This window comes from Panthera pardus, unplaced genomic scaffold (assembly GCF_024362965.1).
Source record: "Panthera pardus isolate Hobbes unplaced genomic scaffold, ASM2436296v1 HiC_scaffold_27, whole genome shotgun sequence".
Lineage (NCBI taxonomy): Eukaryota > Metazoa > Chordata > Mammalia > Carnivora > Felidae > Panthera > Panthera pardus.
This window is the reverse complement of record NW_026526843.1, coordinates 84,706,209-84,777,524: the sequence shown is the minus strand read 5'-3', so window position 1 is coordinate 84,777,524 and position 71,316 is coordinate 84,706,209. Positions and strand designations below refer to the sequence as shown.

The following is a 71,316-nucleotide window of genomic DNA, read 5'->3' as shown; positions in this document are numbered from 1 at the left end:
GCTGAACGTCAGACTTTGGCTCAGGTCATGATCTCGCAGTTCGTGAGTTCGAGCCCTGTGTCAGGCTCTGTGTTGACAGCTCAGCGCCTGGAGCCTGCTTCAGATTCTGTGTCTCCCCGTCTCTCTCTGCCCCTCCCCCACTTTCACTCTGTCTTTCTCTCAATAATAAAAAAGCATTAAAAAATACTTTGGGAAGTGTTCCCTTCTCCTCTGTTTTCTGGAAAAATTTGTGAGAGTCAATGTTAATTCTTCTTTATATATTACAGAGAATTCAACAGTGAAGCCATCGAAGCCTGGACTTTTCTTTAGGGGCAGAATTTTCATCAGTAATTCAGGGCCCTTAATTACTATAAGTCTATTCAGATTCTCTATTTCTACCTGAGTCCACTTTGGTGATTTGTGTATTTCTAGCAATTTGTCTATTTCATGTACATTTTCTAATTTGTAGTGTTCCCTAACAGTTCTTTTAATTTCTTTTTTTTTTTAATTTTTTTTTCAACGTTTTTTTATTTATTTTTGGGACAGAGAGAGACAGAGCATGAACGGGGGAGGGGCAGAGAGAGAGGGAGACACAGAATCGGAAACAGGCTCCAGGCTCTGAGCTGTCAGCACAGAGCCCAATGCGGGGCTCGAACTCACAGACCACGAGATCATGACCTGAGCCAAAGTCAGACACTCAACCGACTGAGCCACCCAGGCGCCCCTCTTTTAATTTCTGTTAGATCAATAATGATGATTCCTTTTTCATTTCAGATTTTGAGAATTTGTGCCTCCTCTGTTTTTCTTGGTGTAACTAAAGGTTGTTAAAATGCATGGACCTTTTCCAAGAATCAACTTTTGGATTCACTGATTTTCTTTATAGTTTTGTAGTCGTAATTTTTCCGTTTCACTTACTTGTGCTCGAATCTCTGTTACCTTCCTCCTTCTGTTTGCTTTGGATTTAGTTTGATCTCCTTTTTCTAATTTCTTAAAGTAGAAGCTTAGGTTATTGATTTGGGTTTTTTTTTTTCTCATATAGGCATATAAGCTATAAAACATTCCCCTAAGCACTGCCTTAGCTGCATCCCATAAATTTTGATATGTTGTGTTTTCATTTTCTTTCACCTCAACATATTATTAAATTCCTTTGGTAATTTTTTCCTTTCACTCATGAGTTATTGAGAAGTGTGTTCTTTAGGGGCGCCTGGCTGGCTCAGTTGGAATAGCATGTGACACTCGATCTTGTGGTAGTGAGTTCAGGCCTAACACTGGGCGTGGAGCTGACTTAAAAAGAAAAAAAAAAAGAAGTGTTGGGGCATCTGGGTGGCTCAGTTGGTTAAGTATCCAACTTTAGCTCGGGTCATGATCTCATGGTTCGTGGGTTCGAGCCCCGCGTCAGACTCTGTGCTGACAGCTCAGAGCCTGGAGCCTGCTTCGGATTCTGTGTCTCCCTCTCTCTTCCCCTCCCCCACTTGCACTCTGTCTCTCTCTTTCTCAAAAATAAATACACATTACATTTTTTTTTTTTTTTTTTTTTTTTTACAAAAAGAAGTGTTAGTTTCCAAATACTTGGAAATTTTCCAAATTTTGATCTTCGTGGTTTCTAATTCAGGTCTGCTGTGTTCAGAGAATATACTTTGCCTGCTTTCAAATCTTTTAAATTTTCTGAGGCTTTTTATGGCCTAGCATATGGTCTGTCCCAGAGAATGATTCATTTGCGTGTGAAAAGGATGTGTGTTCTGCTCTTGTGGGATGGACTGTTTTATAGATGACAGTTGGTTCAAGTGTGTTGATAGCATTCGAGTCTTCTATATCCTTCCCGATATTCTACTCGCTCTATTTGTTATTCAGAGATGGGGTGTTGACATCCCCAACTATTATCGTTAAATTGTCCGTTTCCCCTTTCGATTCTGTCAGCTCTTGCCTCATGTATCCTGGGGCTCTATTGTTACATGCACATAGGTTCAAAATTGTTATATGTTCCTGCTACATTTACACTTTTAGCATTATGAAATACCCCCTCTGACCCTGATATTTTTTGTCCTAAAGTCTATTTCATCATGTATTAGTATGGCTACTCTGGCACTTTATAGTTGCTGTTAGTATGGTGTATCTTTTCTCATCCTTGTATTTTTAACCTCTGTCCTCCAAAATAATGTGTGTCTCAAGGCGCCTGGGTGGCTCAGTCAGTTACATCGGACTTCAGCTTAGGTCATGATCTCGAGGCTTGTGGGTTCGAGCCCCGCGTCGGGCTCTGTGCGGACATGTCGGAGCCTGGAGCCTGCTTCAGATTCTGTGTCTCCCTTTCCCTCTGCCTCCCTCTCCCTCTGCCCCTCCCCCATCTCTCTCTCTCAAAAATCAACACACATTAAAAAAAACTCTTCCATAAGGAAAACTCAAGGTTCATATGGCTTGCTTGATGAATTTTATCAGGGAGCTAAGGGAGAACTAACACTAACATTACACAAACTCTTCCAAAGAAAAGGAAGTCTTGCAGAGAAAAGAGGGAGGGAACCCTTTCCATCTTCTTCTATGAGATCAGCATTACTTTGATCCAAGAGCTGACAAGAAAGGAAAATGAAATTCAGTGTTTTTCAATATATTCTAAATGAAATGCTAGTAAATTAAATCCATAAATATATTAAAAGATAATAGGTTATTACTAACCTGGGTTTATTCTGGAAATGCAGTATTTGTAAATCAATGAATACAATATGTTACGCTGATAGAATAAAAGAAAAATCACATCTCACTAGGCAAAGGCATTTTTTAATGTTTTTTAAAGTTTATTCTTCAGAGGGAGAGAGAGAGACAGAGACAGAGCACGAGCAGGGGAGGGGCACAGAGAGAGGGAGAGAGAATCGGAAGCAGGCTCCAGGCTCCGAGCTGTCAGCACAGAGCCCGACGTGGGGCTCAAACTCAGGAATAGCGAGATCATGACCTGAGCCAAAGCCGGACGCTTAACCAACTGAGCCGCCCAGGCGCCCCCTTTTTTTTCTTTTCAATGTTTATTTTTGAGAAAAACACAGTGTTAGCGGGGGAGGGGCAGAGCGAGGGAGACGCAGTCTGAAACAGACGTGTGTCAATTCTTTTTAAAAAAAATTTTTTTTAATGTTTATTTATTTTTGAGACAGAGAGAGACAGAGCATGAATGGGGGAGGGTCAGAGAGAGAGGGAGACACAGAATCCGAAGCAGGCTCCAGGCTCCAAGCCATCAGCACAGAGCCGGACTCAGGGCTCGAACTCATGGACCGTGAGATTGTGACCTGAGCCGAAGTCAGACGCTTAACCGACTGAGCCACCCATGCGCCCCAGACGTCTGTCAATTCTTAACCTGTATGGAGCCAAGCTGAAGAGCAGAAAATGGTAATTCAGAGCTTTGAGAAGTCTCATGAAGTAGGGCAGGAAAATGGATTTACTGCTAGCTACTAAGGTAGCCAGGAACTCGAATGTCAAGATCCAATGAGAAAAGGAACCGCAGAAAATAGAGCTCCAAACCGTGGGCGTGGTTCAGTTTCAAAACCACCGAGACAAGATGCCATGAAGTCAAGCAGAAAGCAGCAAGTAAGAGGCTAAAAAGTTAAGCAGAGCTCTTAGAAACCTCATAGTGATAGAGAGACAAAAGTTAGAGATCAAGGTCCCTCAGGGTTTCAGGTAAAAATCCCAAATGGCTTTGTCCTAGGAAGGGCAAACCAGATATGGAGATAAAACAGAGCCTCAAATCATCTGATTCCTTGATGGGATGGGGGTTATCTGCTTCTATTATACAGGGATGCCAGAAAAAAAAAAAGTAAATTATATCTGGAGGATTACATTTTTCAGAGAAATCTTTGAAAACTTTTCATATACAATTTCTGGTGTTCAAAAAAAAAAATCACAGGCTGCCATGAGTCAGATGAAGGAAACTAAGATGTAACAGACTATATAAATAAACCCATAGGCAAATCAAATATGTGAGTTATGAGACACAAACTTAAAAGAAATCAGGTGACAAAATTATATCGATTACAAGGAATCAAATGGAAATTTTAGAACTGAAAACAGAGCTTAAAGTAAGCACTAATAGACATTAGATGCAGCATAATAGAAGCTTAGTGAATGGGAAGAGAGTTAGTAAAGAATATCCAGGCTAAAGCACTGAAAAAAAAAATGAAAAAGAATGGAAAGAATGCAAGAGACATGGGGCATGGTGGAAAGATCTGATACATGTTTAATTGGAAAGGATACAAATTGGAAGAGATGTCCAAATTCACAGAAGATATCACACGGTTGATTCAAAGAGCTCTCCTGGGGCACCTGGGTAGCTCAGTTGGTTGAGAGCTTGACTTCAGCTCGGGTCACGATCTCACAGTTCGTGGGTTCAAGCCCCACATCGGGCTCTGTGCTGACAGCTCGGAGCCTGGAGCCTGCTTCCGATTCTGTGTCTCCCTCTCTCTCTCTGCCCCTCCACTGCTGGTGCTCTGTCTCTCTCAAAAATGAATGAACATTACAAAAAACTCTCCTAATGTAAAGCAGAATGGATACAAAGGAAATCATAACTAGGCAAATCATAATCAAACAGCTGAAAAATAAAAGAGAAAAAAGGAAAATCTAATTGCAGCCACAGAAAGAAAAGGCACATCACCTTCAAAGGAGAAACAATAAAACTGGCAGCTGACTTTTCGACAAATACAGTGAAAACCAAACACAAAGTGGTGTTTTAAATTTTTTTTTTACATTTATTTATTTTTGAGAGACAGAGCACAAGTGGGGGAGGGGCAGAGAGAGAATGAGACACAGAATCGGAAGCAGGCTCCAGGCTCTGAGCCGTCAGCCCAGAGCCTGACACAGGGTTCAAACTCACAACCATGAGATCATGACCTGAGCCGAAGTCAGATGCTCAACCAACGGAGCCACCCAGGCGCCCCAAGAAGTGGTGTTTTAAAGTGACAAAATAAAATCACTCTTTACCTGGAATTTTACTGCCAGAGAAAACATCCTTTTTGAATGACGATGAAATAAATTTGGTTCCAGAAAAACCAAAAATGATAAAATCAATTGCCAGCATTCCTACACTAAAACAAATCCTCCAGATTTTTTTTTAAAGTTTATTTATTTTGAGAGAGAGAGAGAGAGGGAGGTACACAGAGAGAGAAAGAATCCCAAGCAGGCTCCCTGCGGTCAGCACAGAGCTCAACATGGGGCTCGAACTCACGAACCTCGAGATCCTGACCTGAGCTGACATCAAGAGTCAGATGCTTAACTGACTGAACCACCCAGGCGCCCCCTGAAGGTATTTGTGAAAGTTAGAAAATCTGGATCCTTAAAAAATAGAAGTGCAAAAAGGAGTGGAGAGTACTAGAAAGACAAAGTATGTGGGTAAATTTATAGGAACACCGTCTTAAACGATTACATCGCTTTGAGAGGCATTAAAATAGATGTGGACCTAAAATGCAGGTCAACAACAGGACAAAAGGGGAGATGGGCCAGAGCAAATATTTTACATTATTCAATTCTGGAGGAAGCAGTAAAAGGATTAATCTACAAGAGACTAATAAATCAGGAGTAGATGTCATCATCTCTAGGATAACCACAAAAGTATAATTAGAAACTTCAAGAAAGCAAGCCCGCTCAGCTCCTGCCCAGGGCACACCCTCCGGCCAGCCCTCACTCTTCAGGATGTTACGGATCAGGTCTGCAACCTGGGGATTGCCAAGGGCACAGTCCAACTGGGTTCAGTAGGTCCACCTACTGGGATGCTTGAATCACACGGTAGAGCGTGTACCGATCTGAGCACCTGTAGCAACAGCGTGAGGCGGGTCTCCGGGACCCTCGTCAGGCTCGAAGATTCCCTGGGACTCAGGAAAGCTGTTCTACTTTTCAGAGTCCTGCGAGTCCTTCTGAGCTGCTTTATACGCGGTGATGACCTATTACAGTGACAGCGCGCACAGGACAACCAGCAAGGGGAAAAAGGCACACGGGGGACGTCCAGTAGAAACCCGTGGTGACAGATCAGTTGTTTTCTCCCAAAGGAGTCACGCGGGTCAATGCTTAATTCTCCCAGGAATGGTGCGTCACAAAACCTGCTAAGTGCTGCCGGCCAGGGGAGCTCAGCCAAGCCTTGGGGTGCAGGGACTCTACTGGAGGTCATGCAGGCATGACCACGTGACTGACTTCAGCTACTCAGTCGACAGCCCCCAGACGTCAAACGAACACAGCGTGGCCCAGGGCCTCACACATACAAACACAGATGTTCACCGCAAGTCACAATCTTTGTATAAACGATCTGGCCCAACTAGGACGGCGATGCCTGGAATCCAAAAACACTCTGATCGGGCAGAATATGACAGGGGCTTAGCGGCGGCCTCCCAGGAGCCGGACAAGGACCAATCCTCCGGAGACAGGCTTTTCTTTCAAAAGCTTGAGTAACCAAGCTCCACTGAGTTACCCCTTCACAATGAATCTGAACTTAATTAACAGCCTAATTACCATTAAAAAAAATGTTTTCAGTTGGAGGTGAGTGGTGATTCTAGGCAGGGTGGGAAGATGGTTCCTTACCAAGAGGCCTAGTTGTGGAAAAGGTACCAAAACGGGAGCCCACGGTGCAGGAAAGTGCAGCAAGGGCAACAGCATGTTCTCCAGTCTGTGGGAGAGAACCAAAAAACCCACCATTTGCCAGGTGGCTGACATGGGTCAAGTCCCGGGCTCTAAGAGATACAATCAACTGATTTGATTGATTGAACCATCAATCGCTGTTTGCCCAGGTAATCCTCAGGAAGAACCTGAAAGCCTGAGCTGAGTATGGGGCATAGTATGGGCTGGAGGGGCACCTTGGCGTTTCTTTCTTTTTTTAATTTAATTTTATTGAATGTTTACTTCTTTTTGAGAGAGAGAAGGAGACAGAGCGTGAGCAGGGGAGGGGCAGAGAGAGAGGGAGACACAGAATCTGAAGCAGGCTCCAGGCTCTGAGCTGCCAGCATGGAGCCCTACGCCGGGCTGGAACTCACCAACCCTGAGATCACGACCTGAGACGAAGTCAGACACGAAACCGACTGAGCCACCCAGCCGCCCCAGCTTGGCGTGTTTCTTACTTGCTAGTCGCCTCACTGCTAGGAAAAACTGGCACTGCGTGAGCAATAACCAACCACATGCCCATCAACTTGCTCCTGTGTTATGAGGGTATGGGGACAGTCTAAGGCCAAAGACGAGATCCTTCTGCAGTTGGGGGTTTCTCTACTGTCCTTGGGACACTATCATATTAATTTTCTGGTCTCCTGATACCGATGTCTGAAAAGGTTAGCAGGTCGCCTCTCCTCTAGAAACAAATACGATGGTCTCTCGAGGACTGGCCATCGCTTACAAATGCGCAAAGAACTGACACTGGTGGCAATGCCCACTCCCCTGAGGGCAAACAGGCTTCTCTCCTGGGACTCCTACACAAGGCTTGGGACACTCACTTCCCAGAACTCTGCGGTGGAAGTTTGGGCTCTGATGCATCCAAACCACCCGGGAATGTCAGTTACCTCGGAGGGGAAAGGGAAAGACAGGGACAGAGCAGTATGCTCCAATGGAGATCCCATATGCCTATGACGGCTCCACGACGGTTTTGTCACGTGCTTCTCGCAACAGTGCCTGGCACCCGCTGGCTCGGGCCCAGAAGCAATCCGGTGGATCTGAGCTGGGACCTTGCGGTGCCCGGACCAAAGAGTTCTGCTTCGTGGCAGGCAGCTCCAGGGGCAGCACACGCTTGGGCCTCTTTCCCCAGACCCTGGCGGGAACCAGAAAACTTTCCTCAAGACACTTACAGGCCTTTTCAGCAGGCCATGCTGCCACCGGCTGGCACACCGGCCGACACAGAGAACAACACGCTCGGCTACTTTACGCGGTGTTATCAAAAAGCAAACACCAGACTCTCCCTGGACGCCCCGGGTCGCACCCTGGGAGTAACACGATTTATTTCAGGAGACTCGGGCATCGGGGTTTCTCCCACTGCGCGCAACGCCCTCCCTCCCCGCCCGCTCCCAAGCGCTCTTCCGGGCCACTCCCCCGACCGAGCCCGCCCTCTGCTCTCTGACCCCTGGGGCAGGCCCGGTTCCCAGGGACAGGCCCCGCCCCCAAGATGGCGGCGCCCATGTGCCGCTGAGAACGGCAGCAGGCCCCACTACCCTTTCTCATTCCGAGAAGCTGAAGGCAGCGGAGAGCGCGGCTCCCGGGGATGGAGGGTGCGCAGCAGACGGCGCGGGAGACGGCGCCTCGGCCTCGGAGGCGGCGGGACCGGGGCCTCTGCGACCGTCCGCCGGCCCCTCGCCGCCCCCCGGCCTCTCGTGCGAGTCGTCCGGAAAACGGTCGCCCGCTCCGGTCCCTACATCGTGCCCCAGGCGAACCCCGTCGGAATCACTGGCCGCGACTCGCGCCATCTTGGCCATTGGCCGTGGAGGCCCCCGAAGCAGCTCGTGCGCGTGCGCCGCGCTCCGACCTCGGGCTGCGGGGCGCCGGGAGCGGAAGTGCTCCGCTGACCCGAGGGCGGCGCGAGGTCGCGCCGCTTGTTGTCATCCGACCTGGCTGTCGGGTTCTGGTAGCCAAGTACCGGGAGGCGGAGCAGGCACGGGCCGGAGGGCAGGTGCGGGTGATAGGTTCGCGCCCCTGCGACCTCGGGGCCCTGGGCTGAGCGTGGGCGACGGGCCGGGGGCGACAGCCAGTGATACTGTCATTGAGTCGGTGGGTCAGGTTCAGCGGCCGCTTGCTGAGTGTCTAGTACGTGCGAGGCGCCCTTGGGGTGCACGGTCATCCTCCCGAGGGCTGTGAGTAGGTACTACGATTGTCTTCATTATATCGCGAGAAAGCAACAACAGAAAGGCTCGTAGCCTGTCCAGAGTCACACGGCTAGAAAACCCCGGGAGATCCTTCTAGCACCTATGCGTTTCTAACGAACGTTCCCGAAATGTATCAACTTTGTGCTTGCTGTGTGCCCTCCCTGCTAGAACACAGCTCCGCAGGGTCGGGGAACTCTGATTACTTTGTTCACTGATGTACCTGCAACACGTTGGACAGGCCCACAGTAGGCACTCAACTTTTTCACTGAATGAATCCAAGCGACAGAGCGGGCAATCAGTTCGAGTCCACAGCTAGGACCCTTATGGGATGACGCAGTGCTTAGCTCCTTGTCTGGCGACAGTTAGGCTGCTACTAAGCGTTTACTCTTAACACTGAACCGAGGCCTTGGGGCTGCTTCCATAAAGTATTCCATCTGGGTTTTCCTCACTTTCACTGCCTCAGAGAGGTTGCTCACTGCATCTCCTGTGCGGTCATTGTTTCCAGGGTCAGGGCGCATCAGTGAGACCACTGCTCACCTCCTGCGGGCTCCGGCTCGGCCGCCCCTGGGCTTCCTAGTCTACAGAAGAGCCAGTCGAGGCCTCAGAAGGTGAGTTCCCTGGCTCAGGGACGGATGCGGTGCTGTGGCCATGGTCCCAACGGAGATGCGTTTGTCTCTGGATCCTTTGGTCCTGCGTCGTTAGGAACAAGAGAGCTCTTATCAGAGTCCTAGGAGGAGGAGCCTCAGCCCAGAGCCCAGGGCCCAGGGAGGAGGCTCACAGGACAGACCCAGAGCCCAAAGCTGAGGGAGGAGGTTCACAGGACAGACCCAGACCCTACGGCAGAGGGAAGAGGCTCACAGGACAGACTCAGAGCCCAGGGCCGAGAGGGGAGGCTCACAGGACAAGTGGGAATATTGCACTTCCAGGGTAAGGTGTTCTAATAGCTCATCTGTTTCTTTAAAAAGGTTAAAATAATTTTAGTTACATAAACACCGTATACTGGACTGTCTCAAATAGTGTAGGGAGCAGCAAAGAACATTTGTGTAGACAGTAGCAATGCACAGAGCCTGACACGGGGCTCGAACTCATGGACTGTGAGATCATGACCTGAGCCGAAGTGGGTCCCTTAACGGACTGAGCCACCCAGGTGCCCCTATCAGCCCCCTTTCTTTTTGTGATGTGTTTCCTGGTAAGTTTCAGAGACCAGTACATTTCACCCCTGAATACTTTCACAGGCATATCATTTAACTATGTTTGTGTTTAATGCTTAATAGGTATTTTAATAAAAAATAAATTCATACATAGCACCATCTGGTATTTGATTGTATGTCATCATGTTTAATATAATCCCTATATATATTTTTCATGCATTTTCATTATATATTTATGCTGATATGACACTTTTTTAAGTGATATTTATTGGGATATAATTTATATATCAAAAGTTCACCTTTCTAGGGGCACCTGGGTGGCTCAGTCGGTTGAGCGTCTGATTTTGGCTTAGGTCGTGATCTCGCGGTCTGTGAGTTCGAGCCCCGCGTCAGACTCTGTGCTGACAGCTCGGAGCCTGGAGCCTGTTTCAGATTCTGTGTCTCCCTCTCTCTCTGACCCTCCCCCGTTCATGCTCTGTCTCAAGAATAAATAAACTGTTAAAAAAAATTTAAAAAAAAAGAAAAAGTTCACCTTTCTTCACTGTACAGTCCCATGGATTTGACGGAGATTGAGTCATGGAACCACCACCATCACCACGATATTAGCCTTTTTCATCACTCCCCCCTCAAAACCATTGTTCCCTTTATTCTTAAACTACTCTTTCCACTCCCAGACTTGATCTTTTTTTTTTTTTTATTGTACTTTAATTCTTTCTAGAAAGTCCTAGAAATGAATCTTTTAGTATATGGCCGAATGCAGCTCCCTTCTTTCGCTTAATGCTTTTTAATTTCATCCATGTTGTGGCACATTGTGTTATTTTGTCGCTTTCATAGCCAAGTAATGTTCCGGTTTGTTTATCTGTGGACCACCTAATGCCCACTGCAATTGTTTAAGGTTTCGCGTTATTCTTAAGGAAACTAGTGAACATCTTGTACAGATATTTATGTGGACATATGTTTTTCTGTTTCTTGGATAAATATCTGGAGTGGGGTTGCCTGGTCATATGGTAAGCATATGTTTCACTTAGAAGACATTTCCAGAGGGTTCTGCCAACTAGCTCTACCATTTGGTTTTCCCACCAACAACACACCTTTTGTGTAGGTGTGTAAAGGTATCTCACCGTGACTTGAATTTGCATTTTTGTAACGACTCTCGATGTTGAACATCTTGCCACGTGCTTGTCTCCGCCATCTGTTCATCTTTGGCGAGGTATCTGTTGTAATCTTTTGCCTTTTTTGTTTGTTATTAAGTTGCTATTTTTACAACCTTTTATATACACCTATATCTTTATATACATGCACACACATACAGTATCTGTTATCTTTATATATTGTAGTTGCAAGCTCTTTATCTTCTATGTGTTTTCCCAGTGTTTCCTCCCAAGTTGGGGCATGTTTTGTTCTTAACAGTGTCTTCTGAAGGAGACATCTTTATTTTTGATAAAGTGCAACTTAGCAAGTTTTTCTCTTGTGGTTGATGCTTTTGTGTTCTATTTGTCAAATTTCTTTCTACCCCAGGGTAAAAAAGATTTTTCTCATAATTTTTCTAACAGAAGATGACAGTTTGGTACTTGTAATTAAGCCTGTGGTGGATAATGAGTTAACTTTTATATCCGGTGTGAGGTAAGGGTCAACATTCTTTTATATTCTTATTTTTTGCATACTCCTTTCCATTCAATTCAGTAACATTTCTGAAAAGACTTCTTTCCCAGTTTCCCTAGCACCCTTCCTAAAAATGAGTTGAATACGTATGTATCAGTCTATCTGCATATTCCACATTGTGCTAATTACTGCAGCCTTATATTAAGTGCTCAAATCAGGTAGTGTGAGTCCTCCAGATTTGTTGTTTGTTTTCGCAGTTGTTTTGGCAACTCTAGGTCCTTGCTCTTTTCATATAAATTTTATTTTTTTTAATGTTTATTTATTTATTTTTATTTATTTTTTTCAGTATATGAAATTTATCGTCAAATAGGTTTCCATACAACACCCAGTGCTCATCCCAAAAGGTGCCCTCCTCAATACCCATCACCCACCCTCCCCTCCCTCCCACCCCCCATCAACCCTCAGTTTGTTCTCAGTTTTTAACAGTCTCTTATGCTTTGGCTCTCTCCCACTCTAACCTCTTTTTTTTTACCTTCCCCTCCCCCATGGGTTTCTGTTAAGTTTCTCAGGATCCACATAAGAGTGAAACCATATGGTATCTGTCTTTCTCGGTATGGCTTTTCTTTCACTTAGCGTAACACTCTCCAGTTCCATCCACGTTGCTACAAAGGGCCATATTTCATTCTTTCTCATTGCCACGTAGTATTCTATTGTGTATATAAACCACAATTTCTTTATCCATTCATCAGTTGATGGACATTTAGGCTCTTTCCATCATATAAATTTTAGAATTTGGTTGTCAATCTCTGTGAGGAAAAGCCTGCAGATTTGGAGATTGCATTGAGTCTGTGGATTATAGTTCTGCCAGCTGTATTGACTCTTCTGATTTATTAACATGGTAAAACTCTCCATTTACAGGTGTTCTTGAATTATCTCAGTAAGGTTTTACAGTTTTGAATGGACAGGCCTTTGCACATATTTTGTTATTCCTGTTGTATATTCCTACAGCATTAATGGTGGGAGTGTGTTGTATGTATTCATTTTTTTGCATTTCAGTTTTCTATATTGACTTTGTAGCCTAGGACCTTCCTAAGCATACATATTAGGGGCTAGTAGCTTTTTTGTTGAAAGTTTGGCATTTTCTACATAAACAATCCTATAGTTGTGAATAAAGACTATTTTATTTCTTCCTTTCTAATCTGGATGCCTTTATTCCTTTTTCTTGCCTTATTGTACTGGCTAAGATCTTTGGTACAATGTTGCCTATGTATAGGGAGAGTGACATCCTTGCCTTGCTCCTGACCTTGGGCCAAAATCATTCATTCTTTCACCGCTGGGTATAATTCAGCTTGTAGGGGTTTTCACAGATGCCAGGTAGCAGTTGAGGACATCTTCTAATCCTGGTTTTGTGAGAGTTTTTATCATGACTGGGTACTGAATGTCGCAAATGCTTTTAGGGATTAACTAATATCACTCTTTTTTCTTAGTCTTACATTTTATGTAATTATGTATCTTGTCAGGTTTAGGCCTGTCATTTCATTATTTCTTTTCTTTTTGTCCTCTCTTTTTTGGTTCTTGTTGTCTTGCTTCCCCATTCCTCTCTGGAATATTTGTGTGGTTTTTTTTTTAAAGTTAAACTTCTAGGGGTGCCTAGGTGGCTCAGTCAGTTGAGCGTCTGACTTCGGCTCAGGTCATGATCTCGCGGTCTGTGAGTTCGAGCCCCGTGTCGGGCTGTGTGCAGACAGCTCAGAGCCTGGAGCCTGCTTCAGATTCTGTGTCTCCCTCTCTCTGCCCCTCCCCAGCTCGTACTCTGTCTCTCTCTGTCAAAAATAAATAAACATTAAAAAAAATTTTTTTAAATAAAAACAATAAAGTTAAACTTCTATTTTGAGATAACTGTAGATTCCCATGCACTTATAGGAAATAATACAGGAAGATTCCTGTACCCTCAGGCAGTATCCCCCACTGGTGCCATCTTGCAAAACTATAGTACAAAATACAACCAGGATATTGACATTAATGCAGGCAAGATACACAACATTTCTGTCACCATAAGGAATTTTATAGCCATATCCCTTCCTCCCACCCCTACCCTTACCCCCTCCTTAAGCCCTGGCAAGTACTAATTTGTTCCCCATTTTTGTAATTTTTTTCATTTCAAGAACATTAACAAATGGACTCATACAGTATGTAATCTTACAGGATCAATTCTTTTCACTCAGTATAATTCTCTGGAGATTTATCTGGGTTTTGTATTAGTAGTTTCTTCCTTTTTGTCACTGAGTTGTATTCCACTAAATGGATCAGTTTATCTAACTGTGTAACTGTTCTTTCCATTAGCAATATGCATTGCAGGTTCCTCCATATCTTTTTCTTTTAACGTTTATTCATTTTTTGAGAGACAGAGCACGAGTAGGGGAGGGGCAGAGAGGGAGACACAGAATCTGAAGCAGCCTCCAGGGTCCGAGCCGTCCGCACAGAGCCCGACGCGGGGCCCGAACTCACGAACTGTGAGATCATGACCCGAGCCGAAGTCGGCCGCTATTGAAGGGCATCCAGGCTGCTTCCAGTTTTGGACCACTGTGAATAAAGCTGCTATAAAGCTGTCATTTACACATGTAGGTTTTTCTGTGGACAGAAATTTCAACTCATGGTTCCTTTCCTTTTGAGGTTTTTGTTTTGTTACATTTAGAGAGAGAGAGTACACACATGCGGAAGGGGCACAGAGAGAGGGAGAGAGAATCCCAAGCAGGCTCCGTGCTGCCAGTGCAGAGCCCAGTGCGGGGCTCAAACTCACGAACCATGAGATCGTGACCTGAGACAAAACCAAGAGTCAGATACTTAACCGACTGAGCTACGTGGGTGCCCCTCCTTTTGAGGTTTTTAATTTTTTTACTGTGAACTCATTTTCAGTGAGAGTTCTTTTCCATGGAAATTCTGTGTGCTCGTTATGATGGCATCCCTGCCGAACTGTTGGGCCCGTGCCACTGCTGGGGCCCAGTGGTTTCCCTAAGGCAGGACCAGCTGTCAGGAATTTTTCAACCTCTGGGTTTTGTACTCTGCTTCAGATGTCCGTGTGGAGTGCATGCCTGCCTGTGGCACAGGACTTGGGTTCTCATTTCCTGTAAGTGACTCCTGATTCTTACTGTTTTCATCAGCCAGGGGGTGACAGCTTTCTAGTTCCTGTTTTAAAAGCTGCAATGTCCTTTATGACTTCCGGCTTTAAGGCAGTATCTCGGTTCTAGTTCTTTGCCCGCCTGTGGCCTGGAATCCACTCCACTCGCGAATTAGAGCCTTAATCCCCCAACTGCAAAGCCATACGTCATCCGTTTCTGTTTACCCCTCACTTTAAATCACATAATAATATTCTTCATTGATCTTCAGCCTGTCTGTGTATTAAGTCTTTTAAATACTGGCCAGCATCTCATCGTATTTGCAGTCAGAGGAGGTGGCAGGGGGCGCAGGGAGAGCCCATTTACGTCAGCCCAAGTCCCGTTGATAGGAGTGCGCAGCAGGACATTTATGAGTTAATTTTTTTTTTTTTAATTTTTTTTTCAACGTTTATTTATTTTTGGGACAGAGAGAGACAGAGCGTGAACGGGGGAGGGACAGAGAAAGAGGGAGACACAGAATCGGAAACAGGCTCCAGGCTCTGAGCCATCAGCCCAGAGCCCGACGCGGGGCTCGAACTCACGGACCGTGAGGTCGTGACCTGGCTGAAGTCGGACGCTCAACCGACTGCGCCACCCAGGCGCCCCTTTATGACTTAATTTTATCCCATAACATTATATAGAGTAGAAATGATGATTTATTGCATTTTTCCCCCTAGAACTCAGGCAAGTTGAAGACCAGCTAGACCACCCCAGGGAAAGCCAAGACCAACCTGTGTGGCAGACTGCATTCGCAGACAGGGAAGCACAGAAAGATCCAAGCGGCCAAGAATTCACAACATTCAGAAAAATCATTTATCCAAGCACAGACTTTGTTTCTATAAGACAAAGAGTCTCTAAATATTACTCGTGGGGAAGGTGTTCAAAGTGTAATTTAAACTTCTCTATGTAAGTAAAGACTCTTTAGGTTTTTTTTTTAATGTTTATTTTTGAGAGAGACAGAGTGCAAGTGGGGGAGGGGCAGAGAGAGAGGGAGACACAGAATCCGAAACAGGCTCCAGGCTCTGAGCTGTCAACACAGAGCCTGATGTGGGGCTCAAACCCACAAACCGCGAGATCATGACCTGAGCCGAAGTCAGACACTTAAGCAACTGAGCCACCCAGGCGCCCCAAGGCTCTTTAGTTTTATAAAAATATTACATTAATGGATTTTTCTGCTTTTTGGCAACAATTTTAAGGAGGATAATGACAGTCCCACATCCCCCAACTAAACAGCTATCCTGATGTTTTATAGCTGAAGAAACCATCATAAGGAGTGTGTTTATTTTCTTAAAGTTTTGATTTATTCATTTTGAGAGAGAGAGAGAGAGAGAGAGAATCCCAAGTAGGCTCTGTGCTGTCAGTGCAGAGCCTGATGCGGATCTCGAACCTACGAACTGCAAGATCGTGACTTGAGCTGAAACCAAGAGTCAGACGCTCAACGACTGAGCCGTCCAGGTGCCCCAGGACTGTGTTTAGGACTCAGAGATAGTAAGTGACATAGCGAGCATTAGCCATCTCCTCTAACTGACATTCAGTGCCCTTCATCCCTCCAGACCTCACCCAGTGGAAGCAAGGTGAGGACATCCTGCGTGGTTATTTACTATCTCCGTTTTGTGCTGGGTTGAAACGTTTAGGAGAAAGCAAAAAGCAGACTCGCATTCCCACGTATACTACAGTTGGTCTTGCCAGGCCAGCAGTCTTGCTGGAACGGCTAGGGGGGAGGGAGGGGAAACTGCAAAGAAAAATGCCTTTGGGCAATCGCAGAGCCGTGGTAACAACGAGGACTCGAGGAATGAAAATTCTAGAGAGTGAAGTGCCTTTTCCAGGTGAGCGGATGATCGCTGTCCGTTATCTGGAGGCATCTGCTGAATCTGGGGGCAAGCGGAGGATGGGGCTCGGCCCGGGGTTAAGGACTTTCAGGAGGGGCGGGTAGAGATCCAGAAGAGCTTGTAGAGGTTATATAGGGCCAACTGGGAAACGAAAAGAGCTCCAGGAGTATGACTGCCTTTGTCCAGGGGGTGCTTGCTGAGTTTGTGATGGTGCAGGAGGTTAGCGGGCCCAGGCCAGAAACACAACGTGAGCCCTCTTGTGTCGCGTGCTTTGCAAACAGTCTGGACAGAGCACGAGGTCCGCACGATCGTGGAGGAGGAGGCTGAAGAGCTCAGCTCAGTACCTATGAAGGGGGAACTAAATCTCCAGAAGTCTCACGTCTGAGGAGACAGAGAGCCAACAGGCTCTCTCGGGCAGAAGCGCAGCAGGGACAGCCTGAGGAACGGTGCTGGGGAGAGCTAGGTTATCTTCACCCAGCAGTCTGACCCTGCTCTATCGGAGGTGATCGGTCCCAGGCCTCGTCTGCTGAATGAGGAAAAGGCAAACCCAGGCACCTGTAACCTCCACGGTTTTTTAACATACGCCGTCTGATACAGAAGCTTACTAGACATGAGAAAAGGCAGAGAGATGCGGTTGTTGGGACAAAATGAACAATTGTGGTAGGCATGCTTCTAAGGATGACGCCCACGGACTCTCTTCCTTTTATAATCCGTGCCCCCCCCCCCAGCCCTTTGACTGGGTGAAACGTATGAATATAATGATAGCTGTGGTTACGCTATATTCTATGCCCAAAGGGGGATTATCTGGGTAGCCCTCAGCTTTTTTTTTTTGTATTTTTTTTAAAGTTTATTTACTTTTGAGAGAGAAAGCGAGCGAGCAGGGGAGGAGCAGAGAGGGACAGAGAGGATACCAAGCAGGCTGTGTACTGTCCGTGCAGAGACCGACACGGGGCTCAAACTCACGAACCGTGAGATCGTGACTTGAGCCGAAACCGAGAGCCAGGACTTAACCGACCGAGCCACCCAGGTGCCCCGCCTCATCTTTTCATAGGAGCTTTTTAAAGGCCGTTTTGTCCAGCTGGGTGGCAAAAGAGGAAGTCAGAGATTCGAAGGTGTGGAAGGGATCCAACACGAGAGGGATTCTCTGTTGCTGATGTGGGGAAGGATCCGTGAGCCTCATCCAGGATCTGAGAGTGGCAGCCAGCCAGAAAATGAGGACCTCAGTCCTTCGGCCACAGGAACTGAATTCGGCCAATGACCTGAATGAACTTAGAAGTAGATGCTTCCCCACAGCCTCCAGCTAAGACCCAGCCCAGACTATACCTTGATTCCCACTTTGTGAGACAGAGAGTAGCCAAGCCCGCCAGGATTTCTGACCTACAGAACTATGTAAACGGGTGGTGTTCTAAGCCACTGTTTGTGGGAATTTGTTTCAGCTGCAGTAGAGAACTAACACAAAAAAACCCACACGAGTTTGATGCTGGAATCCACAAAAGGCACTTTTCAGTATCCATTAATATAACAGAAATAAAGGAAAAGACAAACGGGGTGAAAGTTGCTGGAATCTCTAAAAATGGGTAAAATATGTATGCTATAACTGAAAACAAATACAGTAACCAAGAACTCCTTGTGTATGGGTTTTAACAGTGGATTAGACATAGCAGAAGACGGGATTCGTGACTTTGAGGACAACAGGCTTGTCCCAAAGCGAGGGGGCGAAATGCAGAACACCAGAAGCAAACTTCGAGAGGCATTTGGGAAACAGCCAAAAGGTAAATAAAGCACATATGTTGAAAGAGATCTAAGCCAGGGAGCCAAGAAGCTCTGCGAATCCCAACCAGGAGTGATAAACTCCTACCATTCCATTTCCAGCCGTGATGGAGGAGCCAGGACTAAACTTCTCCCCCCCCTACAGTAAACAACTAGATGGCACCGATACGGTCCATGAGGTTAGCAGTGTTCATACAGTGGACAGAGGCCATGCGGGATTGTGAAGCTGAGAGTGCAAAGGTAAATGAGGTGGGCCCCTCACTCTGGCTCTCTGCTGGGAGGCACTTAGCAAGATGTGATGTGGCGGGGGGGGGATCCCAAGAAGAGTTCAGCGGTTCATGGGGTGGAGAAAGAGATCAGTGCTCAGGACAGCCGAGGCTACTAGAAATGTCAGGGCACAGTACTACAAAGGAAGGCGTTCTCGACAAGACAGAGCGACAGAAATGGGGAGGCCCCCCTCCCTGAGAAGAATTCACCCAAATCTGCAGGGGTTGCAGAAAAAGCCTGGCAAGGATTTGGTGCGTGTTTTGGCTTGGCTTCTGGCCTCAAGAGGCTATTAAAAGTTCAGTCTAGGGAATCCTTATGAAAAGTTCCAACAAAGCAGATTTATTTTTTTCTTTTATTTCTTTTTTTTTTTCTAGAGCGTGAGCAGCGGAGGGACAGAGAGCATCTTAAGCAGGTTCCACTCTCAGCGCAGAGACCAACCTGGAGCCTGACCCAGGGCTCAACCCCGCGACCCTGGGACCATGAGCTGAGACGAAACCAAGAGTCGGACTCTCAACCAACTGAGCCACCCAGGTGCCCACCAACAAAGCAGATTTAAAAGAACCTATATGGCCAGTCACTGTTCTTGCTGAGCTTATGTAAATAATTAGGCCAAGTTGTTAAAACTGGACTTAGTTTGGGGCACCTGGGTGGCTCAGTCATTTGTCCGACTCTTGATTTCGGCTCAGGTCACAATCTCATGGTTGGGGAGTTCGAGCCCTGCGTCGGGCTCTGTGCTGACCGTGTGGAGCCTGCTTGAGATTCTCTGTCTCCCTCATTCTCTCTCATAAAATAAATAAACAAAAATAAAACTAGGCTTATTTAAAAAAATTTTTTTTAACGTTTATTTATTTTTGAGACAGAGACAGAGCATGAACGGGGGAGGGTCAGAGAGAGGGAGACACAGAATCTGAAACAGGCTCCAGGCTCTGAGTGGTCAGCACAGAGCCCGACGCGGGGCTCAAACTCACGGACTGTGAGATTGTGACCTGAGCCGAAGTTGGCCGCTTAACCGACTGAGCCACCCAGGCGCCCCCAGACTTATTTTACAAACAAATGGTAACTTGCCTATCTTTGGCAAAAATTAGGGCGCTTATAGAAGAAAAACATGTTTCAATGACCTACCTGAGTAACTGTTAGGGTCTAATACTGTTTATTATAAACTGGACTAGAGCCTGATTTCTTCTGGTGCCTGACTACAACTCTCCAAACGCACATTTCTTTAATTTGGATTCACTTGAAGACTAAAGCCGCCCCTTTTTCCTGAAGCCCTGCAAACTAAGTACAAACGACATGATGTAAACTTCCAAGAAATCACCACCACAGCTCACGTAGAGGCAGTGTTCATGCCCGTTGCTGTGTGAGCCATTCAAAGATGTCGAGATATTTGAACTGCAAACCAGGAGGGCCCGTCGGACTGCCACCACTGCCCCTGCTGTATCTGAAGGAGCTTCGAGCCCGACATCTCGAAATCTTCTCTACTGGCCATCCTCAGGACTCAGAGACTGATTTATATTACGATCTAATCATCGGCCATGGGTGGTTCTTTGGTTTCCATAGAAGGGCCTCGTGTTTGGGGCGCCTGGGTGGCTCAGTTGGTGGAATAGGTCACTCTTGATTTCGGGGTTATGGGCTCAAGCCCCAAGCCTGGTGTACAGATTATTTAAAAATTTTCCAAAAAATAAAAAGACACCTACAAAAACCCACAGCCAACATCACACTAAATGGCAAAAGCCTAAACACACCCTCGAGCTCATTAAGTTTTCCTTGTCTATACGGACTCTGCTGATAAGCCTGGCATCTCCAGGAATAAAACTGATGGGCAGTCAGTAGGGCAGCTGTTCAACAGGATGATCAGAAAAGGGCAACATTTAAAGAGCAGGAGTCTGGGGGCAATTGCTTCATCAAACAGTAAGGGTCCCAGGGCGCCTGGGTGGCTCAGTCAGTTGAGCGTCCGACTTCTGCTCAGGTCATGATCTCACGGTTTATGAGTTCGAGCCCCGTGTCGGGCTCTGCGCTGACAGCTCAGAGCCTGGAGCCTGCTTCCAATTCTGTGTCTCCTTCTCTCTCTCTTGGCCCTTCCCCTGCTCTCTCTCTCTCTCTCAAAAATAAATAAACATTAACAAAAAAAATTAAAAACAAAAGTAAGGGTCCCTTGCTCAGTTCCCAGATCTGAGCCAAATTTCAGATCTGGAACCAATGGTCTGGAGAGGAGCCCATGTCCCTCAAAGGAAGGATCCTACAGCATTGTAGCAGGGGTAGATTATAATGCTTATCCTAGCCCCCCGCTCCCATCCCTGAACCTATGGCCATTTATTGGGGTGACCGCGCACTGACCAGATGTTTTTAGGACTATTAGACATGGCTTTTTGAGTTCACTTTAATACCTGGACACTCCAAGCATCATCATGGCCCTCCGATTAGAGTGGGGGGGAGGGGGCTGAGTCCCGGCTAAGTCTGACTCACAGTGGCCCACTGCACCTTGGTCATTGGATGAATGTCCCTGTTGGGTCCCTGGCCTGTGCGGTAAGATCCTGCACTCCTATTGGTCCTCATCATAGTTCTGTTTAACCCGTCATCCTGGCCCTTGCAGAAACCAGCTAGAACAGGGGGATGATGAGGTTAAACTGCCGCAAGCTCATCCACACAAAATTCCACTTCACAAAAGGAGGTCACGTAGTCCACACCTAGAGATGCTTCCCCGGCCCGTGCACCAGGTGACAGAAGGCTGCCAGCCTTGAGCGGGGCCCAGGGCAGGAAAGCGCAGGCTGTAGCGCAAGCAGCCTTGTCGCTTGGACCATATGAGGTGGCTGACCCTATGGTTGTCATGAGCGTCAGTGGGGGAAAGGCTGCCCCGGGAGAATCAGGTCCCTGTGAGTCTGGTGCGAGGCCATGGGATCTGCAGTTGAGAATACCACTTTGGAGAAACCACTGCTGGGCCCTGGTAGGGACCAGAAACGCCATTTCATCACACTGCTCCAGACCATTTACTGAATGACACAAAACTGCCGAGTGCTAGTGTGGAGCAAGGGTATACTTGGAAATGGGTCTGGTCTACCATGGGCACGGTCCCTTGGGCTAGATGACCTAGCTTGTCGTACTGAGCTCGACAAGGTAAGAAATGGCTGTGGCAGATAAGAAATGATGGATGGAGCGTCTGGAAGGGCCCTGCATACGAGTCACAGTACCGTCCGTGAGCATTTGGGAGCATAGCAATACCACCTTCTGCAGATAACTATTCTTTGGAGAAGTTTCTAGCCTGCTACTGGCACTCCTCCCTCTGCCGTGAGCCACCCCCCTCAAAGTACTTCCAAGGCACCTAAGGTGCTTTTAAGATGAATTCTAATACCAGAGGGGGAAAAAAATCCATACATTAAATGGTAGGTTTGTGACCCTGGAAAAACAGAAGGCAATTGGAAACTCCAGGAAAATAAAGTACCAGGCAAAAAAGCAAATGACTGTTGGAAACAATTTGCATTTTCTGACGAATTTCCTCATTTTATGTTTTCTTGTTCATATTATGCACTTAAAGACCATGACTTGTATCTCCTATGTCTGAATTGCCTGTGGGTCTGCTTCTACTGTTCACTTTTTTTCTTAACTTGACTCAGGGTGCACCCGGCAATTTTTAAGATCATGTATTTATTTTGAGAGACAGAGTGAGCGGGGGAGGGGCAGAGAGAGAGGGAGAGAGAGAATCCCAAGCAGGCTCCGTGCGGAGCCCAACACGGGACTCGAACCCACGAACGTGAGATCATGACGTGAGCCGAAACCCAGGGTTGGAAGCTTAACCGACTGAGCCACCCAGGCGCCCCAGCAATTTCTGACTGAATACCACAATGCGTGAGAAATTGTAGAAACTCTAGATGAGCTTTAGTTCCTGACAGGCTAATTATATAAATGACCTTAATTCAGTTAGGTGGTGAGCTAACTCAAGTTGGGGCATCAATCTTTTAAAGATCCGGTCTATAGCCACTTCCTCCTAATTCCTAAAGTCCTTCAGAGATTCCAGCTGAGAGTCTTGTGGTATTTTCCAGGGCCCTTCATCACTGCTGGGATCCGAACTCCAAGTGTGGTCACCTTGGCACAAAATTCTCCTGAAAGCTCTCCTTGGTACCTCAGGCACTTGGCTGTTCCCCATCTCTGAATTTGTCTCATGCCATTTACCAGTGACCCCCTTGTGGGGAAAAGCTCAGTTTATCTCTCGTCACTTGCCTCCAAGATTTTGCCACTCAAGTCCTACTGTCTTAGCTCAGGGTGCCCTCAGGTCCTAGAAGCCAGCTGCAGTTTTTTGGCACATGAGCGTTTTCAACATGGCTGCTTACTTCATCAGACCAGCAAGGAAAGGCTCTGTCCAATCTACGAAGATGGCAGTCTTATAGGGCATACTCGCAGGAGCGACATCACATCACTTTTGCCATAATCTAGTGTTTAGAAGCAAGTCTCAGTTCTGCCCACACTCGAGGGGGGAAGGTTACATAGGGCACAATTCACTGGGGTCACCTGGCACGTGCCTGATACAACTGCTGATAAAAGGACCAGTTGAGGGAAGACGAGCATTCGAGCAGCATTCACGGATAGCACAGTGAAAAGAGCTTTATATTTGGTGTCGGAAGTCAGTTTCGTCTCCTTACTTGTGGTACTTTTGACCATTCGCGACATCTCTTCACATCTGCAAATCTGTTAGCTGGTAACTTACGTCACAGGATTTGGTGAACTATGATGGTACTTTTATTTTTATTTTAAAAAAATTGGGGCGCCTGGGTGGCGCAGTCGGTTAAGCGTCCGACTTCAGCCAGGTCACGATCTCGCGGTCCGTGAGTTCGAGCCCCGCGTCAGGCTCTGGGCTGATGGCTCGGAGCCTGGAGCCTGTTTCCGATTCTGTGTCTCCCTCTCTCTCTGCCCCTCCCCCGTTCATGCTCTGTCTCTCTCTCTGTCCCAAAAATAAATAAAAAACGTTGAAAAAAAAATTTATAAAAAAAAAAATTGTTAAAAAAATTACAAGGGCACCTGGGTGGCTCAGTCGGTTAAGCGTCCGACTTCAGCTCAGGTCATGATCTCACGGTTTTTGAGTTCGAGCCCTGCATCGGGCTCTGTGCTGATAGCTCAGAGCCTGGAGCCTGCTTCGGATTCTAGGGCTCCCTCTCTCTCTGCCCCTCACCCACTAGTGCTCTCTCTCAAAAATAAATATACATTAAAAAAATGGAAAATAAAAAATCACACACAGATATTAAAAACAAGGGATACCCATTCTCGACACACAAAACATATTCTCAAAACCAAAGACAAAGCTGAATGGGAAAACGGATGTGAAGACAGAAGCAAGTATGCACAGAATTATTTTAATCAACTTATTTTATTGGTGGTTTCTGGAAACTATATTCAAAACATTTAAAAATCTATGATCTCAACACCCAAATGACAATTTGCTTAATAATTTGGTATATTTCGTTCCTAGATTTTTGTTCTACATGTCTACCTACTTACAACTAAATAGCAATAAATATAATACAAATATATATGTACATATGTGCATATAATTTTACTTAGCATAAAATTGCTATAGTTCTACCACCCAGAGTCACTGATACAATAGTATTTGTACAATATGTATTTGTTTGCAATGTAAATCATATGGTATAGTTTTATAATCTGTTTTTTTTACAATAGATTACCATGAACATTTCCCCAAATCCTCAAACTTAAGATCACTTAAAAAAAATTTTTTTTTAATGTTCATTTGAGAGAGAGAGAAAGAGAAGAGAAGAGTGGGGGAGGGGCAGAGCAAGAGGGGGACACAGAATCCAAAGCAGGCTCCAGGCTCCGAGCTGTCAGCCCAGAGCCCGACGCGGGGCTGGGACCCACGAACCGCGAGATCACGACCTCAGCGGAAGTCGGATGTTTAACCGACTGAGCCAGCCAGGCGCCCCAAGCAAAGATAATTCTTAATTGTCCACATTATCCCACCTTAACGATATATCGAATTTTAATCACTTACCTATTATGGGATATTCAATTTCTGATTTGTTTCACAATTTAAATAATATTGCTGTCACAGGAGATGCTCTGACAATTAAAAATCTTTTATTGCCTCACCATAAAGTGACTACTCTTTCTTACAAGGCAAAGAATGTTAAGTTGTAAGCACTGTTTCCAAGCAAGGTGTGCCTTTTCTGTAAGGGATTTGCATTTTTGCACTGAAGATGATGGGTAACATGTGTGAGATCTCTTTGAGCCCCTTTGTCACAGGGACCCTGATGAATCATCTCCCATTCTACTTAAGGGAGCAATTTTTCTAGTTGTTTAAGAAATAATAGGGGGTGGGGTGCCTGGGTGGCTCAGTCAGTTAAGCGTCCAACTCTTGATTTCAGCTCAGGTCATGATCTCACCCCTGAGACCGAGCCCCGTGTTGGGCTCTGCGCTGACAGTGTGGAGCCTGCTTGGGATTCTGTTTCCCCCTCTGTCCCTCCCCCACGTGCCCGTATGCATGCGCCCTCTCTCTCAAAAATAAATAAACATTAAAAATAATAACAGGGCTGGGGCGCCTGGGTGGCTCAGTCAGTTAAGCGTCCGACTTCGGCCCAGGTCACGATCTCGCGGTTCGTGGGTTCAAGCCCCGCAGCGGGCTCTGTGCTGACAGCTCGGAGCCTGGAGCCGGCTTCCGATTCTGTGTCTCCTTCCCTCTACCCCTCCCCCACTCACTCGTGCTGTCTCTCAAAAAATCAACATTAAAAATAAAAAAATAATAATAATAACGGGGAGTTTGCCCCAGCTGGGATTAACAGTTTATGCTCTATACTATTCTTTCAAAAGTGTGTTCTATTCCAGGGCGAACCTCACTTTCTTCTATTTGACTCCTTGTTAGCAGCCTCTGCACCTTTCCCACAGAATGTTACAGAATATGGAACACATTTCTCTCCTAATTGCTGACATAGTTTTCCAAACTCATTCGACTCTTAGTTTTTCCTCAGCATAAAGACTCTGTTAGGCGATAACATTTACATTCTTTCTCAAGGTTGTCTCACGTCAATACACTCATAATTCTGCCACTGTTGAATTCCCTGATATACAATTCACTCGTAAGACCTTCTGGGTGAAAAACTGGTCGCATTTATTACGTGCTTCTGGAATTATATTTTTGAACCTTCTATTACATTAAAGGAACATTAATATCTGAAGAGTTTCTGACATTCTTGACATTGCTAAGGTTACTCCCCAGGATGAACTGATCTATAATGAGGTATAATAGGGAAATTCTCCCACGCTCAAGTATATTAATAGGTTTTATCTCCTGTATGACTTCTCTGATGTTTAATCAGAGTTGACTTCCCACTGAAGGCTTTTCCACAGTCTCTGCATTCATAGGGTTTTTCTCCCGTGTGAGTTCTGTGATGTACAATGAGAGTTGATTTCACACTGAAAGCTTTCCCACATTCACTACATTCGTAGGGTTTTTCTCCTGTGTGAATTCTCTGATGTTTAATGAGAGTTGACTTCCTACTGAATGCTTTCCCACAGTTGCTGCATTCGTAGGGTCTCTCTCCCGTATGAATTCTCTCATGTTTTATCAGTGGTGACTTTTCGCTGAAGGCTTTCCCACATTCGCCGCATTTGTAGGGTTTCTCTCCTGTATGAGTTCTGTGATGTACAACAAGGGTTGACTTTTCGCCAAAGGCTTTCCCGCATCTTCTGCACTCATAAGGCTTCTCTCCTGTATGAGTTCTTTGATGGACAGAGAGGTGTGATTTTCCACTGAAAGTCTTCCCACATATGCCGCATTCGTAAGGCTTCTCTCCTGTGTGAGTTCTCTGATGGACAGAGAGGTGGGACTTCCCCCTGAAGCTTTTTCCACATCTACCGCACTCGTAAGCTTTCTCTTTTATAGGAGATCTCTGGTGTTTAATGGGGTTGGGTTTCTCATCAGAGGGTTTCCCATGTTTATTACAGTTAGGTTTCTCACCCGTGTGAGTCCTCGGGTACATAAGGCCAGATTTACCACAGTGGACTCCTTCATAAAATGCTTGTCTAATGTGTGTTTTTTCATGTCTAGTAAGGTGATAGGAACTCTTAAAGGCTTTTGCACATTCACCACATACAAATGGTTTCTCTGCTGTATGAGTTCGCGTATGTTTCATCAGCGTTGACTTCTGGATAAAGGTTTTCCCACATTCGCTGCACTCATAGGGCTTCTCCCCTGTGTGAGTTCTCTGGTGTGCAATGAGGGTTGACTTCTGGCTGAAGGCTCTTGTACATTCGCTGCACTCATAGGGCTTCTCTCCCGTGTGAGTTCTCTGATGCACGACAAGGTTGGCTTTCTGGATAAACACTTTCCCGCATTCAGAACACTCAAAGAGTTTCTCCCTGGTTTGACTTCTTGGAGGTTTATCGAGGGCTTCCTTATGGTGGAGGGTTTTTCCACGTTGATGAGGCTCAAAGAATTTCTCTCCAGGCTGCGCTGGATAAAGATTAGGGTGGAAGCACGACTTCCAATGTGCCTTACGCTCATCACCTTTCTTTCTTACAGAACTTCTGCTTTGACAGAGAAAGTTTAAATTATGTTTTGAACACCTTCCCGATGAATATCTAGGGAGTCTTTGTCTTATAGAAACAAAGTCTGTGCCCGGATAAATGATTGTCCTGAATGTTGTCAATTCCTGGCCACTTTGGTCCTTCTGTGTTTCCTGGTCTACGAATGCAGTCGGCCACAGACATTGGTCTTGGCTTTCCTTGTGGTTGTCCATCTGGTCATGCACTTGCCAGAATTCTGGGAAAAAAAGGCAAGGAACTCATTGGACTTGTAATGGGGTAAATCTGGAGCTGAGGTGGATGGGCTGTGTCCATGCCCCACGAGCACCGCCTCCCCTCTCACTGTGAACATGAAGAACTATGCTGGCCCGTGTTGAACAAAAATAATTGAATCCACAGTCAGGCTCAAAACCAAGAAACTGGGTGTCAAAAGTGAAGTGGAAATTTAAAGTGACGGGGTGACCAGAAACGGAAGCTTCGGGATTTGCAGTGGTAATCCAGACCACAGGGCAAAAATCTTCAGGAAACTGGTATACGTAATTCCCGCTTACAGCTAGAATCGCAAGGGCCTTCCATGTTTGTCAAAGAGAAGCCAGGAAAACTCCCCACTGGACGAGGAAATTGGAAAGAAAGATGTTATAAAGCAAAAGCCTAGTTGTGCGACTCAATCCAAAACGATGAGTACAGAGTCCACAAGCTGACAAATTAACATGAAAAACTGGTCCTGCTATTACTAGGTTCCTAGATATGGCAAACCCCAAAAGATATATCTTAGGATTTTATAGCTTAGGACTCACACAACTTCTGTGGAAAGCCAATTCTCACTGAAGAATTCACAGTAAAATAATTTAAACCTCCCAAGGAAATGAACCATCTTGATACTCCCGGTGTCAGCAGATAATCCCATTTCCTAGAACTGTAGCTAACAGAACACTCTAGACTTTAAAATAAATATATTTCAAATATTCAAAGAAATAAGGTAAGAGCTATACTATTGGGAGGGGAAAGGAACATTTGAGAAAAGGAACAAATATAAATATAAAAGAATATATAGGCATTATTAAAGCTCTAAATAGAGAAGTTGAACAGACTAGTCACAGATAAAAACCAACTTAATGAATCAGATGACATCTTGGGAAATCACCCTGATTGCAGCATGAAGAGCTAACAAAATGGAAATATGGTAAGACAAATAGAAAAATGGTGAGTTCCAACACAGGTTTAATAGAAAATCCAAATGGAAATGGTAGAAAGGGACAGGAGCAGGGCACCCGGGTGGCTCAGTCGGTTAAGCGTCCGACTTTGGCTCAGGTCATGATCTCATGTTTCATGAGTTGGAGCCCCGCATCAGGCTCTGTGCTGACGGCTCGGAGCCTGGAGCCTGCTTCGGATCCTGTGTCTCCCTCTTTCTTTGCCCCACCCCCACATGCGCTCTCTCAAAAATGAATATACATTAAAAAAAATTTTTTTTTAAGACAGGGACAGGGGCAATATGCCAGGAAAAGGGAAAACAGAGCAGCCCTGAGGCTGCTAGGCTTAGAAAGGCTGGCTTGCAAGGTTCGGCCCTGCAGTCTGGGAAACTGGGAGTTCAGCAATGTCTCCACCATCCCCTAACTGATAAGGCTGCTTATACAAACAATGTGATTTATGCTGAACATTTCCCTTCCTTCTGTGTGCCTGAAATTCTGGTATGTGCAAGGCAGGGCAACTGAGGGTGCTGAGTTTCTACTGGGCCTCCCTGGGCACACATTGCTGCATTTTTTTCCGCTGGGACAAGTGTGCCCTGGGTGACCCTAGATGGGAGGGAGAGAGCATAAGGCATCCTGTACATGGATTCATCCAGACTCTGCTAGTGTCTTCCCCCCTTATGACCTAGTGGTATATGTTTACTACATCGCTGTAATAGATCGGAGCTGTAGATACAACTATATGCTGAGTCCCATGGATCCTTCTCGAAAATCACTAAATATGGTACTGGTGTTGGGGACTCCTGATCTAGGCAATATCTGAAGAGACAATGACTGGTAGTTTTCTAGAAGGGAAGAAAGGCATGCATCCTACCACTGAATGTCCAGAGTCCTGAGTGTGGTAAATAAAAGCAGATCGGTACCTGGACACAGTTTAGTGCCACCACAAGACTTGAGAGTCAGAAAGTAAGTAGTGAAAGCTACCATGGAGAAATTTTTAAAATCACCTATAAAGAAACAATTAGAGGGGCTCCTGGGGGGCTCAGTCGGTTAAATGTCCGACTTCAGCTTAGGTCGTGATCTCACGGCTTGTGGGTTCGGGCCTCGCATCGGGCTCTATGCTGACAGCTCAGCGCCTGGAGCCTGCTCGGGATTCTGTGTCTCCCTCTCTCTCTGCCCCTTCCCTGCTGTGTCTCAAAATAAGCAAATAAACTTTAAGAAGAAAAAAGAAACAATTAGAGCAAACCCAGACTTGATCAGCAATAAAAGAAGCCAAAAGATTAAAGAATATACTCAAAGTCCTGAGAGAAGCCTGACGTCATCTTAGAACTCTATCCCCAGATAAATTATCACAAAGAAAAATGACAAAATGAAGATGTTTTTAGACAAGAAAAGGCATGGAATTTGCCACACACAAAGCCTGGCTGAGAATAATGCTTGGTGCTTGAATTTTTCAGGAGGAAAATACCAAAGGGGGTGGAGGTAAAAAAAAAAAAATGTAGTAAAGGCAGGAAAAAAGAGGTAAAGAAAAAGCAGGATATATAGAAAGTACAATAAAAGCAGAAATACTATCATAGTAATAGCACAATAAATTTATATTAACCCCATTTGTTAAAGGTCAACCATATTAAATTTTATTTTTAAAAATCAGCTTTATGGGGGCGCCTGGGTGGCTCAGTTAAGCATCTGACTCCAGATTTCCACTCAGGTCACGATCCCGTGGTTCATGAGTTTGAGCCCTGAGTCGGGCTGGGAGCTGACAGTGCAAAGCCTGCTGGGGATTCTCCCTCTTGCCCTCTCTCTCTGCCCCTCCCCCACTCAACTCTCTCTCAAAATAAAAATGAAAATCACCTTTATATTTTCAAAAGACAATTAGAGCAAAATGAGAGAGGAACTCTGAAAATAAAATTATGGAAAGACATGTACCTGGTCCTGAATAACCAAAAAAATAGCTGGTAAAACAATGCTTATGTCCTATAAAACATAAAATGACCTTGATGCCAAAAGAAAATAAGGACAGAATATGAGAATATTCTAAAGCACTTTCATTTAAATAGATTCAAGACTCGGGGCGCCTGGGTGACTCAGTCGGTTAAGCATCGGACTTCGGCTCGGGTCATGATCTTGTGGTTCGTGAGATCGAGCCCTGCGTCGGGCTCTGTGCTGACAGCTCAGAGCCTGGATGGAGCATGCTTTATGATTCTGTGTCTCCCTCTCTTTCTGCCCTGCTCCCCCTTCTCACTCTCAAAAATAAATTTAAAAAAAAAAAACCTTAAATTTTTTTAAAATTAAAAAACAATAGATGCAAGACTCTTTTTTTTTTTAGAAAGATTTTATTTGTAAGTAATCTCTAAACCCAACATGGGGCTCAAATCTACAACCCTGAGATTAAAGGTCAAATGCTCCACCAACTGGGCCAGACGGGTGCTCCAAATAGACGAAAAACTCTTTTTTTCAAGTTTATTTATTCTGAGAGAGAGAAAGAGCGAGAGCACACTACAGCAAGCAAGGGAGGGAGAGAAAGAGAGAGAGAGAGAGAGAGAGAGAGAGAGAGAGAGAATCCCAAGCAGGCTCTGTGCCGTCAGCACAGAGCCCGATGTGGGGCTGGACCTCATGAACTGTGAGATCATGACCTGAGCCAAAGTGAGACACTTAACCCACTGAGCCACCCAGGCGCCCCTACGTGCAAAACTCTTAAATATACAAAGGAAACTGATTCTATTTATGGGAGAAAAAAGGTAAATAATATCCAATAATGTTGACAATGTACATACCCTACTGTGTATTCCATTTGTGGCTATAACACAGAGAAAATCCTACAAGTGTGAGCCAGGATACATGTACAAGAATGGCAACAAATACAGGAAATAAATTCCCAGTAACAGAGGTATGGGTTGATGGACTGCAATACTCCAACGCTGGAATGCTATACCAGCATTGAAAATGAATGAACTAAATGTAATGCACCAACTCAAAGGGCAACGCTGAATACAGAAAGAAAGTTTTGGAAAGAACCCTAAGGTTCAAGTGCACTAAGCTGGTAGATTTCCAAAAGGAACATCATACAGATTACAGATGCAAATAGATGTAGTCCAAGTATAAGAACATGGATGAGAAGGGTACTCACCAAATTCATGGTACTGTTTGCCCGGGGAGTGAACGAGAGGAGCGGGACTCGGGACAGGAAAAGGACACCTTTATTTGTAAAGCTCTATTTCTTTTATTAAAAAAAAAAAAACCCACCACCACCAAGTATCAAAATACTGACATTTGCTAATTCTGGGAAGTAAGCACAAAGGTATGTTACAATGATGATTTTCTGTACTTCTCTTCAGTTTTAAGAGAAATGCACTAAGGCAAGACTTCTGGAAAGGGGGAGTGAGGATCTCAGTAAATCTCTCCCCCCCATGAAAGCAACGAAAATACTGGCAAAATTATCAAAATCTATCCTTTGAGGAGTTAGGAAATTAACCAAAGGCATACAACAAATTAAGAAGCGTTTATTCAGGGCCACTGGGTGGCTCAGTCGGGTGAGCGTCTGACTCTTGATTTCGCTCAGATCACGATCTCACAGTTGGTGAGTTCGGGGCCCGCGTCGGGCTCCATGCCGACAGTGTAGAGCCTGCTTGGGGTTCTCTCTCTCCCTGTCTCTCCCTCTCTCTCTCTCTCTCTCTCTTCTCTTCTCTTCTCTTCAATAAACATTTTTTAAAAATTTAAAAAGAAGCATTTATTCAAGAAGAACCGGTGAACCTCAGTGAGAACAGCCCAATCTGTGGTGTTTCAGTTGGTGCCACTCACCTCTTCTCCCTGTACCCCAAACCGCTGGCTCCCCAACTCTGCCCCATAAGCAGTGAAAACTGGCAGCATCACAGCAGCCTGGGGGGCTGACCTGTTTTGGATCTCCACCGAAAGCTCCATCTGCTGTCACTGTGTGACCTAACTTGGAGCTCAGCTCTAAGAAAGAAAGTTTACGATATGGTAACTCAAATCCACGTGAAGAAATAAAGAGCATCAGTAAAGAGAGCATGCAGGGAAATGCTAACACAGCAAGCCTGGCTCCTGGCTGAAGTCTGGAAAGTCAGTTTCTAGAATGTTCCCTACACTGAGAAGACTATCTTGCCTGCTTGGGGCACTGAACACCTGTTGTTCTTCTGGGAGTCCAGATGTCCGACCATTAGGGGCTGATGATTTTGTGGCCTGAGGTGCCTATTGTTATAGGGTCAACTTGGAATCTTCGACAAAGTGAAAAGGGCTTTTTAAAAAAAAACAAAAAAACGAAAAACAACTTGCTTGCCACTTGGACTTGAAATGTGGCTGTCAGTCTCTGCAGCATCTTGGCTCTGTACGAGAAAGGAGCAACTATCCCTGTGGGGATTGATCTCCTACCCAAGTGCCCAGGAATACTGGTGAAAATGATCCCATATCAAGGTACATGGAGAAACGTCACCGAACATGAGATAAACGGGCGGGGGTGGATCTTATAAGCTTACAGACAGAAAAAAAAATTGATACCAGGTATCAATAATAGGGGCACCTGGGTGGCTCAGTCAGTTAAGCATCTGACCTCAGCTCAGGTCACGATCTCGCGGTCTGTGAGTTCCAGCCCCGCGTCGGGCTCTGTGCTGACAGCTCGGAGCCTGGAGCCTGCTTCGGATTCTGTGTCTCCCTCTCTCTCTGCCCCTCCTCCGCTCACGCTCTGTCTCTCTCAAATAAGTAAATGTTAAAAAACAATAATAATAATAATCAGAATAGATTCAGAGTTCTCAAAAGGAACATTGAAAATCAGAAGACAATGGTGCAATGCCTTCAGAAGTCTAAGGGAAAGAAACGTCCATCCTAGAACTCTACCCCAAGCTCAACTCTCCACCTAGGACGAGGATAACCAACACTTCTAGATATTCAACAACCTCAACAAATGTACCTCCCATGGACCTACGTTCTTTCTGAGTCGAGTCCTGGAAGACGGTGCTCCAATGAACCGTGGAAGAGGGCGTGGCATAAAGCGAATGGGGACTCCAACAAAGCAGAAAGTGGAGGGAGCCCCCAGAATGATGGTGAAGGATGTGAGGGCAGCCACGCGAGCAGCGATGAGGATAATCCACCCAGGAGGGAGAGGGTCAGATGGCTCCAGACAAGCTCAGGGGTTATGACATTGATTGGAACACCTGCTAGCTCTGGAAAGCATCCGGAGCCACTCTAGATGGCTGGTTATGGAGTGTTCAAGTTGAGCTGGCAGGAAGTACGTACAGAAAGAAGCAAAGCAAAGAAATAAAGCAAATATTAACCAAAGGAAGCAAAGAGTTACGCGGGAGAGCTAAACTAATCACAGGTTACCGCACGGCTCAGCTGCGCACGATGTTTACACAGCCATAACGTTGTAGACAGAAGTACTGTCGGGAACCACATCTCTGGTAGGATCATACTGGGAACACCGGGGAACAAAACGTCTTGGTGTGAGGATGTGTGTGAGAGGCAGGAGAAATGAAGTGAGCTAAATCTCAATCTTCCGTAGCTGAAAATTCTACATAATTATCGTGAGATACATATAAATTATAAGGAATAGTGATACAAAAGACACCTGCTATCCACCACTCACTAAAAAACAAATTATCGTGGGGTGCCTGGCTGGCTCAGTGAAAAGAGCATGTGACTCTTGATCTCAGGGTCATGAGTTCAAGCCCCACGTTGGGTGTGGAGCCTACTTAAAAAAAAAAAAAGAAAAGAAAAAGAAAAACAGGGGCACCCAGGTAGTTCAGTCAGTTAGGTATCTGATTCTTGATTTTGGCTCAGGTCATGATCTCATGGTCGTGGGACTGAGCCTCACATAGAGCTCCAAGCTGGGCCTGGAGCCTACTTAAGAGTCTTTCTCTCCCTCTGCCCCTCTCCCACTTGAGTGCACGTACACGCACTCCCTGAAAAAAAAACACCCAAAAAACAAATTATCATTACCTTTGAAGTTCATGTGCCCATTTCATTTTCTTTCTTCTCAGATAATCACTATCCTGCATTTTATGTTTATAATGACTTTGACTTTCTTTATAGCTTTACCACACTTTTCTCATTCTTTAAACCTCAGCCATGATCTACTTTGGTAAAAATGAAACCTATTTTTCTTTTAATCGAAAAAGAATACTGCCTTAGGTCAGTAAATCTGAAATCTCAGATGAAACACAACTGTCTAGAAAAATGACCAGAATTGACAGAGGATACAGGAAACAGGAATAAATCAGTAATTATTTTGAAAATCATAAAATTCACCCTGTAATCAAAAGTCTTGCCCTAAAAAAGGGCATCCTACCCAGAAGTTTTTTTAACATTTATTTATTTATTTATTTATTTATTTATTTTTTATTTATTTTTGGGACAGAGAGAGACAGAGCATGAACGGGGGAGGGGCAGAGAGAGAGGGAGACACACAGAATTGGAAACAGGCTCCAGGCTCCGAGCCATCAGCCCAGAGCCTGACGCGGGGCTCGAACTCACAGACCGCGAGATCGTGACCTGGCTGAAGTCGGACGCTTAACCGACTGCGCCACCCAGGCGCCCCAACATTTATTTATTTTTGAGACAGAGAGAGAGAGAGCATGAACAGGGGAGGGTCAGAGAAAGAGGGAGACACAGAATCCGAAACAGGCTCCAGGCTCTGAGCTGTCAGCACAGAGCCCGATGCGGGGCTCGAACCCACAGACTGTGAGATCATGACCTGAGCCGAAGTCGGACGCTTAACCAACTGAGACACCCAGGCGCCCCTGGAAGTTTTCATAGATGATTGCCATCAACTCACACGAACAGATATACTGCAGTCAATTAGTTTCAGAAACTAGAAAAAGAAGGAAAAGTGCCCAGTCTGTTTTATGCAGCCAGTATAACCTCGTATACCAGAATAAGAGGACAGCACAAGAAAAGAAAATCGAAGCTCTTTCTCACTTCTGAACATTAATGCAAGACTCTTAAACGTGAGCAGACTTCAATTTATTAAAAGAAATGCATCACAACCAAGTAGAATTGAGCAGACGAGTGGAGGAACAGTTCAATATCAGAAAACCTATTAACATAATCCACCCCATGAATAGATCAAAGGAGAAAAATTACCTTGTCAACAGAGGCAGAAAATAAGCATTCGAGAAAATAGTAACACTCATTCATGATGTTTAAGAAAGTCTCATTAGCAAACGAGGAATACAGAAGCAGCTTCGGATGGAAGGGATCTTTCAAGATAGCACAGCAAATACACGTAATGGTGGGTTTTATGAGTTCTGTCACCTCTCTGGGCCTCAGTTTTCTCATCGATAAAATGAAGCTAACAGCCAACCGACTTGACAGGGTTGTCCAAGGATTAAGTGTGTGAAAAGCATCCAGAACATAGCAAGCACTCACATACTTCCTATCATTATTTTCCTATCACTGTCCTCATTATTTTCATTAAAATCAGAAACAAACAAAGAATTCACTATCACTGCATCTATTAAACACTGTACTACATGTCCTGATAGGAGAGAAGAAAAAGAAAGAAAATGTACGATTGGGAAGGAAAAGACAAGATTGTTTTTATGAAGAGAACTCTTTACATAGAAGACTCAAGAGAATCTAAGAACTATTAGTATTTTTTTGTTGAGAGACAGCACGATCGGGGAGGGCCGGAGAGATAGGGAGACACAGGATGGGAAGCAGACTTGAGGCTCTGAGCTGTCAACACAGACCCCAACGTGGGGCTCGAACTCACGAACCGTGAGATCATGACCTGAGCCGAAGTCAGTGCTTACCCAACTGAGCCACCCAGGCGCCCCTAAGAACTATTAGTATTAATAAAAGCCATCTAGAATGGTTTCTGTTCACAGGTTGATTATATCAACATCATTAGCATTCTCATGCACTGATATTAGCCAGTTAGAAAATGTTATAGGAGGGGCGCCTGGGTGGCTCAGTCGGTTAAGTGTCTCTCTCTCTCTCTCTCTTTTTTTTTAATGTTTATTTATTTATTTTGAGAGAGAGCGATATAGAGGGTGAAAAGAGGAGGGGCAGAGAGAGGAAGACAGAGAATCCCAAGCAGGCTCCGTGCTGTTAGCACAGAGCCTGACCCGGGGCTCGAATGCACAAACCGTGAGATCATGACCTGAGTCGAAACCAAGAGTCAGACACTTAACTGACTGAGCCATCCAGGAGCCCCAAGTGTGTGACTCTTGATTTGGCTCAGGTCATGACACAGTCATGGGATCAAGCCCTGTGTCGGGCTCTGCACTGAGCACAGAGCCTGCCTGGGATTCTCTCTCTCCCTCTCTCTCTGCCCCTCCCCGGCTTGTGCATGCTCGCTCACTCTCTCTCAAAATAAACAAATAAAACCTTAAAAAAAAAAAAAGAAAACATTACGGGAAAAAAAGATCCCATTCACAACTGCCGCAATAACTAAGAAGTATCTGTGAATAAATGTAACAAGAGATGTGCGAGCACTTTCTGAAGACAAACAACAGAAAAGAGAAGCTAAGGGTTCACCGATGAGAAAATTCAACAGTGTAAAGATGCCAATCCTGAGCCTGTGCCCAGCTTGTCTTTAAACGCGGTGCAGGGGCACCCGGGTGGCTCAGTCGGTTAAGCGGCCGACTTCGGCTCAGGTCATGCATGATCTCACGGTCCGTGTGTTCGAGCCCCGCGTCGGGCTCTGCGCTGACAGCTCGGAGCCTGGAGCCTGTTTCCGATTCTGTGTCTCCCTCTCTCTCTGACCCTCCCCCGTTCATGCTCTCTGTCTGTCTCAAAAATAAATAAACGTTAAAAAAATTTTTTTTAAATAAAAAAATAAATGCAGTGCAATTGTATTCAGGAAGCCTCAACAGGGTTTTCCACAGACGTCAAGAAACTAACCCTATGATTCCTATATGGATGACCAAACAGTCAAAGAAGATAAGGGGGGGGTCCACGTGGCTAGCTATGAACAACATCAATAAGGATGATAAGAATGGCATAGCAGGGGACATTTATGTGTCCGGCACTGTTTTAAGGGCTTTACTTTTTTTTTTTTTTTTGAGAGGGAGAGAGAGGGAGAAAGAGTATGAGCAGGGAAGCGGCAGAGAGAGAGGGGGAGACACAGAATCCGAAACAGGCTCCAGGCTCTGAGCTGTCAGCACAGAGCCCGACGCGGGGCTCGAACCCACAGACCGTGAGATCACGACCTGAGCCGAAGTCAGATGCTTAACCGACTGAGCCACCCAGGTGCCCCTAAATTTGTTTTTAACGTGTATTTATTTTTGAGAGAAAGAGAGAGAGAGAGACAGATCATGAGCTGGGGGAAGAGCAGAGAGAGGGGGAGACACAGAATCCGAAGCAGGCTCCGGGCTGTCAGCACAGAACCCAATATGGGGCTCGAACCCGTGGACCACAAGATCATGACCTGAGCCGAAGTCGGACGCTTAACCCACTGAGCCACCCAGGTGCCCCCACTAAGACAGTAAACCTTAAAAGTTCTCATCAGGAGGGGGAAAAAAAAGCCCACTCTTTCTCTTTCAAAGGCTGCTAATACGATACTACTAAGTGCTTCTCTAGTCCAGCGATCTTAGCAGGACTTAAAAGGAGCAGGTCAGAACCACTTAACGTCCCTCAGTAGTAACACAGGCCTTAAAAGTCTGACAGGTTAAGGTGGAAGGAGCAGGGGAAGGAGACCTCTTCCAGGAGAGCTGTGGGAAAACTGTGGCATTTTGTCTCCCCAACAACACGGGAGGGAGGAGCATATTCACCTGACCCCTCGTCTAGTAAGGACTCCAGGAGACAACTTGCTTGATGTATGCCTGCTAGAGTTTGGGGGACACACAGGGCGTGGCACCCCATCTGCACCCAGAAAAACTACGGGTGCCAAAGAGGCCACATAGGGGTGTGAAGACATCAAGGTGCCAGGCACGGGTACACACACGCACACGGTCTACAAGCCAGATGTGGCCCCTCTGGGTGTGAACAGGACGGGGTTACTTTGGGAAGAAGGCTTCCTGCTAGCATCGAGGTGACAGCAGCAAAGAGAGACTGGGCATGCTTCTTTTGCCCCCAAAAGCTTCCAGCCTGCAGCACCGAAGCCGGCGTTAGTTGGCGGAGAGGTTTCCCTTTAAATGAGGTTCACAGTTTTCACTGTTATCTGTGATTAAACTTTTTTTTTTAAGTTTATTTATTTTGAGGGAGAGAGAGAGTGCGTGAGAGCAGGGGAGGGGCAGAGAGAGAGGGAGACGGAGAAATCTCAAGCAGGCTCTGCACGGTCAGCACAGAGCCCGATGCAGGGCTCGATCCCACAAGCTGTGAGATTATGTCCCAGCCAAAATCAAGAGTCAGACGCTTAACCGACTGAGCCACCCAGGCGCCTCTGATTACACTTTTAAAACTAGAACAAGTCTACCAGGGGCTCTCAGAAATTAAAAAGATAATACAGGAGTATTATCAACAACTTTTGTTAGGATGTCCCTGGAACCACAGTGGAGGGGACGGCCATCTTGCCAGCGCAACCCAACGGAAAGCCCCAGAACGAATTGAAGGTCAACCAATCACCGAGCGACAGCAGGACCTGGCGCGAAAAAGGCCCACCCGGACCTAAACCCAGAACCGCTGCAGCTTAAAAACCCTACCCCACCACACCCGGGCGCCAACTTCCCTGACTCCTCTCTCTCTCTCCCTGAGTCAAGGAACCTCGCCCGAGACCTTAATTCCCAATAAAGCCTTTGACTGCCAAAATTTTTTAGCTTCTGACTTTATCTTTACCCTGCCCTACGCCTGACCTTAACATTTGGTGCCGAAACCCGGGGGGAGGTAGTAGCTCGCCTCCCTTGGCCGAACTCCCTCCTCGCCAAGCCAGACACCAACCACCCTACTCACAAGCGCCTACAGGAGCCGGTAAGTAGGACAGACCCCTCCTTCCCTCCTCCAACTACGGCTGACACCCAGGAGAGATGTCTCGCAAATCAGTCTCCTTTCCTCCACACGCCGTAAGGCCCGCACGCCAACAGACCCCTTATTGCAGCGCGAGGGACGCCTCGCCCTGCCACGCCAATGGGGAGTAACGAGTCTAAACCGCCTCGATCTCTTACCCACCCCCCCAATGTCTGTTAAAAAACTTCTGGCTCCTGGGCTTACAAGGCGAACTTCGTCGTAACCGACTCATCCGCCTTTGCACTGTAGTCTGGCCTCAGTACAAATTAGATAATGATCCTCAATGGCCACCCGAGGAGTCTTTACAATACCAAATCTTAACCGATCTGGACAATTTCTGCCATCGGCTGGGAAAATGGGGAGAAATACCCTACGTCATGGCCTTTTGGAACCTCAGGTCTCGCCCCTACCTATGTTCCTCCTGCCCCTCTGCACGCATGCTCCTTGCCCGCCCACAACCCCCGATGACCCCACCTCACCAACTTCCCTATCTCCGACCCATTAGAGAATCTAGCCATGCCACCCACCAGCCCTCGCCCACTGGCCCTCGCCCCCCTCCGTACTCCCTACCTCCAGCCGTCCCGCCTTCACCTCCCATATCATCCCGAACTTGTGCTCAGGCCCCTCCCATCGAACAGGCCCCAGCGGCCATCTTGCCTCTCCGAGAGGTGGCAGAACCTGAAGGCCTGGTTCCCGTTCACGTCCCCTTCTCCCTCTAAGACTTATCTGCCATTGAAAAGCAGCTAGGGTCATTCTCGGCTGACCCCACCCAATACATTAAGGAATTCCAATACCTTGCTCAAGCCTGCAGTCTCACATGGCATGACATCCATGTAATCCTCACCCTACCCTCACCCCTAAGGAAAGGGAGCGCATCCAGGCCGCAGCCAGAGAACATGCAGACCAAACCCACATGACCAACCCCACTTAGGGGCCGATGCTGTCCTGGCGGCCAACCCCAATTGGAACTACCAACATGCGGGCAATGGTCACCGGCGCCGGGACCAAATGATCCAGTGCCTACTAGCAGAAATGAGGGCAACCTCAAACAAATCAGTAAATTTTAACAAACTTCAAGAAGTAATACAGGACCCCAATGAAAACCCCGCAGCCTTCCTTAGCCGGCTCACAGAGACACTTACCCAGTATACCAGACTGGACCCTACCACCCCCGCCAGGGCCACCGTATTGTCTACCTATTTTATTTCCCAATTAGCCCCTGATAACCAAAAAAACTAAAAAAGGCTGAAGATGGTCCTCAGACCCCCATGGCCGACCTGGTAAAGATGGCCTTTAAAGTTTTTAATGGCCGAGAGGAAGCTCAAGAACAACGGCGACAGGCCGGTCTCCAACAAAAGGTACAATTACAGACCCAAGTCTTGGTCTTGGCCCTAAGGCCAGCCACAATAAAGCCCTCTGGACCACAGCCTCCTCCGGGGCCTTGCTTTAAATGTGGCCAAGAAGGCCATTGGTCTCATCAGTGTCCCCATCCCAAAAAGCCTACCAGTACATGCCCATTGTGCTAGCAAATGGGCCATTGGAAATCCGACTGTCCTAACCCAAGGGACGACAGACTCGCAACGCCTCCACGTGGCGAGGCTTCACCCGGATTGGACTCTGCCTTCCAACTCCTGGAGACGGAGGATGACGACTGACGAGGCCCAGACTCAGTAACCCCGGTGACCCACGCTGAGCCCAGGGTAAAACTCCAGGTGGCGGGTAAGTCCATCTCCTTTCTGTTGGACACAGGGGCTACCTATTCCGTCCTGCCGAGCTATTCTGGCCCCACCACACCATCCTCCGTTTCGGTCATGGGCATAAGTGGCACCCCCTCCAATCCCCCATGCACACCGGTACTCACCTGCTGCCTGGATGGCTTCCACTTCTCCCACTCCTTCCTAGTCATCCCCTCCTGCCCCGTCCCCCTGTTGGGCCGAGACATCCTCAATAAATTAGGAACCTCTATACACCTACCAGCTATCTGCCCCTCTCCTTCCCCCACTCATCTCCTACTGGCTGTTATCACAGACCACACAGACCACAGCCTCAACCCACACCCAGACCTCCCAGTAGACCCAATCGTATGGGATACATCCACCCCAACAATTGCCACCCACCACCAACCTGTCCTCATTAAACTCAAAAATCCATCACAATTCCCCTCTAGACCCCAATACCCAATCTCCCACACCCACCGACTAGGCCTAAAGCCCATCATCGATCACCTACTCAAGGAAGGCCTCCTAATCCCATGTCACTCCCCCTGCAACACCCCGATCTTGCCTGTAAAAAAGCCTAATGGCTCATATAGACTAGCACAAGACCTCTGAATAATCAATGAAGCTGTAATCCCCATCCACCCAGTAGTGCCCAACCCATACACCCTCCTCTCCCAAATTCCCCCATCCACAACCCATTTTACAGTGCTTGATCTCAAAGATGCCTTTTTCATCATTCCCCTACATCCCGAATCCCAATTCCTCTTTGCCTTCACATGGCAAGATCCAGTCACCTCTCTGGCCTGCCAACTCACATGGACGGTACTTCCCCAGGGGTCCTGTGATAGTCCCCATCTCTTTGGGCAAGCCTTGGCCAGGGATCTCCTCAAATCCCCACTCCCTAGTCACTGTACTCTACTACAATACATAGATGACCTCCTACTATGTGGAACCTCTTTCGACCACACCAAATAAGATACAATCCATATCCTAAACTTCCTGGCTAACCTGGGGTATTGAGTCTCCCCACACAAAGCCCAAATCTGTACTAATACAGTCACGTTCCTGGGATTCTCACTCACACCTACCACCAAGGCCCTAACCCAAGACCGTCTCCGAGCCCTCCAAACCCTGTCCCCACCTACCAATGCAGACGAAATCCTCTCCTTCCTGGGCTTAGTGGGCTTCTTCTGACACTGGATCCCTAACTTTGCTGTACACGCAGCTCCCCTATACAAAGCAGCCAAGGAAACCCCCCAAGGCCCACTCTCCAGCCCGGGATCGGTAGCAAGGGCCTTCCAACGGCTGGTCACATCTCTAGTCACTCAACCGGTCCTTTCCCTCCCCAGTGTTTCAAAGCCTTTCCTCTTATACACAGATGAAAGGGCTGGAATTGCAACAGGGCTCCTAGCCCAACCATGTGGCCCCAAGTTACAAGCTGTCGCCTACCTCTCTAAACGACTGGACCCTACCATCAGGGGGTGGCAACCCTGCCTTACAGCACTTGCAGCAGCAGCCACCCTAACCAAAGAGGCACTCAAACTCACCCTACACTGCCCCCTAACGGTACTCCCATCGCACCGTCTATCTGATCTCCTTACACATAAGGCCCTGGCACACCTCTCCCCATCACACATACAATTGTTCCATCTGCTCTTTGTTAAAAATCCTGAAATATCTCTCCAACTCTCCCCCAGACTCAATCCTGCCACCCTACTTCCACAAATCAACACCCTCCAAGCCGCTGCACACATACAGCCTGCTATTTGCTTTTTATATGGCCAAACCAACAGTATATGCTCCCAAACCTCCCCCACCCAATATGGAGAATGCCCCTATAGCTATTGTAACATGCACTGGCTCAACCGAAACTGTTTCACAGGGAAAAAGACCGGCCGCTTCTGCTTACAAGGTAGCAACTTTACCCTTACTATCCCTGATCCATGGGATATCCACTGGCAAACCGGGACAAGGGGCAAACTGTATCAGAACGGCCATCACTCTAACCCCGTCTCCTCTTTAACCATCTATCGAACCTACGAACCCTCAATGGCTCCTTCCCTCTCCAACCTTAAAGATCTTACCCAAATGATCACGGACCAAGAAAACCAGCTCAAAACCCAACTGCAGACACCCCCCACACAACATCCCTTCTCATGGCTTACACTAATCAGACAAGGAACAGTCCTGCTTAACCACTCAGGCTTAACTAACCTGTCACGCTGCTTTCTTTGCGCATCCCTCCAGCGGGATCCAGTAATAGCCGTCCCATTACCCACCCCCTTTCTCAATGCCACTAACTCCACCAACCACCCCAGAAGTCAAATCTCCCTACAGGTTCCCATCCTCACTGAGACCCCTCAATACAACACATCTCACCCAACATGCTACTCTTCTTATGCCTCCCCAACTTGCCCCTCCCCCTTGCCTATGCCTAGCCACAATCCCCCCCAGGGGGATTCTATTGGTGCAATGGCACGGCTTATAAACAAATACCCAAAAACACTTCTATCTGTCTCCCAGTCACCATCATCCCCCAACTCACCCTATACGGACAGGAAGAACTCCATCAACTCCTCGAATTCCATCTCCAAAAACGAGCCGTTTTCCTCCCACTAAATGGTCGGACTATCCCTGGCCACCTCCCTACTGGCCGACGGTGTTGGGACCAGCTTCCTAATACGCTCCATTAGCTCCTCCGGGGATCTGTCAGACAGGCTCCAAATCGCAATAGAAGCCTCAGGAACCTCCCTAACCGCCTTACAAAGGCAGATCAACTCCCTAGCACAGGTCACTCTACAAAACCGACGAGCCCTAGATCTCCTGACAGCAGAAAAAGGGGGAACATGCCTGTTCCTGAGGGAAGAATGTTTCTACTACCTCAATGAATCAGGCTTAGTTGAAACCAATTTAGAACACCTAAAGGAAATCCAAAAAACTCTATCCGCCCACCCAGGATCCTCAGACCCCCTAACCTCCTGGTGGCAATCACCCCTCCTAACTTGGCTCCACACCATAGTCATCCCACTAGTTGCTATCTGTATAATACTTATGCTCTTACCTTGTTTTCTCCGTTTCGTATGGAAACGAATTCATGAAGTTTCCCAGGTTGCATTTCACCAGATGGTGGTCCGGTCATTATCCCGCATTCCAACCTCAGACCCCACATACCATGACGTCGCCCTTACACCCACAGGAAGCAGCCAGATCAGATCCGTCGCCCATTATCACCAATAAGAGGTTGGAATGTTAGGATGTCCCTGGAACCACAGTGGAGGGGACGGCCATCTCGCCAGCGCAACCTAACGGAAAGCCCCGAGCAGCCTGCCAGAACGAACTGAAGGTCAACCAATCACCGAGCGACAGCACGACCTGGCGCAAAAAAGGCCCACCCGGACCTAAACCTGGAACCACTGCAGCTTAAAAGCCCTACCCCACCACACCCAGGCGCGACTTCCCTGACTCCTCTCTCTCTCTGTCCCCAAGCCACGGAACCTCGCCCGAGATCTTAATTCCCAATAAAGACTTTTGACTGCTAAAATTTTTTAGCTTCTGACTCTTATCTTTACCCTGACCTACGCCTGACCTTAACAACTTTATCCCAATAAATTTGACAACTTAAGTGAAACAGACAAACTCCTTGAAAGACACAAGTTACCAAAGCTCATTCAAGAACAAATAACATGAGGGGGACCTGAGTGGCTCAGTCTATTGAACGCGCAACTTCGGCTCAGGTCATGATCTTGCGGTTCGTGGGTTCCAGCCCCACACCAGGCTCTGTGCTGACACCTCAGAGCCTGGATGGAGCCTGCTTCAGAATCTGTGTCTCCCTCTCTCTCTCTATGCCCCTCCCCTGCTCGTGCTCTGTCTCTCTCTCTCTCTCTCTCAAAAACAAACATCAAAAAAAGAAGAAATAATATGAATAAACCAGTAAGTATTTAAAGGAATTGAAATGGTAGCTTAAAACCTTTCCACAAAGAAAACTCCGGGTGCAGTTGACTTCACTGGAGAATTCTACCAGACGTTTAAGAAATAATACCGGCTTCTATACAAATTCTTCGGAAGAGCTGAAGAGGGAGGAAATACTTCCCAACTCACTCTATGACTTCATTATCTTAGTTGTGGTGATGGATTCATGGGTGTGCGTGTCAACATTTAGCAGATTGTGCATTACAAAGACATGCAATTTCTTCTGTGTCAATTACACCACAATAAAGGGGTGAAAACAGAGAAATCTGTACTCAGAGACTGTGGTAACTTTCCCAATGCTTACATTAGAAAAGGAAACTATCAAAGCAACGACCTAAGCTTCTACCTTATGAAACTAGAAAAGGAAAGAAATTCAGTTGAAATGAGCAGGGGCACGGAAATAATAGAGATAAAAGCAAGAATGAATAAAATCAAGGTTTCCATTACTGGCCACCGTGGAAGATGTCTACTATAGCCTCTCTCTCCTGCTGATTCTTGCAACTAAAATTTACTCTGGACAAAATTATGTAAAGCCGACTACTTGAGGACTCTGAAAAATAAACGAAAGCAGGCGGACTCTGAGGGGAGAGTCAAAAGGTAGAGAAGCAGCTCATATAGTGAGTTTCCTTTTATTTTTTCTAGTGAATTTCCTTTTTGTCCCTCCCTCATTTTTTGCAAGATTCTGTCCCCATGGCATATGAACTTCCCCAGTCCTGTGGCTTGTGTGCAAGGGCAAGAAAAGCCTCACGCCAAGGCTTTAAGAACTGAACTAAACTAAGATTTAAACCACAGCTCAAGCAAGTCTAACACCTGAGTGACAAACGCATGAGACAGACCTGAAGCAGGACGGCAAGGTCTCTGATAACTGCACAAAGACTTACATCACCACTCAAGTCTCAGACCAAGACTTGAATGGTGCATACGTAGGGAAGATCCAAAGAAGCACAGGAAAGGCAGTGAAAACCTAACTGATGAATTAACATCCATAGAAGATGAGACAAAACTGGTGATCCGAATCTAACAGGGTTTATTACATGATAAACAAAGATTAAAAACAACAAAACCATCGCCATTATCTAAGAATCCAAAATTATTCAATATAACAAACAACCAGCAAAATGTGACCAATTCTTCCTAAGGGAGGAGATATTCAACCGATGCCAATCCTGAGATCACTCAGATACTGGAATTATCAAAGACATTTAAGTAACTATTGTAACTAAGCTCTATGATAAAGGCAAACACACCTGAAATAAATGGCTAAATTTAAAAAATGGATAAATAGAAGTTCTCAAGAGATACAGAAACCGTAAAAAAGAAACTGAAATTTAGAACTAAAAAACACAATTATTTGAAATTAGAACACCAACTCACAGGATGGACTTAGAAGAATGGCAACGACAGAGGCAAGAGTCAATGAACTTGGGTGTTAAACTGACAGAGATGATCCAACCTGCCAACCTGCAGAACAGACAATATCCCAAGGCCCAACATTCATGTCATTAGAGTCCTCAAAGGAAGAGAAATTCGTGCAAAAAAAAAGATCTGAATAAAGGTCAAAAAATTTTCCAAATTTGGAGAAAGACATAACAGATTCAAGAAGCTTAGCACACCAGAAACAAGATGAACTCAAAGAAACACCCAGAAACATTACAATCAAATGGCTGGTAAGCAAAGTTAAAAAAAAAAAAAAAAAAGCTTTGGGGCACCTGGGGCTCAGTCAGTTGAGTGTCCGACTTCGGCTCAGGTCATGATCTCACGGTTCGTGGGTTTGAGCCCCGTGTCGGGCTCTGTGCTGACAGCTCAGGGCCTGGAGCCTGCTTTGGATTCTGTGTCTCCCTCTCTCTCTGCTCCTCCCCTGCTTATACTCTGTCTCTCTCTCAAAAATAAATAAATGTTTTTAAAAATTTTTTAAAAATCTTGAATAATAAGCACACTGTGTATAAGGAAACAGTGATTCAAATGACTGTAAAGTTGTCATCAGAAACAATGGAGGCCAGAAGATAATGGAACATCTTAAAAATACCAAAGATGAAGAACTGTCAACCCAGAATTTTAAATACAGCAAAAATTTCTTTTAGGAATGAAAATGAGGGGTGCATGGGTGGTCCAGTCAGTGAAGCTTCTGACTCTTGGTTTCACCTGAGGTCATGATCTCATGGTTTGTGGGATCGAGACCCACGTCAGGCTGTGTGCTGACAGCACGGAGCCTGCTTGGAATTCACCCCCTCCCTCTCTCGCTGCCTCTCCCCTGCTTGTGCGCGCACGCTCTCTCTCAAAATAAATAAATAAACTTAAAAAAAGAACGAAGATGAAATTTAAAAACTCACAGAAGGAAAACTAAGAGATATTGTCACCAGTAGACTTGTTGTAAGAGAAATGATACAGAATCTTCAGAGTGAAAGGAAATAGTATCAGAGGGAAGCACAGAACTTCAGGAATAAAGAGCAGCAGAAATGGTAAAATATCTGGGTAAATATAACAGATTATTTTTATCCTTTTGAATTCTTTAAGATATGAATGGTAGTTGACAGCAAAAATTATAACACTGTCTGGGGGGGGAGTTAAAACGTATGTAGCTATAATACATTTGAAAATTATAGGGGCGCCTGGGTGGCTCAGTCGGTTGAGTGTCTGACTTCAGCTCAGGTCATGATCCCACGGTTCATGGGTTCAAGCCCCGCGTCGGGCTCTGTTCTGACAGCTCAGAGCCTGGAGCCTGCTTCACATTCTGTGTCTCCCTCTCTATGCCCCTCCCCTGTTTGCAGTCTGCCTCTCTTTCCCTCTCAAAAATAAAGAAACATTAAAAAAGAATTTTTAAATAAAAAAATAAAAGATAGTGACAAAGACTAAACGTTTAAAATAGAATGTTTAAATTGCAATTGCACTTCCTATGCAAGACCTGTGCATTCAAAACTACAATATTGCTGAGATGGATGTTAAAAGACCCAAATAAATTGAGAGATACATCATGTTCATGAATCGTAAGAGTCAATGTTGTTAAGTATTTCAATGATCCACAGACTCAAGGCAGTCCCAGACAAAATCCCCGCAGGCTATTATGTGGAAACTGGTAAGTTGATTCTAAAATGTATATGAAAATATCAAGGACCCAGAATAGCCAAAACATTATGAAAAGGAAGAACAAAGTTGGAAGATTCATACTACCTGATGTGAACACTTAATATCAGGCTACAGGAATTAAGACAATGTAGTATAGGCATATAGGCCAACGCATATGTGTTCACCTGTTCTCAATAAGAGGGACAAAGTAAATCGATGGAGAAAATACAGTCTTTTCAAAAATGCTGCTGGAACTGAATATGCATATGCAAAGAAAAGAACATTGATCCTTACCTCACACCAGATAAAAAGAATGCGTATCTCATTATGCCCATTGGCCTAAATGTAAGAGCTAAAATTATAAATCTTCCAAAGGAGGAATCATATGAGAAAAATCTGTGCTACCATGGGTTAGACAGAGAATTGTGTAATGGGGCACAAAGGGCATGAACCATAAAAGAACCTAAATGTAAGAGCTAAAATTATAAATCGTCCAAAGGAAATCATATGAGAAAAATCTGTGCTACCGTGGGTTAGACAGAGAATTGTGTAATGGGGCACAAAGGGCATGAACCATAAAAGAACCTAAATGTAAGAGCTAAAATTATAAATCGTCCAAAGGAAATCATATGAGAAAAATCTGTGCTACCGTGGGTTAGACAGAGAATTGTGTAATGGGGCACAAAGGGCATGAACCATAAAAGAACCATAAACTGGACTTTATCAAAATTAAGAATGTCTTCTTTTGAAAGACACTAGTAAGATAAAAACAAGCCACAGCCTGGGAGTAAATACACAGAGAACACATAGCTGATAAAGGACTTGCATCTAGAAAACGTAAAGAGCTCTTACCATTTAATAGCAACAAAAATGGCAAAACATTACCACAGACAGTTCGCCCAAGATGTCCGGATGGCAAGTAAACACATGAAAAGACACTAACCACTAGTTATTGGAGAAATGCAGATTCAAATCACAGTAAGGTGCTCCCTACACATCTACTAAAATGAAAAACTAACAACACTCAGAATACCAAGTAATGACGAGGATACAAAACACCCAGAATTCTTATGTTGGGGGTGGTCAACGAAAATGGTACGGCCATGCTGAGAAGCAGCGGGGTAATATCTTGTGAAGTTAAATATACATTTACCACATGACCAAGCAATACCACTCCAGGTATTTATCCAAGAATATGAAAACGTGCCCATGCAAACACCTGGATGTGTATGCTCATACCAACTTCTTTCATAATGACCAAAAATTCCAGAAGAATCCAATGTGCATAAACTGCTTAATGAATAAGCAAATACAACATCATTCACCTTCAAAAAGGAACAAGATGCTGATACATGTCAAACACGGATGAAGCTAAGAAGCATTAAGTGAAAGAAGCAAGACCCGTAAGGCAGGCCACTATAAGATGCATTTATAGGACATTCTAGAAAGAATAAAACTAGCAGACTAGAAAGAAATGAGAAGAATCCATTTCCAAATCCCAGATTTGGGAGTGAGGAAGACCTTTAATTATATAGAGGCACAAGGATATGCTTTAGGGGAATGAAAAGGTCCAGTATTTTGGTTCCATGACTAAATCTCTGTCAAATCTACAGGACTGTACGCGTAAGAAAGGTAGCTTACAGCATATAAATTATACCTCCATAAATATCACTTAAGAACAGTCATCTCAGCATAAATATATAATGAAAATACATGAAACATATACATGGGGATTATGATAAATGTCATCATATACAATCAAATACCATATGGTGCTACTTATGAATTTTTTTATTAAAATACCTACTAAGCATTATGGACAAACACTACTAAAAAATCATGAATTCTAGTTAATGATATGCCTGCAGAAGTATTCAGGGGTGAAGTGTCCAGATCTCAGAAACTTAGCAGGAAACACATCACAAAAAGCATTCAACACAAACATAGTTAATGACGTGCCTGGGAAAGTATTCAGGGGTGAAATGTACTGGTCTCTGAAAGTTACCAGGAAACACATCACAAAAAGAAAGGGGGCTGATAGGGGCACCTCGGTGGCTCAGTCAGTTAAGCGACCCACTTCAGCTCAGGTCATGATCTCACAGTCCGTGAGTTGGAGCCCCGCGTCAGGCTCTGTGCTGACAGCTCACAGCCTGGAGCCTGCTTCGGATTCTGCGTCTCCCTCTCTCTCTGCCCCTCCCCTGCTCACGCTCTGTCTCTCTCTGTCTCAACAATAAATAAAAACATTAAAAAGAAAGAAAGGGGGCTGATGGGAGGACAGAGGAATTAGGACACATAGAGATATGAGAAAAAGCAAACAGAGCAAAATGTTCGCTGTAGAACCTAGGTGGAATTCTATGGGTATTCAAACTATGATTCTTTCACTTGTTCAGTGTGTGCATTTTCATGATGTCAGGAAGAAAGCTAGAAAAGAACAGCAAAATAAACCCAAAGTAAATAAAGGTAGAAGGAGAAGGAAAAAGAAAACAAAAGACAGGGAAAACGAAGAAAGGCAAAGACTTTTCTGGGAAAAGCTCAACCACCATCAATGAAGTTCAGACTTCACGCCACTACCTGGGACTGGACAACCCTGATGACCACCGTGAGGCCACTCTGCAGACTAACGGTTCCTAGAAGATTGCTATATCTCAGCACAAGCGGAGAAGTTATGGGACCTGCCAGAAATTTCCTCCAAGGCCCAGGGAATGTGCAGTCCCAGAGCGGCCTGAGGTCTGGGGGAATGAGGGAAGAGGGGCAAAATGCCCAGCAGTGAGTCCACACGCCCCGCCTTCCGTCCCAACGGATCCCAGGCTTCTGGGGGAGGCCTGGCCGTGTGTCCCCGTGCCCCTAGACCCCTCTCCGGGGATGGTTAAACTGCGGATCTTAACTAGACACGGAGTCAGATCTACCTGGAGTGTCGCTCAAAACGCACAGAACCCGGCCCACCCCAGGCTTTCTGAAAACATTTCCACCGGGAGGGACCACCTCGTGGGGTACCCTGAGGGGTCCACAGGCCACTAGGTGACACACGTCTGGTTAACCATGACTGTAATAAAAACTATTTTCCATGCACAACAGTGACAACAGTGATGACATTTACTGACAGCTTCCACGGGGCCAGGCTTACGTTCACCCACTCCTTCAATTCGGACCGTCCCGGAAGTTCTAGCATCAGCCGCCTCCACAAACAGGCAATGAGACTCTGGGGCCAGTGTGTGGAGGGAGGGACGGCCAGTGAGCGAAGAAGCCAGAATCTGAACCCCGCCTGTGAGCTCCAAAGCCTAGGTTCTTGACTACTGGGCTGTGGATGAGCCCCGAACCCCCTTCCTCTGCCCTCGTCCCAAACAAACCGTATCTGCCGAACGTGCCCCCAGCCTCACAGCTGGACAGATAAGATGTAGGCGCTCTCCCAGGGGTCTGTGCTCTCGGCAGAGGATAAGCCACCCCCACAGAGCGAGGTTTGAAGAAGTTACCTGCTGGAGTGCAAACACAGCAGCTGAGACTACCACCTCCCCTTCCGCAGGGAACCCGCACAGCAACTACCAACAGCACCCAGCTTCGTACAGAGCTGGGACCCGCAGGCCGAGGTGTAACCGAGCTCCATCCTGAGTGTTCAGAGGGGTGGGGGTGGGGGGGGCAAAATAGAAACCGCCAGAAATGCAGGTGGGGAGGTATGCCCGGGCCCAGGAGGTGCCACCAGCAGAATTACAGACACGAACCTGAGAAGAGGCAGCCCTTGGGGGTGAGAGGGGGAACGCGCCGGAGGACCCCGTGACCCGCACTGCGCCGCACCTACAGTGCACGAGCGGACGGTTACCCTAACATAATACAGTTCCGAACCCGAGGGAGCGGGGACCCCAAGAGGGGGCCGCGCCTCTGAGTGTGGGCCTCCTCCTTCCAGGGCACCGCTGCGCGGACAACTAGACATTTTGATTCCCGGAAACGTGGCAGGTGGGAAAAAGCACGCCGCCAACATAGCAGAAATCCTCACGGATCTCCGCAAGGCCGCGGATGTAGGGTAGACTGAGCGAGAAAGCGGAAGGCGCACCCCCAAACGGCCGTGGGAGGAGGGAGGGGGTGCAGGCCCCGAGAGAGACGGCGCACAGCCCAGCCGGCGCGAGCCGCGGGGAAGGCTTCAGGGGAAACAAGGGCGCGGCCAGGCCCGCGGCCAGCGCAGCCGGGGCTCTGCCACCAGTGTCTGAACAGCCGCTGCAGAGCGGATTCACATCTGTGACCCTGAGGTGGACCCCAGCGCGTGACCTTCTGCTTAGGGCCCCGGCTGCTGGTCCACGGAGCACGCGGGGCAGTCCCGGAATCCACGCGCACGCCCTGAAGATGGGCCCACGGACCGGCCGCCGTGCGTGGGTAACAAACGGAGGAAGATCTGCATCTGAAGAGTGTGGGGGTCCCACAAGGGGCCCAGAGCAAAACCAACCAAACCAGCCCCCCACCGGACAAGGGCAAGGGCAGCTGTGCCCAGACCTGAGGCGGCGCTCACTGGAGCGAGCCGCCTGGGGAAATGTCCTCTCAGGCTGACCTGTTTTCAGTGAATACAGAGATGACACAGAAGACAGGGGAGTGGGAGGGAAGCATTGATGCGAGCAGGATCCTGACAACAGGCAGGGTCGAGTCAGGTCTGGAAGGGACTGAGGAGCTGAGACGAGAGGACACGGTCGTGGGAAGGTTGACACCATCTGCACAACCTGAGCACAGACAAGACCATGGTGGCTGCCCGGCCTGGCCTAGCTGAAGGTCACTAGCAAAGCTTTTGGTCCACACCAGCTGCAAGGAACCAGGCGGATTGTTTTCCTGGGGCTGAAGAAGACTACAGGTGTCAATGGAAGGGCCCGCAGGGTGTAAAGAGGAACCCTCACGCCTGCACCCACGTCTTGAGGAAAATGCAAACGCCCAAGAGAGAGGAAATGCCCTGTGAACTTCCAGAAAGCAGGGGGAGCACACAGGGGGAAGGCTCGGTACTTCCCCCGCCACCGAGGATACTGGGAGCTAGAGAGGGGACCTGAACAAATGGGGTGCACTGCCTGAACCCCAGCAAGAACAAGGAGGCTGCGGGAGGGCGGTCGGTGGGGGCACCGCGTGGATGTGACAGCAGCTCGCTTCATTGAACCCAAGTTGTGTCCCCGAGTCTAGGGGCGTGGAGAAGAGCTCCCAGGCGGGCCCCCCACGCCAGGCTCTCACTGACCTACCAGGTCCCCTGGCCTGACTGGCCCGGCACCTGCTCACCCGGAGGGTTCCGCGTCGGGGTCTCTCCCTCTGCTGTCCTGGCCTCTCCTCCTTGTCCCAATCTGATGACCACATCGGGTTTGGGAACTAGCTGTCCTGAGGAGGGGAAATGACACAGACTTTGTTATTAACGCCACATGGGTTCCAGAACCGACACCAAACCCTGCCGACCAAAGGTGGTCCGGCCTGGGTGCCCGCCCAGGAGGACAGCTATGCCCCTCAGTGCACCACACCACAGAGCAGGCGACGGCACAGTGTCCCGTGTGGGGTGCAAACAGGGTTACGACTTCCCAACAGTGAGCCTTAGGCCCGAACTCGTCCGGGGCTCCAGACGCCCCTGAGCAGGTACCAGCTAGGTGACACGTGTATGTGTGTGTTCCGGTCACACTGTGGCACGGTCCCTCACCCACGGAGACCAGGTGGCTGTAGTTCTCCAGCATGACGTCCCTGTACAGGTTCTTCTGAGCCGAGTCCAGGCATCGCCACTCCTCCAGGGTAAAGTCCACAAACACGTCCCGGAAGGTCAAGGACTCCTGCAATGGCACATTCCTCATTAGCCCAGAGGGCTCAGCTGGGGGACAGACGGGACAGTGTGTCCCATCTTAGGTCTTTCTCTCGTGGTAGAGGTTCAGTATCGCCACCATCCCGGGACAGCCCTGACCGATGAGGACAGTAATGCACACAGAGTGTAAAGTCACTTGTGCAGGGTCACACAGCTAGGACACGGGGATGAAAAGACATGCCTTCTGCTTTCCAAACCCACGTGTTAGGGGTTTTTGTAATTAGAAAGAGAGAGAAAGTGTACATGGAAGCAAGCGGGTCAGGAGCAGGGGGGAGAGAGAAAGAGAATCCCAAGCGGACTCTACGCCCAGTGTGGCGCCGACACTCAGCTCGATCTCATGACCCTGAGATCGTGACCACAGCTGAAACCTAGAGAGTGACACTCAACCAACTGAGCCACCCCAGCGCCCCAGCCACATCCATGTTTTTATCTTATTCTTTTTTTAACGTTTTTATTTAGTTTTGAAAACAGAGAGCACGAGTGGTGGAGGGGCAGAGAGGGAGGGAGACACAGAATCTGAAGCAGGTTCCAGGCTCTGAGCTGTCAGCACAGAGCCCGACACGGGGCTCGAACTCATTAGCCGTGAGGGCACGACCTGAGCCAAAGTCAGATGCTTAACGGACTGAGCCACCCACGTGCCCCGACATCCACATTTTTCTTTTTTTTTTTTCCCCGACATCCACATTTTTCAACATGACACTGCATTGCTCGTCTACACAAATGTTCTTTGCTGCTCCCTACGCTATTTGAGACAGTCCAGTATACAGTGTTTATGTAACTAAAGTTACTTTAACCTTTATAAAGAAACAGATGAGCCATTAAAACATCTTACCCTGGAAATGCAATATTCCAACTTGTTTACCAAATAGGGACGAGCAGGTAAGTCCCAAGGATGTAAAGATTAATAAAGACAAAAACACACTTTCTGAACAGAAGGAGCTGAGCCTGCCAGAGGGAGAACGACACTTACACACTCATGTATGAAGGGGAGGGCGGGCAGCAGGGTGGGCTCCTGTCCTCTGAGGGCAACGGTGGGGGGAGCAGAGGGAACAGAGAACAGAAATTAGTCAGGTCTGCGTGGGGCTGGCAGAGAAGGCTTCGCAGGGGACGCTGAGCTAGAACAGTTCCAAACACAGCTACTCAGGACTATGAAGCAACAGGAAACATATTCTGGTCTCTCCTCTAGGTGCCCAGTGTGGAGTTCCTAAAACCCTTGTAAATCCGCAAGTGAGAAGAACAGAGGGAGCATCTCTCATTCCTGTTTTTTTTTTAATTGATGAGTTTTGTTTTATGCCAATTATACGTTGAGAAAATCCCAGCGGCACGGGGGTTGGGAGCTTCCTGGTGGGTGAACATCCACATTCCAGAAGAACGATGCTTGCCAGATCCACAGATCCATATTCGGTGACTCGCGAGCCTCATTTATCTTCTGTAGTATCGTTATCACATTTTTTTAAATTTTTAAATGTTTTTTTTTAATGTTTATTTTGGAGAGAGAGAGAGAGACAGAGACAGAGACAGAGCACAAGCGGGGAAGGGCAGACAGGGAGGAGACACCAAATCCGAAGCAGGCCCCAGGCTCTGAGCTGTGCGCACAGAGCCCGATGCGGGGCTCGAACCCATGAACTGTGAGATCATGACCTGAGTGGAAGTCGGACACTCAACCGACTGAGCCACCCAGGCGCCCCAGTATCGTTATCACATTTAAGGTTAAGTGGCTTCGGTCCCCTTTTTTGTGGAATCTGAGTGAGCCCTGGCAGAATTCGCTTCCCCTCTCTAGAACCGGATCACCATGGCAACTGGACTGAAATTGATGAGAGCAATTGGAGTTGTTGAATTTGGTGGACCGGAAGTGCTGAAACTCCAGTCGGGATGTGGCAGTGCCAACTCCAAAAGACCATCAGGTTGTAATCAAGGTCCATGCATGTGGTGTAAACCCAGTGGAAACATAGATTCGTTCTGCTACTCACAGGATAAAACCACTCTTACCCTATACTCCTGGTTCAGACGTGGCTGGGGTAACAGAAGCTGTTGGACGTAACGTATCTACTTTCAAGAAAGGTGACGGAGTTTTCACTCCCAGCACCATCTCTGGGGGCTATGCTGAGTATGCTCTTGCAGCAGACCACACTGTGTACCCACCGCCAGAAAAACTGGACTTTAAACAAGGAGCTGCCATCGGTATCCCATATTTTACTGCTTATCGAGCTCTGCTCCACAGCGCCCGTGTGAAAGCTGGAGGAAGTCTTCGGGTTCATGGGGCTAGTGGAGGAGTTGGATTGGCCGTATGCCAGACTGCCAGAGCTTCTGGTTTAAAGGTTCTGGGCACAGCCGGCTGAAACCTGTAATAGGTTCTCAGTATTCATTGGAGAAGGTGGCCCAGGCTCATGAAAATATCATCCACGGCAGTGGGGCTACTGGGAAGATGATTCTTCTCTTAGAATGATTCAGTCTTTCATGTATTTCCTGTGCGATTAGAAGTTTCCTGCCCCAGTTTTACTTATACTACTTTTGCTCCAAGTAGCATTCATTTGATTTAGTGAGTTTCTTATATTGAAAAACAAGATTTATCTTTAGAGATCTGGGCATTGGAGTACAATTTACTTTATAGTTCACAATATGTTTCATGTCTCCCGCCGACCTCTAATCAAGGAGTCATCATAGTAGGAAACAGAATGTTAGTAGCCATTTGGCATTGGGTACATTACAGAAATTCCTGGTACTTGATCATTAATTCCCTACCTTGGACTAAAGCAAGCTAATTCAAAATAAGACTGCGTGATTTCCGAGCCTACCTGTCCTTGTAAAGGATCTTCAGTTATCTGTTTAGCCCAGAACTATATTGGACTCTGAAGATTTTCTAGACTAAACAAGACCCCTTTTCCAAACTAATCTCATCGGCAAGGTAAACAATGTCCACAGAACTTTGTTTTTTAAAAAATAGTTTCCCGGGCGCCTGGGTGGCTCAGTCGGTTGGGTGTCCGGCTTCAGCTCAGGTCACGATCTCACAGTCCGTGAGTTCGAGCCCCACGTCAGGCTCTGGGCTGATGGCTCAGAGCCTGGAGCCTGCTTCTGATTCTGTGTCTCCCTTTCTCTCTGCCCCTCCCCCGTTCATGCTCTGTCTCTCTCTGTATCAAAAATAAATAAACGTTAAAAAAAATTAAAAAAAATAAAATAAAATAAATAAAATAAAAAATAGTTTCCCAGTATTTCCCCAAATATTAGAACATTCACTATGTTAATGGTTGATTACTAATTATCCATATATTCTGTGAAGATAGCAGCCTTATCTTTGTTAGTGTGACAGTAGGTCCGTAGTCTCTCCAGATAGATATTTCTTGATGATTTGATTTTCAAAGTAGATTTAGAATTATCTGTCTGATGGGAGTCATATATTTTTCTTTAAATGACTAAACAAATTTGACATATTAAGAGTGGGCGGCTTTTGTTTCCATAGCATGGTAACTTGCAGTAAATTCTGTAGGAAAATAAAAACTGTTGATCTATTTCATCTTTATGTATATATATATATATGTACTTAATACACATATATACTTTATATATAATACTTGCCTTACATCATATCTCTTTTACATAGTTCCTAAGGATTAATTCTTAACAGTGTTCTGTGTTGGAAGTCTTTATCTAAACTAAATAAATGCCATCACTGTTAGGGGCAAGGGAAAAAAAAAAGGTTAAGTGGCTTCAAAACATGAATTGGATCCCTTTTCTTCTTGCAACAGCCTGGAAAAGCTGAACACAGAAATGATGTGGTCTTTAACATTTCGTGAAAGTAGTAACTAGTCCAGGATCTGGGACTGCCAGTTTAACGTGTGAGTACCTTTGACCCACAAACCCAACTTCCGGGTGAATTCCCCATCAACACCTGCGCTAATGAGCACACACATACAGAGTCAGCCGAGAGGCACGGTATAGAGCAGGAAAAGAGGGGTAAAAACCCAAATATCCACAGAGAAACAGTTCAAACGATGCATCCGTCCCCCTGCCCAGGAGGTGAAATCATCTGTACGAGTGGATGAGGACCACCACCCGGGATACAAGCAGGTGGGGAGAGCAAGACGGGAGTGGGGCAGGGTGGTGTTCGTGCAACCTCACACCCAACACCGCACGTGTTCCTGCTTTCAGTGGACGAAACGCACGTAGACGCGTCTACCCCTCGCCATCACCCAACTGTTACCAGCGGGCATCTCTGAGGAGAAACGGGACACCAGGGGGAGAAATAGGGATGTTTCAGCTACCCTCTAATGCACGGTAAAACGCCAAGCATGGATTTCCTTTCGACGTTTTGAACATAACAAAAAAGCCAACAGTGAAGTGGCCATGGAACCGGGGGAAAAGGAGACTCTGTGCTTCAACAATTATCTCTGAGAAGGAAAAGAAAAAAGCAGGGGGGGGCGGTGCATGCCCCAGAGAAAGAAGGAGATGAGAGCACTCCTTTCTTGCTCTCTCGTTTTTTAATTTTTTTTGTTGTGGTGAGGGGAAGGATCGGAGAACCCCAAGGTGGATGACAGCATGGACAGAAAAAAGCCGAGGCGGAGGGGAGTAACGCAATTGTCAAGGGTACAATACGGGTGCCCCAAAGCTGCCTCAAGGTCACTGGACACAAAGTAGGGGGAAATTAGGAACTCACCTGGAACATGGCCATCCTGTTCTGCTCGAGACAAAGGGCAGAGATCTAGGAAGACAGAATTGGGGCATCCAGATCAGTGCATTCAGCCAGGAGAGCATCCCCACCAGCCTGATAATAATCACCCTTGCACCCTGGGGAGGATGGTGTGCAACCATGCCCAGGAGCCCCAGGCCGTTCCCTTGGGCTTTGGATAAGCTCGTGTGGGCTTTGCAGGTGACCTGTGTTTGTGGGCCTCCAAAATACATTGGAATATTATTTCATTTCTTAACCTATTTAAGAGCAGTTTACAAAAAAGGAAGTGCAACGCAATCTCACTCCTTCGGCAATAAGTACGTCCTGAGGAACAGCGGTGATTAAAATGTTGATACTGGTTTTCGCTGATGATTGCAGTCCTCTTGTTTTGTTTACTTGCATTTAAAAAAATTTTTTTTTAGTATTTCTTTTTTGGAGTGAGAGACAGAGCACGAGCAGGGGAGGAGTAGAGAGAGAGGGAGACACAGAATCCGAGCTGTCAGCAGGGAGCCCGATGCGGGGCTCGAACCTACACACCGTGAGATCATGACCTGAGCCAAAGCCGGACGCTTAACCAACTGAGCCACCCTCACATCCCTTGTTAACTTGCATTTTTGACTGTGAATATTATTACTAATAAAATGGAAATGAACAGTGATTACGCTGAGCCCCGAAAGTGACAGACCCTTAGCAGAGTCTGGAGGACAGGGATACCTGGCTGCGGTTTGCAGGAAGGAGACAAACTAGGGCTGAAGAAGGGGCAGAGGGGCAGCCGGGGGCAGGGAGGCAGGTGAGGAGCCCAGCACCGATCGTTCCACAAGGAGCTGGAAACCACTGCCCCTGCCGCCCTGTGCACCCTGCCCTCCACTGGCCGCCCCCACCCAGTTCTGGCCTGTCACTTTCTCCTTTCCCATGATGCCCATTCAACTGCCTGCTCTTCCCGCCTTGGCGGTTTTCTAAAGAAAGTGTCAGCAAGGAGCTTTTGCACAGAGTAGCTGCTGTCACTGCAGCAACCCCTGCGGCGGCCTCGGGACAAGAGAGCTCGGCCCCGTGCAGGTGAACAACTCGGGCTCTCAGGCCCAGGGACAGTGGCACCAAAATGAGGCAGCAGAAACAGCTGACAACATACCTCTGGACCGCTTGCAAATGTTCCCAAGTGAAAAACAAAACCATACGAGAGCTTTCTGTACTTGAGTCAGACTGGAGGGAGAGTCCACATTTCTGCTAGCGGCAGGTGGGAGGTTCTCACTCTGGGGCTCACTCAAATCCAGAAACATCCAATGGCAAAAGCTGTGTGCACAGAAGTGTCAGGAGAGAGTCCTGTGCAGCTGGCAGTGATCCCTGTCAGCCTGATCCGACCCTCACAGGCACCACAGCAGGCCGCCCTCCTCACGGCAGCATTACTCCACCTGTCTGTGCATTTCGTCTCTCTCCCCCAATGGGGTCCAACTTCCCACAGTCACACAGTGGGCATGGTCTCTCTCAGCTGGAGGGACAAAGGCCACTCCAAGTCCAGCTCTTCTTCGACCTGCTGTCCTCTAAGCCTCCACCCTCAGCGCTGGGGTCAGTCTGTCCTGAGAGCCTCCTCCCTCGGCCCTGGGCTCTGGGTCTGTCCTGTGAACCTCCTCCCTCTGTCCTAGGCTCTGGGCTGAGGCTCCTCCTCCTAGGACTCTGATAAGAGCTCTCTTGTTCCTAACGACGCAGGACCAAAGGATCCAGAGACAAACGCATCTCCGTTGGGACCATGGCCACAGCACCGCATCTGTCCCTGAGCCAGGGAACTCACCTTCTGAGGCCTCGACTGGCTCTTCTGTAGACTAGGAAGCCCAGGGGCGGCCGAGCCGGAACCCGCAGGAGGTGAGCAGTGGTCTCACTGATGCGCCCTGACCCTGGAAACAATGACCGCACAGGAGATGCAGTGAGCAACCTCTCTGAGGCAGTGACAGTGAGGAAAACCCAGATGGAACACTTTATGGAAGCAGCCACAAGGCCTCGTTTCAGTGTTAAGAGTAAACGCTTAGTAGCAGCCTAACTGTCGCCAGACAAGGAGCTAAGCACTGCGTCATCCCATAAGGGTCCTAGCTGTGGACTCGAACTGATTGCCCGCTCTGTCGCTTGGATTCATTCAGTGAAAAAGTTGAGTGCCTACTGTGGGCCTGTCCAACGTGTTGCAGGTACATCAGTGAACAAAGTAATCAGAGTTCCCCGACCCTGCGGAGCTGTGTTCTAGCAGGCAAGGCACACAGCAAGCACAAAGTTGATACATTTCGGGAACGTTCGTTAGAAACGCATAGGTGCTAGAAGGATCTCCCGGGGTTTTCTAGCCGTGTGACTCTGGACAGGCTACGAGCCTTTCTGTTGTTGCTTTCTCGCGATATAATGAAGACAATCGTAGTACCTACTCACAGCCCTCGGGAGGATGACCATGCACCCCAAGGGCGCCTCGCACGTACTAGACACTCAGCAAGCGGCCGCTGAACCTGACCCACCGACTCAATGACAGTATCACTGGCTGTCGCCCCCGGCCCGTCGCCCACACTCAGCCCAGGGTCCCGAGGTCGCAGGGGCGCGAACCTATCACCCGCACCTGCCCTCCGGCCCGTGCCTGCTCCGCCTCCCGGTACTTGGCTACCAGAACCCGACAGCCAGGTCGGATGACAACAAGCGGCGCGACCTCGCGCCGCCCTCGGGTCAGCGGAGCACTTCCGCTCCCGGCGCCCCGCAGCCCGAGGTCGGAGCGCGGCGCACGCGCACGAGCTGCTTCGGGGGCCTCCACGGCCAATGGCCAAGATGGCGCGAGTCGCGGCCAGTGATTCCGACGGGGTTCGCCTGGGGCACGATGTAGGGACCGGAGCGGGCGACCGTTTTCCGGACGACTCGCACGAGAGGCCGGGGGGCGGCGAGGGGCCGGCGGACGGTCGCAGAGGCCCCGGTCCCGCCGCCTCCGAGGCCGAGGCGCCGTCTCCCACGCCGTCTGCCGCGCACCCTCCATCCCCGGGAGCCGCGCTCTCCGCTGCCTTCAGCTTCTCGGAATGAGAAAGGGTAGTGGGGCCTGCTGCCGTTCTCAGCGGCACATGGGCGCCGCCATCTTGGGGGCGGGGCCTGTCCCTGGGAACCGGGCCTGCCCCAGGGGTCAGAGAGCAGAGGGCGGGCTCGGTCGGGGGAGTGGCCCGGAAGAGCGCTTGGGAGCGGGCGGGGAGGGCGGGCGATGCGCGCAGTGGGAGAAACCCCGATGCCCGAGTCTCCTGAAATAAATCGTGTTACTCCCAGGGTGCGACCCGGGGCGTCCAGGGAGAGTCTGGTGTTTGCTTTTTGATAACACCGCGTAAAGTAGCCGAGCGTGTTGTTCTCTGTGCCGGCCGGTGTGCCAGCCGGTGGCAGCATGGCCTGCTGAAAAGGCCTGTAAGTGTCTTGAGGAAAGTTTTCTGGTTCCCGCCAGGGTCTGGGGAAAGAGGCCCAAGCGTGTGCTGCCCCTGGAGCTGCCTGCCACGAAGCAGAACTCTTTGGTCCGGGCACCGCAAGGTCCCAGCTCAGATCCACCGGATTGCTTCTGGGCCCGAGCCAGCGGGTGCCAGGCACTGTTGCGAGAAGCACGTGACAAAACCGTCGTGGAGCCGTCATAGGCATATGGGATCTCCATTGGAGCATACTGCTCTGTCCCTGTCTTTCCCTTTCCCCTGCGAGGTAACTGACATTCCCGGGTGGTTTGGATGCATCAGAGCCCAAACTTCCACCGCAGAGTTCTGGGAAGTGAGTGTCCCAAGCCTTGTGTAGGAGTCCCAGGAGAGAAGCCTGTTTGCCCTCAGGGGAGTGGGCATTGCCACCAGTGTCAGTTCTTTGCGCATTTGTAAGCGATGGCCAGTCCTCGAGAGACCATCGTATTTGTTTCTAGAGGAGAGGCGACCTGCTAACCTTTTCAGACATCGGTATCAGGAGACCAGAAAATTAATATGATAGTGTCCCAAGGACAGTAGAGAAACCCCCAACTGCAGAAGGATCTCGTCTTTGGCCTTAGTCAGACTGTCCCCATACCCTCATAACACAGGAGCAAGTTGATGGGCATGTGGTTGGTTATTGCTCACGCAGTGCCAGTTTTTCCTAGCAGTGAGTCAGGCGACTAGCAAGTAAGAAACACGCCAAGCTGGGGCGGCTGGGTGGCTCAGTCGGTTTCGTGTCTGACTTCGTCTCAGGTCGTGATCTCAGGGTTGGTGAGTTCCAGCCCGGCGTAGGGCTCCATGCTGGCAGCTCAGAGCCTGGAGCCTGCTTCAGATTCTGTGTCTCCCTCTCTCTCTGCCCCTCCCCTGCTCACGCTCTGTCTCCTTCTCTCTCTCAAAAAGAAGTAAACATTCAATAAAATTAAATTAAAAAAAGAAAGAAACGCCAAGGTGCCCCTCCAGCCCATACTATGCCCCATACTCAGCTCAGGCTTTCGGGTTCTTCCTGAGGATTACCTGGGCAAACAGCGATTGATGGTTCAATCAATCAAATCAGTTGATTGTATGTCTTAGAGCCCGGGACTTGACCCATGTCAGCCACCTGGCAAATGGTGGGTTTTTTGGTTCTCTCCCACAGACTGGAGAACATGCTGTTGCCCTTGCTGCACTTTCCTGCACCGTGGGCTCCCGTTTTGGTACCTTTTCCACAACTAGGCCTCTTGGTAAGGAACCATCTTCCCACCCTGCCTAGAATCACCACTCATCTCCAACTGAAAACATTTTTTTTAATGGCTGTTAATTAAGTTCAGATTCATTGTGAAGGGGTAACTCAGTGGAGCTTGGTTACTCAAGCTTTTGAAAGAAAAGCCTGTCTCCGGAGGATTGGCCCTTTTCTAGCTCCTGGGAGGCCGCCGCTAAGCCCCTGTCGTATTCTGCCCGATCAGAGTGTTTTTGGATTCCAGGCATCGCCGTCCTAGTTGGGCCAGATCGTTTATACAAAGATTGTGACTTGCGGTGAACATCTGTGTTTGTATGTGTGAGGCCCTGGGCCACACTGTGTTCGTTTGACGTCTGGGGGCTGTCGACTGAGTAGCTGAAGTCAGTCACGTGGTCATGCCTGCATGACCTCCAGTAGAGTCCCTGCACCCCAAGGCTTGGCTGAGCTCCCCTGGCCGGCAGCACTTAGCAGGTTTTGTGACGCACCATTCCTGGGAGAATTAAGCATTGACCCGCGTGACTCCTTTGGGAGAAAACAACTGATCTGTCACCACGGGTTTCTACTGGACGTCCCCCGTGTGCCTTTTTCCCCTTGCTGGTTGTCCTGTGCGTGCTGTCACTGTAATAGGTCATCACCGCGTATAAAGCAGCTCAGAAGGACTCGCAGGACTCTGAAAAGTAGAACAGCTTTCCTGAGTCCCAGGGAATCTTTGAGCCTGATGAGGGTCTCGGAGACCCGCCTCACGCTGTTGCTACAGGTGCTCAGATCGGTACACGCTCTACCGTGTGATTCAAGCATCCCAGTAGGTGGACCTACTGAACCCAGTTGGACTGGGCCCTTGGCAATCCCCAGGTTGCAGACCTGATCCGGAACATCCTGAGGGCACTCGGAGGAGCAAGCGCGTGCCCCGGGGCAGGAGCTGAGCAGGCTTGCTTTCTTGCCACGTTCTGCTGAGGGTCCCTGGCACCTACCAGAACACCTTCCTGGAGTTCTTCCCCGCAATGGCCAAGGTGACAGGCCCATGGCGCAATGCCTTGATGGGATTCTGCTCTTTGAACTGCATGAATTGCCCTAAAGAATGGAAGGCCAGTTGCAGGCGTTGGTCTCGGGGCTTGACTACATGGCCCTTTCTGCAGCTGGCCCTGCGGATTTCTGCAGGCAGGAGGGCACCAAGAGTGAGTGGCTGCTATAGTCAGAAATGAAGGTCTTTTCTCTTGTGGCAGTTCCTGCAGTCATTTGCGCTTTAAAGTCCCTTTCTATGGTTAAGTCACCATCTCCTCTGAACGTAACAGATGTTTTTGCCAAATATCTTTTCAATAGGTAACTTTTGTTGTAACACTGGTTCGTTCGTGTAGTAAAATTACTGCCTACAATCAAATATATTTTTACACTTCCGTCAGCTCTCTCTGTCTGGATTTCCTACTGGTTAATAATGTTGAAGCACAAAACCAAATTCTTTTTTAAAAAATTTTACTTATTTAGAGAGAGCGAGCAAGGGAGGGGCAGAGAGAGAGAGGGAGAGAAAGAACCCCAAGCGGGCTCTGTGCTGCTAGCACAGAGCCTGATGCGGGGCTTGAACCCACCAACCATGAGATGGTGACCGGAACCAAAACCAAGAGTGGGACACTCAATCTACTGAGCCACCCAGCTGCCCCCAAAACAAAATTATTCATGTCTATCTGCAGTGTGAATTTCACATGCTAAGCCAGAGATGACCCATGGGTGACAATGATTGAAATTTCATTTTGTTGTCTGTAATTATGATGAACAAAGTATGAGCTGTGGGTGAAATAACATACCCTAGATTCATACCCTCTCTGTTTTATATGAATTATCTGATGCTCGAGTAGGAGAGGAACACATTCCTCCCAATCTACATTCATTACATTCATAGGGGTTTCTCCAACGTGAATTCTCTCATGCTTGGCAACTGTTCGGCCACGTTTATATTTGGGATTTCCCAAATTTGGCACATTTGTAGGATTCTCCCCAGCAAGAATGGTCTCCTATTGGCATGGGTGAAGTCATGTCTAAAGGTCTTTTCTCATTCACCTCATGTATAGTTTCTGAGATGTGAGGATTGGCTAACTTAACACATTTGCAGGATTTCCCTCCAATGTGAATTCTCTAACATTAAGTAAGGTGTGAGTATTGGCAAAAAGCTTCCCATGTTCCTTACTTTATTTTTTTTTTAACATTTTTATTGTTTATTTTTGAAAGAGAGCACGAGTAGGGGAGGGACAGAGAGAGAGAGGGAGACACAGGATCCGAAGCAGGCTCCAGGCTCCGAGCTGTCAGCACAGAGCCCGACGCAGGGCTCGAACTCTAGAACCTGGAGATCATGACCTGAGCTGAAGTCGGATGCTTAACTGCCTGAGCCACCCAGGCACCCCATATGTGCCTTACTTTAACAAGGTTTCTATCCAATAGGAATTTTCTAGTGCTGAATAAATTGTAATCCAGAACTCAATGCATTTGCAAATTGATTTACACCCTAGGTTTTCTCTGTATCGTGTGTTCCCTGATGTTGAGTGAAGTCTAAGCATTATATGCAAGTCTTTGCCATGTCTTGAGTTAGGAGCGTTTTCATTTTTTTCTAATTTTTTAAGTTTATTCATTTTGAGAGAGAGAACGAGCGGGGGGAGGGGCAGAGAGAGAGAAGGAGGGAGAGGATCCCCAGCAAACTCCGTGCTGTCAGCACAGAGCCCAATGTGGGGCTTGAACTCACAAACTGCGAGATCATTACCTGAGCTGGAACCAAGAGGTGGATGCTTAACTGACCAAGCCACCCAGGCGCCCCAGGAGGATTTTCTTCAAAAGACAATCTCTGTCCTTGAGCAGACAAGTAGAATTCTTTTCATGTCCGTTTTATTTCAGGGGTTTTTCTTCTGCATAAGCAACTTGCTTTATTGTGACTAAATGTATTTGGGAATTTTTGATCCTACGTATAATATTGTGGCTCTCTAATTCCTTTTGTGAAAATGTTCTTGTTTAACAACCACTGACTGCAAATGGAAACCTTCCCCAGGTTTGTTACATTTGCCTCTTCTTTTTTCAGTGTTTTTCTTTAGTATGGATAACTCTCTTTTACCTGAAATGCTTCCCTTTTCCCCTCTGCATCTCAAATCAACCTTTGCATTCTCAGTTGTTTTTTTTCTGCAGTGAAAATTGTATCATTGTCCATATGCATGGACATCCTGGGTAGATAGCAACTAGGGACTTGGTAGAATCTAGACTAGCTGTCATGTGCCCGTCAATGATAGTAAACTACATATGCTAGGAAGAATGTTGCCCATCAAAAAGCAAGAATACAAACATTAAAAAAAATTTTTTTAAAGGGGGGCGCACCTGGGTGGCTCAGTCAGTTAAGCATCCGACTTACGCTTGGGTCATGATCTAGCAGTTCATGAGTTCAAGCCCCACATCAGGCTCTGTGCTGACAGCTCAGAACCCAGAGCCTGCTTCCCATTCTGTGTCTCCCTGTCTCTCTGCCCCTCCCCTGCTCATGCTCTCGCTCTCTCTCTCTCTCAAAAATAAAACATTAGAAAATGTTTAAAGCAAGAATACAACTGTAAATACACCTAAAAAGATGGCACATCATCTATATAAAAGAAAATAAACTGTGTTCCTGAATGTAAACTCAATACTGTAAAAGACCCATTGTCCATAAACCTAGGCCATGAATTTCAGGCAATTTGAATCAGTATCGTAAATAGGATCGAGGGCCTATAGTACAATCCTTTTCTCTTTTAGTTTAGCTTTAGTTTTAGAGGAGCGGGGAGAGGGGCAGAGGGAAAGGGAGAGAGAGAGAATCTCAGGCTCCGCATCCAGCACACAGCCCGATGTGGGGTTCCATCTCAACGACCGTGAGATCATGATCATGTGGTCATGACCTGAGCCGAAACCAAGAGTTGGGCCCTTAGCCAACTGAGCCACCCAGGCGCTGATACAATTCTTTATTTTAATTGGCAGGAAGTAAGATATGAAAACCACTAAGAATATTCTGAGGTTAGTTGTAATAAAGGCTTACAAGATATTATACCCCATTATGAGCTACAATAAGTAAACTATGTGACATAGGATGGAATTAAAGAGATCACTGAGGGGCGCCTGGGTGGCTTAGTTAAGCATCTGACTTCAGCTCGGGTCATGATCTCACGGTCCATGAGTTCGAGCCCCAAGTCGGGCTCTGTGCTGACAGCTCGGAGCCTGGAGCTTGCTTCGGATTATCTCTCTCTCTCTCTCTCAAAAATAAATAAACATTGGGGCGCCTGGGTGGCTCAGTCGGTTAAGCATCCGACTTCAGCTCAGGTCATGATCTCACAGTCCATGAGTTCGAGCCCTGCATTGGGCTCTGTGCTGACAGCTCAGGGCCTGGACCTGCTTCGGATTCTGTGTCTCCCTCTCTCTCTGCTCCTCCCCCATTCATGCTCTGCCTCTCTCTGTCTCAAAAATAAATAAATGTTACAAAAATAAACATTAAAAAAAATTTTTTTTAAATCACTGAAACAAAAAATCAGAATCAAGTGTATGAAACACTAAATGTATAAAGCTCAGCTAACAACAGTATGAAAAAATGAACTGAGAAGGGAATTTGACTTTATATAAAGTTTTATAAATTTACTTAATGCTAAGTTGTAATGGTTGACAAGTCCATAAAAGAGGTCCAGTGTATTTCATGCATATATGGGAAATTATATGTGATAAAAATGTTGGGTAAACAAAAACAACCTGAAGCCATAAAGTAAATCCTAGACTTCAGTAAAATATCTTTAAAATCCAAAAGAAGGGGCACCTGGCTGACTCAGTCAGTAGAGCAGCTATCTGATTGTTGATCTCGGGGTTGTAAGTTCAAGCCCCACACTGGGTGTAGAGATTACTTAAAAAACATTTTTTAAGACATGGATATTTCTGATAGCCAAATAGAATTAGAATAAACATTATCAAATCCAAAAGCGAACACATGCCACAAAAAAAAAATCAAAAGACCAACTGTACCTTGGGGAAGATATTTGCAACATTTATGGTGAAGAGTTCATATCCCCAATAAACAATGTCCCCACAAACTGTTATATAAAAGAGAATATGCAAATGGTGACGAATATGAAGAGGTAGGTCACAGAACATGAAAAAAAAGTCATTATTTTGACATTAGTTTTGTTTTTATTTTGAACGATAAACCATGTGGTTATAGTTTCCAAGGTGGAAGAAAGGAAGTTCATATTTGAGGAGGAAGCATGATGAATCTCATGTCCACATCTGACTCTGACTTTTTTCTAAGCTCTAATTCTACATTTCCCCTTGCCTGATGCACTTAATGCATGGAAATCGAATTCACAAATCTATGAAGACCCAGACAAACTCATCATATTTTTAATCACACAGTAACATATGATCATTGCATTAAAATTACTGAGAAGAGGGGCACCTGGGTGGCTCAGTGGATTAAGTGTCCAACTTCGGCTCAGGTCACGATCTCGCGGTTCGTGAGTTCGAGCCCCGCGTCAGGCTCTGTGCTGACAGCTCGGAGCCTGGAGCCTGCTTCAGATTCTGTGTCTCCCTCTCTCTCTGCCCCTCCCCCACTCAACACTCAGTCTCCCTGTGTCTCAAAAAATGAATAAGCATTAAAAAAAATTTTTTTTAATTACTGAGAAGAAACTGGAATCTTTTACTTTGCTGGCAGGAATGTAAAAAGGGACAGCCACTTTGGCACACAATTTAGCAGTTCCTCAAAAAGTTAAACGTAGAGTTACCATATGACCCAGCAATTTCACTCCTAGGTGTACACCCAAGAGAATTGAAAACGTGTTCCCACACACATACGCACACGCACGCGCACACACACACTTGTACACAAATGTCCATAGCTGTGTTATTCCTAGAAACCAAAAGTGGAAACACAACAAATGTCAATGAAGCGACGAATAGATAAACAAATGGTGGTATATCCATGCAATAAAATATCACTTAGCCACGAAAAGGAATGACACTGATACGATATCCAGTGTGGATGAACCTTGAAAACATTGTAAGTGGAAAAAGCCACACACAAAAAACCCACATAGTATATTATTCCATTTATAAGAAATAGCCAGCAGAGGGGCATCTGGGTGGCTCAGTCGGTTGACTGCCCCACTTCGGCTTATGTCATGGTCTCATGAGTTCAAGCCCCACATTGGGCCTACTGCTGTCAGCGCAAAGCATGCTTGGAATCGTCTGTCCCCCTCCCTCTCTGTCTCTCCCCCACTTGTGATCTCTCTCTGTCTCTCAAAAATAAAAATAAACAGAGCATAACACCACAACAAAGTACCACAACTGGAAATTTATTGTCTCACAGTTCTGGAGACCAAAAATCTGAGATCAAGCCGTCGTCAGGGCCCATGCTCCCTCTAAAGGTCCTAGGGAAGGATTTGCTCCAGACTTCTCTCCTAGCTTATGATAGTTCTTTGGCTTGTGGCAGCATGAATCTAAACGAATCTTCACGAGTGTTCTGTGTGTGTGTGTGTGTGTGTGTGTGTGTGTGTGTGTGTGTTTGGCACGATATCGTGAATATACTAAATGCCACTGAGCTGAACACTTTCAGGTTTTTTTTTAAGTGTTTGTTTTAGGGGCGAGAGTGAACACGAGACAGGGAGGGGCAGAGAGAGAGGGAGATAGAGAACTCCAAGCAGACTCTGCGCTGTCAGCACAGAGCCCGAGGCGGGGCCGGAAGTCACGAAAACCGCGAGATCGTGACCTGAGCCAAAACCAAGAGTTGGTCGCTTAAGTGACTGAGCCACCCAGGCGCCCCAGAACTGAATACTTTGTAATAGCGAAGTTTATGTTACGCGAGTAAAATTTAATTTAACAATGACAAAAACACCTTAAATCTTCCGGTAAGGTTGTCTTTTTCAAGCATGGGTATGTTGTTATTCCCCACCACTTCTTTATGAGTTCCTGATAGGACAGGGATTTTTGTATAGATTGTACCTCACTGCCTAGAATACTGTTGGGAACATAATAGATGCTCCGTAAACATTTGTTGAATGAATAGATAAATGGGAGGTTTCATACCTTGTCTTAAATTTGTGCATTTCAGAAGTATCTTAAAAATATGTAACCCTTGGGGCGCCTGGGTGGCGCAGTCGGTTAAGCGTCCGACTTCAGCCAGGTCACGATCTCGCGGTCCGTGAGTTCGAGCCCCACGTCAGGCTCTGGGCTGATGGCTCGGAGCCTGGAGCCTGTTTCCGATTCTGTGTCTCCCTCTCTCTCTGCCCCTCCCCCGTTCATGCTCTGTCTCTCTCTGTCCCAAAAATAAATAAAAAACGTTGAAAAAAAAAATATGTAACCCTTAAAACGAATCTGCTTTTATTTATTTATTTTTTAATGTTTATTTATTTTTGAGAGAGAGAGACAGAGTGTGGCTAGGGGAGGGGCAGAGAGAGAGGGAGACCCAGAATCCGAGGCAGGCTCCAGGCTCCGAGCTGTCCGCACGGAGCCCGACGTGGGGCTCGAACCCACGATCCGTGAGATCATGACCTGAGCTGAAGTCAAATGCTTAACTGACTGAGCCACCCAGGTCCCCCTAATCTGCTTTTAAATACAGTCAAACCAGTGTTTTGTCTTCCCACTGCAGAAATCCTCTCATGACCTTAGTAGAGAGGGATGACAAGGTCTAATTCAGGCTCAGAACTGTACACAGAGCTTTTTAACGAAATATAAGAGGAAAGTAGCAGAACTCATCATCCCTAAAATATTTCTCTCAGATGGACTTTCTGACCATCCGCCCACGTTCCTACTCTGTCAGTACTTGCTTTTGGGTTCCCATTTTCCCAACGGCTCTCCTCCCTTTCATGTAACCTCTCTGAATGGTTCCCCCTTTGGCTGAATCCAACCAGAAACCAGAAGGCAAGGGAGCCTGGTCGATGTGGAAGCCAGCCTCCTAAGACACACAGGCAAGGTAGAGAAGGGTGATGAGTGGGTCTGTAGAAGCACGCAGAGATATCCAGCTCAGATACAAGGAGATCAAATTTTCCGAGTAGAGTTGTCAAGAGGTGGAACCCTATGTTCATTGCTGAATTGTTATCCCTAATGGAGGCAAAGGTCACCTTTGGGCCTTGAATCCCATGTCTACCAGTTGTTGGATGGGGATTGCCGTTGGAGATGGCGCATAACTTTGGTTAAGTAACTTTTTTCATCCAAGGACAATGCCTGGACGGAGACTCAGATGAGAGTTACTGGCTACCAAATCTCTAAGCAGCTGAAAGAATGAGGACCTTAGTTCTAAAGGGGGAGACGTCTGAGAGGCACGCCACTGCAGGAG

General features: G+C 47.1%; 2 protein-coding genes and 1 pseudogene across 10 annotated transcripts; 2 read left to right on the top strand and 1 right to left on the bottom strand.

Moving 5' to 3' along the window:
* Positions 1-7,241: 7,241 nt before the first annotated feature.
* On the top strand, positions 7,242-15,607 carry LOC109248122 (translation initiation factor IF-2-like). The gene is made up of 4 exons (XM_019417516.2): positions 7,242-7,253; positions 7,921-8,578; positions 9,277-9,379; positions 15,354-15,607. Exons 1-4 carry the CDS (start codon positions 7,242-7,244, stop codon positions 15,367-15,369), a joined length of 789 nt encoding a protein of 262 aa, XP_019273061.2. The 3' UTR covers positions 15,370-15,607.
* An 8,269-nt stretch (positions 15,608-23,876) lies between these two features.
* Positions 23,877-61,501, bottom strand: ZNF674 (zinc finger protein 674). 9 transcript variants are annotated; one of them, XM_019417571.2, is made up of 7 exons: positions 60,949-61,491; positions 60,148-60,250; positions 58,350-58,394; positions 55,002-55,127; positions 53,543-53,669; positions 53,137-53,232; positions 23,877-27,303 (listed from the first exon to the last, which is right to left on the bottom strand). In XM_019417571.2, the coding sequence occupies exons 3-7, from the start codon at positions 58,362-58,364 to the stop codon at positions 25,814-25,816; spliced, it is 1,854 nt and encodes a 617-aa protein (XP_019273116.2). In that variant the 5' UTR covers positions 58,365-58,394; positions 60,148-60,250; positions 60,949-61,491; the 3' UTR covers positions 23,877-25,813. The 9 variants fall into 9 exon arrangements, with proteins under 9 accessions (XP_019273116.2, XP_019273117.2, XP_053747655.1 ...); XM_053891682.1 differs by adding an exon at positions 41,010-41,073 and having other exon boundaries at positions 27,197-27,303; positions 60,148-61,501; XM_019417572.2 differs by lacking the exon at positions 60,949-61,491 and having other exon boundaries at positions 58,619-60,799.
* On the top strand, positions 55,491-56,037 carry LOC109248165 (quinone oxidoreductase-like; annotated as a pseudogene).
* Positions 61,502-71,316: the final 9,815 nt, after the last annotated feature.

Excerpts from the sequence above, each read along its gene's own strand:
- LOC109248122 (XM_019417516.2), top strand. Across the intron at positions 8,579-9,276 it reads AGGCACGGGCCGGAGGGCAG|GGTCAGGGCGCATCAGTGAG; the intron begins GTGCGGGTGATA and ends CATTGTTTCCAG.
- ZNF674 (XM_019417571.2), bottom strand. Across the intron at positions 53,670-55,001 it reads GCCGCTGGGATTTTCTCAAC|GAGTCCTTGACCTTCCGGGA; the intron begins GTATAATTGGCA and ends GTGCCATTGCAG. Across the intron at positions 53,233-53,542 it reads CAGCCACCTGGTCTCCGTGG|GACAGCTAGTTCCCAAACCC; the intron begins GTGAGGGACCGT and ends TCCCCTCCTCAG.